At 55.5% G+C, this 59,342-nt stretch overlaps 2 protein-coding genes across 3 annotated transcripts; both read right to left on the bottom strand.

Annotated features, from left to right (window-relative positions):
- Positions 1–211: 211 nt before the first annotated feature.
- Positions 212–18,344, bottom strand: ZNF316 (zinc finger protein 316). The gene is made up of 6 exons (XM_088016733.1): positions 18,288–18,344; positions 13,828–14,207; positions 13,491–13,648; positions 12,577–12,703; positions 11,975–12,088; positions 212–4,462 (listed from the first exon to the last, which is right to left on the bottom strand). The coding sequence occupies exons 2-6, from the start codon at positions 14,177–14,179 to the stop codon at positions 2,145–2,147; spliced, it is 3,069 nt and encodes a 1,022-aa protein (XP_087872859.1). The 5' UTR covers positions 14,180–14,207; positions 18,288–18,344; the 3' UTR covers positions 212–2,144.
- Positions 18,345–31,297: 12,953 nt separating this feature from the next.
- ZNF853 (zinc finger protein 853) lies at positions 31,298–37,918 on the bottom strand. 2 transcript variants are annotated; one of them, XM_088016731.1, is made up of 3 exons: positions 37,676–37,918; positions 36,802–36,924; positions 31,298–34,162 (listed from the first exon to the last, which is right to left on the bottom strand). In XM_088016731.1, the coding sequence occupies exons 2-3, from the start codon at positions 36,884–36,886 to the stop codon at positions 31,299–31,301; spliced, it is 2,949 nt and encodes a 982-aa protein (XP_087872857.1). In that variant the 5' UTR covers positions 36,887–36,924; positions 37,676–37,918; the 3' UTR covers position 31,298. The 2 variants fall into 2 exon arrangements, with proteins under 2 accessions (XP_087872857.1, XP_087872858.1); XM_088016732.1 differs by lacking the exon at positions 37,676–37,918 and adding an exon at positions 37,338–37,419.
- Positions 37,919–59,342: the final 21,424 nt, after the last annotated feature.

The raw sequence follows: 59,342 nt of genomic DNA, 5'->3' as shown, positions 1-59,342 counted from the left end.
GAAAGACTTGGTAGACACAGGAGGCAGGAGCCAAAGCCCCATCTTGGGCTGACTCCTCCCGGGCCATTTCTAGTTTCTGAAAGGAGAAACTCCTAAAAAAAGTTTTTTGTGGGGTTTTTTTTTTTTTTTTGCAGATAAAAGGCCCGAGACCTTGCAGAGCCTCCCTGAGGGCATCGAGGAGCGGCAACAACATGGAATCCAGTCAGAAAGCTCATTTCTCCACTCTTTATTAAAGCTAGGTCCTCCTGCTGATGGCTCCGGGCCAGGGCAGAAGCAGCTGGGGCCCGGGGGGCACCAAAGATATGCACTCTGAGGGGTGTGCAAGGAGGAATGAGCACGGAGCCAAACCCCAGCCATACAGGGCGATGCTGCCTTGCCCTTGGCCCCTGAGGTTCCCGTCCCACAGGGAGAGGAAAGAAACTGAGGACAGGGAAGGCATCACCCAGCATTGCTGATGCCTCCTGGGACCCTTGCCCTCCTCAGCACCCCAACCCACCCCACCACCTCACCCAGCCAGGTGAATTCTTACCACCATCCTTGCCCCCTTCCCACCCACCAACTACTGCGCCTCCTACCCCGCCCCCAGCCCCGGCAGCCTGGCTGCTGGCTCTCAGGCCCCAAGGCCACGTCTACACTAAAACAGAAGGAACTAGGTCTACAAGGGAATGCAGTTAATTTAAAATCTGTTTTCTGGCCCCACTCACACTGGCCCAAAAGGCATTAAGGGAGGAAAGGATCTCATGTGAGCCATACTTCAGCTGCCTGCCCAGTGGCTCCCAATGGCCCAACCCGGAGGGTGGCATGCCCACCAGGTGCGGGCCTTGCATAGCTGGGTGCCTGGCTTGTCATTGAGCCACAGGCTCAGGTCCACACCCCCAGAGGTGGACTTCCACTGTACAGACTGCCCACCCTGTGACATGGAATTCTAAATAGAAACACTACTTGCTTCTAGTATAGAATAAGGACAGAAGCAGCATTAAAGGGACCTGCAGACGTCATAGGGCCCTAACCCCATAGGGATGTGAGAAATGATCCTGCTGCCGACCTGTCACTTTACAATTGGTTATTAAATTTAAACAAGCACTGGGCTTAGAGGGCAGGGACCCATGTGTCCATCTGCTCTGGGGGGGGGGGGGTGTTGGTGGCGGCCCAGGCAGTTGAAGGCTGGGCCATGGCCGCAGCAGCCAGCAAGGGGCCCCTGAGGATCTCTGAGTGTGGCCCCTCTAGCTGCCAGAGGTGAGAGTACCAAAGGACTCAAAGGGGAGGCGGAGACCAAAACCCACCGGGCAGAATTTTGCCTGGCTGATCTAGGTGCTCAAGTGGGGTGAGAGCGAGTGACCCTCCCCCAGAATAAGGCTTCAAACTCCCTCAGGACCCTGGGACACCTGCAACCCACCCGCCTGGGGCCACAAATTTGGTTTCTGGCTTTTCCTCCTCCTCCCAGATTCTTCAGGCCATACAAGAAATGGAAATAAATATCCACAGTAGACAGAAAGAAAGCTTTCCCAGTTGCATCTCCGTCCCCCTTGGGTAGGGAGGAACATCGTCCGCCGGAAACCCATAAGGCTTCCCCTAGCCCCGCGCAGTCCTTAAAACTTCCCGGACACACTCAAACGACCAGAAGGTCCCTGAAGTCTCTCACTGAGGAATGGGAAGAAGTCGTCAGCCAAACCCACGGGAGGAGCCGGATGCTTCGCCCTCGACCACCCCACCCTCCCCTTGACGCAAGGGCTTCCCCGCCCTCGCTGTACAACCCACTTACAAACTCATCGGCCGCCGGTCCCCCAGGCCACCCAAATCGGAACCCGAGTGAAATAAATAAGATCGCCTGACATCCCTACCGCGTGGCTCCACAGCACAGACCCAGGAATGCCGCAGTCTTGGTCGGGGTGGCCGCCCCCTGCCCTCGCCTCCTCCGCGCGCGGCTCTCCTCTCCCCACGCGCCCCCTGCACGGCCGGACGAGCTTTGGCGACCCGGTTTCCCGGGGCCGGGCAGGAGGGGCGCCCGAGGCCGGGGGGGCGGGGCGGTGCACCGGGGGCTGAGGGGAAGGCACCGCACCAGGACTGGGGCCCTCAGCACCCCGAGGCCAGAGGAGCAAGGGGCCGGCGGCCCAGCGGGCTGCGCCTCCGTCGGCCTCGGGCCATCACAGGATGCTCTCCTCGTAGGCGCCCGAGGGCCCCGCGAAGGTGGCCGTCGGCTCAGAGCCGAAGCTCGTTCCGCCCGCGAACTCCAGCAGGGTGCTGCCGCGCTCCCCGGGCCCGCTGCCCGCGACCGGCGGCCCCTTGGCGGGAGCCTCGGCCTTAGACGCGGGGGCCGCTGGCGCCGGGCCGGGCGCGCCCGCCGCGCTGCGGTGCGTCTTCATGTGGGTGAGCAGGTGCGAGCTCTGCGAGAAGCGGCGGCCGCAGTTGGCGCAGGCGTAGGGCCGCTCGCCCGTGTGCGTGCGCTGGTGCGTCACGAGCACCGAGCGCTGCGAGAAGCGCTTGCCGCACTCGGGGCACGGGAAGGGCCGCTCGCCGGTATGGCCGCGCCGGTGCTTGGCCAGGTTGGAGCGCTGCGCGAAGCCGCGGCCGCAGTCCGTGCAGCGGAAGGGCTTCTCGCCCGTGTGCGTGCGCCGGTGCCGCTTGAAGTCCGAGCTGTGGCCGAAGCCCTTGCCGCAGTCGGGGCAGCGGTGCGGCTTCTCCTCGGCGTGCGCCCACTGGTGCCGCGTCAGCGCCGCGCTCTGCCCGAAGCGGCGGCCGCACTCGCCGCACGCGTAGGGCCGTTCGCCCGTGTGCGCGCGCCCGTGCGCCGTCAGGTGCGCGCGCCGGCTGAAGCCCGCGCCGCACACGCCGCACACGAAGGGCTTCTCGCCCGTGTGGCCCCGCACGTGCGCCGCCAAGTGCGAGCCGCGGGCGAAGCGCGCGCCGCACTCGGGGCACGGGAAGGGCCGCTCGCCCGTGTGCGTGCGGCGGTGGCGCGCCAGGTGCGAGCCGTACACGAAACTCTTGCCGCAGTCCGCGCAGCGGTGCGGCCGCTCGCCCGCGTGGTAGCGCTGGTGCTTGGCCAGCGCCGCGCGGCGCCCGAACGTCTTGCCGCAGTCGGAGCAGATCCACGGGCTTTCCTCCTCAGCTAGCGCGGCGGGCGCCGGCTCGGCCAGCAGCCCCCCGACGGCCGGGGCGAACGCGCGCAGCCCGCCGCCGCCGCCCCCCGGCCCGCCGCCGCCGAAAGGGTCGCAGGCTAGCCCGGCGCCCTCCACCAGGGCGAGCCGGCCCCCCAGGGGTCCCGGCAGGGGGCGCCCGTCGGCCGGCAGCCGCTCCCCGAAGTCCGGGAGGCCCAGGATCGGGAAGCCGTCCGGGTGGAGCCAGGACTTGGGGTGCACGGGAAAGTGGAAGCCGAGTGGGTGCGAGGAAGGGCCTTCGCCCTCCCCTAGGCCGTTGCCCAGCTCGAGGAACCGCCTGTCCGGCTCGGGGTCCTCCTTGCGCCCGGGGCTGGGCCCCACCGCCGCCGCCGCCTCCGTCTCCTCTCTCGCCTCGGCCTCTCCGTCCGCCTCGCCGGCCTCGGCCTCCTCGGGCCCCTGCGGCCCGACCTCGGCCTCCTCGGGCCCCGCCGCGGGCACCGTGTCGCAGGGCTCCCGCCGAGGGCCGTCGCTGCCGGGCTCCGCGCAACCGCCGCCGCGCCGGTGGCGCTGGAAGTCGGCGCGCAAGCGGAAGGCCTGGCCGCAGTCGGGGCAGCAGTGCGGCCGGTCGGCCGTGTGCACCGCCTGGTGCCGCGCGAGCGCCGAGCTCTGGCTGAAGCTGCGGCCGCAGTGCGGGCACGGGTAGGGCCGCTCGCCCGTGTGCGTGCGCTGGTGCGTGACCAGGTAGGAGCGGCGCCCGAAGCCCGCCCCGCAGAAGGCGCAGCGGTAGGGCCGCTCGCCCGTGTGGATGCGCCGGTGCGTGACCAGGTGCGACTTGTAGACGAAGCGCTTGCCGCAGTCCGGGCACGGGAAGGGCTTCTCTCCGGTGTGCGTGCGCTGGTGGATGGCCAGGTGCGAGCGGTACACGAAGCCCTTGCCGCACTCGTCGCAGCCGAAGGGCTTGACGGCCGCGTGGTAGCGCTGGTGCTTGGCCAGCCGGGACCGGTGCGGGAACACTTTGCCGCACACGTCGCACGTGGTCTCGGGCCGCCCGGCCGGAGCAGCCACGGTGGCAGGGAACGCCCAGGGCGCCAGCAGGTTCACGCCAGGCTCCCGGCCCGGCAGGAAGGGCTTCGCCTCGGACCCCTCGGCCAGGACCCCGAGGCTCCCGGGGTCGGGACCCCACCCCTCCGGAGTCTGCGCTGAATCCGAGTCATCGGGGCCCCACGTCCCAGGAACGTCCCCCACGCCGTAGGCCGCTGACCAGAGCCCCGGGGGCTCGTTCTCTTCCTCGGCCACCTCCGCCAGGAAGTCCTCGTCGTCGTCCTCCTCATGGTCGTCTAGGTCGTCGGTCCAGAACCAGGCCCCTGAAGGCGACAAAGGAAGGCCAGAAGAGAGGTGAGAGTCGGTCGAGGCAGCCCCTTGCAGGCTCCTCCCTAGAGAAACCACAGCTTGCGCGGGACCCCAAGCTCCCCGGCACCGAGCCTCCAACCCCAGGCTCTGGACCTGCAGGGTGCCTCTGCATTCCACGAAGGGAGAGGCTGTGCGCGTTCCAGCGCACGTGGGGCAGTAAAGCCCCGGCCTCCCTCAGGAGGAACTCTGCAGACGGGAGAAATATGCGCGTGGGTGTCCCTCCTAGGGGAGGCCGAAATTCTTTGACTTCTTGGCACTGTCCTCAAATGGCCTCAACTAATTAATCCCTCTTCCAGATCTCCAGTGCTTGCCACCGTGCTGAGAAACGGGAAAGCTCTACGAAGTTGGGTGACCTTGCCTGTAGGTTCCTGGGAGACCAGGGGCTAAGCCCATAACAGGGGTCCGGTACTCAGAAAAACAGAGACTCCTGAGCTGTTCTCCCCAAAACCCCTTGTCTTCCAGAGAACTCCACCCCCCCACCCCCGCTTGGCCCAAGGCAAGCAAGGCTCCAGTACCAGCACAGCCCCAGGGCCTTGTAGCTGAGGACCTGCCTTGTAAGCACCTAAGTTTTGCTCAGCATCCCTTCCCCTCTGAGTTCTTCTCCACCAGCCTCAGGCTGGCCAGCAGTCGTGGGTCTCCCTCCCACTCTCAGAGCAGAGCCTGAAAAGGCTGCCTTGAGCCATGGAGACCTAAGGGGCCACTGTGCCCCAGCTCTCTGCACTCATCCTAACAGTCTCCAGCAGTGATTCAGGCACAGCCCAAGCTTCCCTGCTAAGGCACCCCAAAGCTTGGCTTTTTCTGAGTGGCTGTGCATTTGGGAAACAGTCCCAAGCTGGCTAAGACTGGGTGAACTGCTAGCACCTTCCTATCACAGAAGGCCAAGGACACCCCCCCCAAAATGTCCTGCAGCTCTCTACCTCCTCCACCAAAGCGACCTCTCTGTTCAGTGCAGAGCGTGGGTACAGAGTCAGGCCTGGAGGGTTTTCTAGTTTATAAAATGGAGTGCTGATAGGCCTGCCACCATTCTCAGGAGAGAACTACCATTTGCAGAGCAGGCATTAAGTCACACAAAGAAGAGAAGGGAAAACACCTGACCCACAGTGGCCCCAGGTGTCGCAAAGCACCCGTGTGCCTACTTTCTCATGTACACTCCACCCCGTGTGGGTCCACAGTGGTCACACACCATGCTGTCGCCCTCCCCAGAATCCTAGCATCTGGAAGGTTCTAGAGGGTGGGAAAACCCTCCTCTACCCCACCTGGGTCCACCACCGAAACTGTGGCCAGGCATCACCTGGCTGGATGAGTGTGGATCACCGAGTCCTGCCCCCGAGGGAAGGTGGGGGCCCAGGAGGGCTGCCCACCCTGGCTCAGCCCTTGTCCTATATTCTGTACGGCACTCTACATGTAGGGAATTTGGTCACGTGGGAGAACACAGCAAAGCGCGGGGACAAATAAAGCCAGACACAGAACTGTTCGGGCATGATTTCAGCTGTGAACAAAAACACGCATCATTTAAAGGCGTACAGAAATGGGTTATTTTATTTTTTTCAGAATTGTAATACTTTCAGTTTTCTACAGTTAGTACTATTACACTGTTAAAGTAAAAATAAGTGTTAAAATAGGAGACCAAAGTTTCCTGAACTAAGCTCAGTTTACGTGCGGCCGCCACCTGGGGCCACGAGTGGGTGGCGTGAGGCGTCCAGCCCTTGCAGAGCACAGAGAAGGCCCAGCTCCTCACTGGGAAGGCCAGAACACCCTCATGAAACAGGAAGGGGTGGGGGAGGCACAGGCAGTTCGCGGGTACTCACATCAGCTGGGCGTTCTTCCCATGAGTCTCAAAAAGAATTTTACCACAAGACTCTGGGGAGGGTCTTGAGTAGTTTGAATTAGAGACTCCCCAAGGCAGGGGGAATTGAAGCGCAGGAACACGTTCAGCGTCTTAGTGGGGTTAGTGTGCACCCGAGGACCTAGCCCAGGGTCAGCCCCTGCTGGATACAAAGCCGACACGCAGGCCAAATTACCTTGGCCACTCAGAACTGGGAAGGGTGGGCCAGGTCCCAGTGACTCACCCACAACACCTCTTCCTTGGGGTCTAGGAGTAGAGGAAAGCCCCCACGCACACCAGGGAAGGGGAGCCCTTGCCCGGCCCCCACCTCAAACCTCTGCAGAGAGGAGCGATACAGGAGGGACCTCCAGAGCCAACACAGGCCTCTTGTCCAGGAATGAGAAACCACTGAACACACGGCAAGGTGGCGGACAGCACCACTGACACCGAATGAGGAGTAGTAAGGGCGGCCGTGTCCCTGGGCTGCCGGAGCCGGCTGCACCCCAAGATCGCCGGGAGGAGCAGGGCCACTGGAGGGGGAGGCAGAGGAAGACCAGCCTGCCCTGAGGCTGGGTTCTGTTCCCTTGTCTGTCACCAAAGTGGGCCAGAGTCTGGAGGTGGGGCCCTGGAGTGGGGGCGGCCAATGGAAGGGTCACTCCGGGTTCCCAGGGAGTTTGCTGGAATCCAAGTGAGCACTTACCAGGTCTCCTTGTGAGACGACAGCCAGGGCAGAGAATGCTTTTACAAGGTGGGTGAGGGGACATTTTGTAACAGGGGCCTACAGGGTCAAACACAGTTGCTTCTTCCAGAACCCACAGGGGTAGGGCAGAGAAGAGGACCCTGGGAAGTGGGAGCTGCTGCTTCATCTCCCCGCAACATTTGCTCCCAAGGACTATGACCCTGGGTGATGATTAGCTAGGCTGGAACCCGTGCTCTGAGGCCCGATGACAATCCCGGGGGCTGACCCGTGGCCCTGTCAGGAGAGGCCCTTTGTCAGTAAGTGCCCTACCGAGGCACTAACCACAGGGCCTTGGAGAAGATGAAAGCCCCCGAGCCACACGCCTGGTGCACCTCTGTCCCCGAGCTGCTGGGAGGCCCACCGCGGGCTGCTCAGCACGACAGACACACAACGCCCTGAGAACCAGGCCGTTTCCTACGACTCCCGCCCCCGAGCAACTTCTGCCCGGTCCGGGAACCCACCCTGACCTGGCCCCATGGTGAGTCGGCTCTGACTAAACCCATCTCCGCTGGGGCCCGAGAGTAAAGTCAACACCTGCTCCTGACTTCTCCATCCAGACCCGGAGACTCGAAGTGTGTCTGAGGAGAGCCCCCCATCGAGGAACAGTTAGAAGGGGAGGACATGCACAGGGTTGGGGTGCCCAAGCTGCAGGTGGGCTCCTGCCTCCAGGACTGCTGGTCAGCTGCCCTTCCTTCCCACTGAGCAGGAGTTTGGTAACCAGGGCTGTACTCAAGTGTGGGGGAGACGGCAGCTCACGACAGGGCCAGGTTTCTGTACTGGGCTCTGTCCTCCCATGAGCACAGGGCCCGCCCCCCATCACTGGCAGGTGCCCTCTCTGGCCTCAGTCTCCTCATCTGTACCATGAATATAATACCAAGGACCAGCTATCAACAGGAGCCTTCCTCACGTGGAATGTTTCCTGGCTCCTTCCCCTTCTGCCAACACCACGTGTCCAGGGCTCTGAGGCAAGACAGGACCCAAGTGCCTTCTCCCTGGCTCAGACAAAAAAAAAGGGGATTCGGGGACACCCAGGGCCCCCTCAGGGGTGTGCCAAAGGCAGGGAAGGCCCACGCTAAGGACTACTATCCCCCCCGGCCCCGGTGGGGCAGACAGGCCCAGCCCAGGTGCTCCGCCCAGGTGCTCACGGGCTGTGTGAGGTAAAGACCACCTGCAGGCTGGTCCCGGGCCTGCATTCCACAGCCGCTCCTGACCTCCTCCCCTCCAGAACCACTGACTGTGCTCACCGACCCTGAGATTCCCCCACCTTAGTGTTTTACCTCTTACTGCTCTGAAATTCTCTCTCTCCTTTCCTGGGGCATCTTGAGCAGGTGTGATCCTGCATTCTGTAATTCTCTTCCCTCCTTCGCTTTCACATGAGGGGCAGGAGTGCAGCCAAGGAGGGGGATCAGCAGCCGGCCCCGCTGGGTGCCAGGCCCGTGCCGGGTACCGGGGGGACAGCACAGGGGGAGACAACACACAGTGCTAGCTCTTATGGAGGTGGCCGGAGGCAGCAGACAGGGAATGAGGAAGCAAACATCTAGGCAGGACCATTTCAAACAGCGCTGTTGGCTGTAACTGCAGGGAACATCCTGGAGTAAAGCAGGAGGGCGTGCTCCTGAAGTCTGTGTGCTCAGAGAACACGTGACTCGAGTGGGGCCTGAGAACCGAGCCAGCCACACAAAAGGCACTCCCAGCAGGGGAAACAGTAGGCACAAAGGCCCCGAGGCAGGCGAGAGCTTGAAGACTAAGGTGGTCTGTGGGGCCGAGCCTGAAGAGCTAAGGGTACAGGAGATGAGCTTGGAGGGGCAGCGGTCTCAAGCCACAGCAGGGCCCAGACGCTGCGCCAAGTGCACGGGGAGGCTACTGGAGGGAAGGCAGAGGCAGCTCGAGGACGCCTGTGGCCACAGGCCCACCGGCCTCCTGGGAGCCTGGGACGGAGTGGGGCAAGGAAGGCAGAGTGACAAGGACTAATCGGGCCAGGCCCACTCAGGTGCCAAGGACACTGCAAGGGGGGACTGGACTAGGAGAAGCCCCTTAAGGTGCAGGTTCACTCTGAAATGCCCATCAGGTAAGTGAGTGGAGAGGCCAAGCATACGGATGGACAAGCAGACAGGGAGAGAGCTGGAGAAAGAAGCTGCGGATGGGCAGCATGGACAGAAGCTCTGGCCGAGGTCACCTAGAGAGAACAGAAGAGGATGCAGGACCGTCCTGGTCTCGGGAACAAGTGGGGGCAGGTGGAGAAGCAGCCGGGAAGGCAGCTGAGAAACCAGGGGTGTGTGGGGTCCTCGGGGCCAAGAGCGTCCACCGCAGAGAGCAGAGAGCAGAGAGCCGACCCAACAAGGACACAAGGCCAGACCACCGGGCCCAGGTGGTGGCGGTGTCCTCAGGAGGTGTGTGGTCGGCTGGCAGGCACACTTTTCTCCAGCCACGACCCAGCTGCAGTGCAGATGTGGGCAGGAAATGGGGTCCTGCAAGGGCAGGGGTCTGGCAGGCGACTCCACGGGGCTATCACAAACGGGGGGGGGCACTGCTATCCAAGCCGGGTGGGGAGAAAGGCGCAGGAAAGGGGGCGGGGGCGGGAGAGGTGAGGAGAGCGAGCAGCAGTGAGCTGAAGGGGGCGGCCCACGGGCTGGGGGGCCGGAGCACGGAGCTGGAAGGGCAGAGCAGGGGACTTCAGGTCAGTACAGGGATGGGGCACCTGAGTGGAAGAAGCCGGCCACAGTCCAAACCTTTTGGCCCAATTCTTCAAGAAGCACGAGAGAAGAAGACTCTTGTGTTCTGCCAGACTACAATCTAGAAATCCAGAAACTGTCAGGCTCACAACAGTTAGCGTCTGTCCTGCCAGACCCAGCAATTCTCAATTCTCGACGGACTCAGCCACACAGAAATGAGTATGGGGAGAAGAGGGGAGGGAGACCATTTAGCAAACAGACTACAGTCATAGTTAAGAAACGCTTTGGAGGGGCGCCTGGGTGGCTCAGTCGTTGGGCGTCTGCCTTCGGCTCGGGTCATGGTCCCGGGGTCCCCGCATCGGGCTCCCTGCTCGGCGGGAAGCCTGCTTCTCCCTCTCCCACTCCCCCTGCTTGTGTTCCCTCTCTCACTGTGTCTCTGTCAAATAAATAAAATCTTTAAAAAAAAAAAAGAAAGAAAGAAAGGCCTTGGATGGGGCGCCTGGGGGGCTCAATCGGTTAAGCGGCCCACCCTCAATTTCAGCTCAGGTCATGGTCTCAGCGTCCTGGGATTAAGCCCCGAGTTGGGCCGGGGAGTCAGCTTGAGGATACTCTGCCCCTCACCCCGCTCTCACACGAGCACATGCACACAAATAAATAAATAAAAATTAAAAGAAAGAGAGAAAGGCCTTAGATGGGTTTGCCCTACCAGAGCTGACCCCCGCAGACAGCAGCATGTCTAAGACTACGCCTGGATCCTGTATCAGCCAAGGGCTCACCAGGTGGCACGGGCGGGGACGGGGGTGGGTGGTCGAGGCTCACCGGCCCAGCTAGCCAGCCTCCTCAGGGTGCTGCCGGACCCCACCCAGGACCGCCCCCACTGGAGCCTGCAAAAGGTTGTACCCCAGGACCCAAGAAGCATGGAGAATGGGGGTACATCCAGCCCACATGATGAGAGACTGGCCAAGGCAGGCCCGTGGCCCCTTTATCTGCAGGTGGCTTTTCTGAGCTGTGCCCATAAACAGGGCCCACCTCTCACTGAGATCCCCCTCTGAGAAACATTTGTCCCAGACTCATCCCGGAAGCAGCTGCGATGGTCTCACCAGTCAGAGCCCACCCAAGTCTGAAGCCCAGGAACGGTTCCCAGAGAGGGCCCCACAGCACGTGGAGAGCCGGGGTCGGAAGGCCATCCTGCAACACCATGGCAAGTGAGCCCTGGGGCTGAGCCCACCTTGGGCAAGCCACGGCGTCCCCACTTTCAAAGTCAAAGTCCTCATATGCGAGGTCAACTGGTCGCCTCTGCCCTGCTACGGCCCAGGCTTGTCGAGAGGATACAGGGTAAACGGGAAAACACTTTGAAGAGACCACCCGTAGGTGTAGTAACACGGTCTGTGTTTTTGTGTATTTTTATCTTGAAATATGTCTATGAGCTGCTCCGAGTCTATCCAGGCACCTGATTGGCACGAGCCATCCAGTGGCCCTCACTGGGGGGACGTCACTCGAGCCCAAAGGCGGACACACCCTCCACGGATCTCTCTCAAACACTGAGCCTGACTCACAGACCTCGTGAAGCACCTCCACAGAACCAACAGTCCCACGACCTCGGCTTGGAAATTATGGATTTAGGTCAAATTCTTTGTTCTCCACGTGAGCAAAGCGAAGCTCAGACAGTTGGGGAAACAGAACCACATCAGCGGTGTCCAGAGAAATTCGCCACCCTGAACACTTCGTTCCAAAATCTCCCTTCTGGAAGGGGTAGAGCTGCGCACCCAGGCCGGAGGCCTGCCCCCCAGACCCTTTTGCTCAGAGATAGCCCAATGGGTGGAGAAGCCACAAGACCGGTTCAAGTGTGGGAACCAGAAAGGCGGGTTCCTGCACTCTCAGCCAGAGTCTGCCCAGTTCCTGCACTTATTTCTCTGAGCCAAACACTTAACAAATGGCCCTCACTTAGAAAAAACAAAAAACAATCAGAGGCTCCCAGGCAGGGACAGGGACATTTTCCAAGGCTCCTAAGAGGAACCCGTAGGTTCTCTAAGGATTCCCCAGCCTGGAGAGGCCAACGCACAAAGGCAGAGGTTAGCGCGTGCTGGCCTCCCTATCCAAGCGGCCCACTCCACATCCCAGACCACCAGCATCAAGGCCACAGCACAGAGCTAAGGTCAAGGCCAAAGTCTGGCAAAGCCCTGAGGAGCTGCGTCAGCAGAAACCCCACGAGATTCCATCTCCTACTCACCTGTGTAGACGCCAGTGACAATGTCTCCTTCATCAGGACGGGGGCTATCTGGGACCCAGGGCTCCTCCCCTTGCTCCAGCCGGAAGATCAGATCCGGCTTGGGGATTGGGTAGCCTGGCCAGGAGAGAAACAGCCAGCAGCTGCAGGGCTGCGCTGGCCAGGCCCCGCCCTCACCGCTCACAGTGCCATCCCCGACATGCCAACCGGCTCCTCGCTCTCCCTTCCCGGACAGCCCTCCCACCTCTCGGCCTCCGCCCTGGGAAATCCCACATTCACAAGTCTAGAGTTTTGCCCTGCGAGCCAGAGCTGTCCTGCTCAGCCCCTCCACACACCTTCAGCCCCCCTAGCCCCTGACTCCTCAGCCCCGGAGGCCTCGGCGGGGCAGACGGCCCAGGGACCGGAGCTGGACCGGCGGCTCCCAGAACACATCCCCCTGGCCCATGGCACTGCTGGGCCACAGCGGAGACCCCGGTCCCTGGGACCCCCCCAAGAGGTGGGCTGGCTCCAGGACGCCCCTCTCCTAGATCCTGGGGCTTCAGAAGCCACTCTCTCAAATGGCCAGGCTGCTGGGAGCCATCATACCACACAGCCTCCCGGCTTACCCAAGGACACCAGGATCCCGTAGTTTTCCTGCATGACGTCCTTGTAAAGGTCCCGCTGGTCTGCGTCCAGCCTTTCCCATTCCTCCAATGAGAAGTACACAGCCACATCTTCAAAGGTCACCAGCCCCTGGAAAACAGAGCCCTGGCCTCTGCCCTAAGCTGCTCTCGGAGAGAGGCGGGGGAGCCCCTAGAACGCGAGCAACAGAAAAAGCTCGTCAAGAAGGGCTGACCGTGGTCCTGCAACACGGAGCTCACGGGGACACAGCCCGACATCCCGTCACTGACAGGCCTGCATAGGCCCAGCAGTACTCAAGGTGTACAAGCCTGGCGGTGGCCCTGAAAGCTAAAGACCCCATTTCTGTTCAGAGATTAGGAACCCAGGCTCAGAGAGGGTGAACGCTCAGCGTGTGGGGGGCGGGGGGCAGAGCCACGACTCACACTGAGGTCAGGAGATGAGAAAGCTCAAGTTCATGGCTGTGCAGGGAGGCTGTGTCCTACCCCCTCATTGTCCACCATAAGCCAGTGGTCACATCAGCAATGTGAGGGCCCACACCTGGGTGCATAAGCGGCATCAACTCAACCGACTGTGGGCACTGGTGCCCGATCTGAGAGGGCTTGGCAGGAAACCCAAGCCTGGACAGGTGACAGGCCCTCCAGGTAAGGGGCCGTAGTGCAGCCACGTGAGGGGCAGTCAACATGCTCAGGACATGATGGCCTGGGAAGGGCTGGGCCCCGGACAAGTGGAACCACGTCCCAGGGGCTTGGGGCTAGAGACCCCCAGTCGCTTCTTGCTGCCCCGTCCCCGCTCACAGCCTGAACTTGCCCTGAGGCCCACAGAGCCTCTGCTTTGCCCACGGGGGTCTCCAGGACAGCAGGTGCCTGGTTAACTGAGCTCCAGAGAGGGAGCAGCTCACCTGAGACCCAGCAGTCAGGGAATCGTCATCATCTTCCTCCTCCTCGTCTTCCTCTTCCTCCTCTTCCTCCTCCTCCTCCTCCTCCTCCTCCTCCTCCTCCTCCTCCTCCTCCAGGTCCTCATCCCGAGGCAGGGCTGGAACCCGGGCAGCCTGCGAGGCTGAGGGGAAGACCCGTTAGGGGCCCGCCTTCCCCATCGGGCCGCGGTCACCTCTGCCCGGACAGCAAGCAGGGGCAGCAGCTCCAGCCTCCTCCGTTTCAGAGCCTGGGTCCCGACGCCCCAGCCCCGCCCAGGCCCCCCGCGGCCTCCTACCCCGGGAGCCGGTTCCTTTCTCTTACCCTGTCCCTGGAGAACCGGGGACTTGGCATCAGCAGCGTGGCTGCGGCGCTCCTGGGCCCCCAAGGTCAGACTCCGCTCCTCCGCCGTCACCTCCTCCACCTCGCCGTCCTCCTCCAACTCCACCTCCACCTGGTCCGCGTGCCCTGCCCGCCCCCCCCCCTCCTGGTCCCCCGCCACCTGCTTGTCCGGGCCTTCCCCCACCGGGATCTCTTCCTCCTCCTCCTCTATCTCCACCTCTTCCCCCTGGTCTTCTTCCTCTTCTTCCTCCTGAGCAGGACCGCATTCCAACCCATCCTCCGCCTTCGCCGGCTGCGTGGCTGGTGAGCCCGGAGCGCTTCGCAGGGCTGCCATCTTCCCCAGAGGAGAGCCTCAGCTCGGCCTGCAACACAGACGGGCGGCGGTGACGAGCTGCCCGCAGCACACTCACGCGCCTTGCTCGGGCCTCACACGGGCCTCACGCCGCCGCGTCGGAGGCAGGACTCATTCCACCCCCCCCCCCCCCCCGTTGGACAGAAACGGCTCCAGAGTTGAGGAAGGACCGGGGCTCTTCCCATGAGCTCACGTGGCACAACTGGGACATTCTGTACCCAGAAAAACTAACCACAGAGCCCCTCTCTGTGACCCCATCGTGCAGCCTCAGCTCTTTCTTGCCAGCAATTATGTGCTGCATATGAACTGCCATGCTCTCTTGGAGTAAATCAGGGATTTAGCCCAGGTCTTTATCCTCAGGGGCCATGAGAAGCAGGGAGTCCAGGCAACACGGCCGAGAGTGGCCCACATTTGGCTGAAAGGGGTGAGTGCAGCCTGGGAGGAAGGGCTCACCTGGCGTACAGGGGAAAATGCTCACCCAGCTCTCAGCACTCACACTGTGCCGGCAGGGGTGTGAGAGGAGAGGCCTGGGCAGGGGTGCAATGAGACTGGCAGGCTCATTCACCACTGCCGGGAAAGCCAGCAGGTCAGGATCCCTCCTGCCAGAGGCGGCACACAAGAGGTCCTGAGTGTGTGTTACCCTCTGCGTCTCCCTTGCCCCTCACTCCATCCAGGGCATCTAGAAAAAGTTCAACAGATCACGGAGATCTGGTTCATCGCTGGACCGGCAAAGATGATCTCAAATGCCCTGTGACAACTCTTCAAGTTTAAAGGATCAGAGAATCCCAGGAGAGAATCCTACTCATACCACTGTCACAGCTGGCTCAGCCCAGGTGCTAGGCAGAGATATAGCCAAGCTGCTGCATGGCCCACAGCCAACGGCTGTAGACCTGATGGACAGGAGGCTAAGGGCCCAGGGGCCACTCCTCCCTCCCAGGTGCCCGCTGGAGGCCCAAGGGCAGGACAGGGTCACAGTTTTGATAAAAATCAGTTTCTGAGGCTCCTTTTTGAGTGAAAGCTTAAGAATGAGCCCGCCACCCAGCATCGGACCCATCAGTGCTTAAGACCTAAACAGGGCTCTTTCCAAAGTGATCCAAGCCCACTGCAAAACACAGCAACCCCCAAATCCTGGGGCGAGGGCATGAACGCCAGAGGGTTCCTGCAATGTCAGGCCACATGGGGCAGCTGGGCCCACCCCCGCTCAACCGGCTCTACCAGTAGGCAGCATCTGCCACAGAACCCCAACAACGGGACAGGGACACCCCACGTAAAGACATGCAGGGTCAAGAGAACAGCTCAGAACACAGGGTACCTATGAAAAAACTGCTCTTATTCCCCAACCCATCGCTTTTTTATTAATCACGCAGCATACACTCGTTCTCTGAACTGCTCCAAGCTCCTGCTTTCAATCCACGCTTTAACAGCCAGGGAACTCGGAGCATCAGTGAGGGCCTCCCAGAGGCCAAGGCCCAGGTCCAGGAGCTGGAATGCATGGGCACCCAGAAGCCACCTCTGTCCCACCCTTCACATTCCCCTCTAGCTGACTGGATTGCGAATTCAGTCACTGAACCCAACGTCACAGGTGAAGAGCTTTGCCTAGGTGGGCCACCCCAGCCTTCAGCTTCTCCCCAAAACCAACATCCTTGGTCTCCGTAGCTCTTTGGCCATGTGAAGGCGCCAGAGTGTAGAAACACGTGTGCCAAGTGCTACTCTAGCCACCTCCAGGAAGACGCAGCCGCCCTACCCAGCACTGAGGGCACTGAGAATGCTCAGCAAAGGTTTCCTAAGCGCCACCCACCTCAGGATCCAGAGGAGGGCTTTCCTCACCCAGGCCTCAGGCTACAAATCCAGGCTGAACCCAGACAACACACCAAGCCCAGCGGAGCTGTCTCCTGCCTGGCCACCGTCCAGAGCAGACTCCCACAGGCCGGTCTGCCGTATCCAAGGACCGACTCGCAACAGAAGAAAACCCCAGGGCTTTGGAATAAAGTGGCCCCGTGCTGGTCCCACCTCTAAACCTTTGCCCATGCTATTCCCTTTCCCTGGAACTTGCTTCCCTTCTCCTTCACTGATCCTCTGGAGGTAGCCTCCTGGGCCCCCGTTTCACCCAGTTCCCCGAACTCTGTCCTCACAGCACCTCACTTTTATATATTTACAGAATTGTCTCCTTACTGCCTGTCTCCCCAAACACACGGTCAACTGCAAGAAGACGGAAGTTCCCTTTGCTCATCCCTGAATCCCCCTGTGTCCGACACAGAGCTACTCAAATATTTATTAAGGAAGTGACTCTAAAATCTGTAATCAATGGGATGAACATGAGATTTTAAAAACTCAGGGGCTCCTGGCTGGCTCAGACAGTAGAGCATGCGACTCCTGACCTCCGGGGCCTGACTTCAAGCCCCACACTGGGCCTAAAACTCACTAAAACAAAACAAAACTAAACACCTCAGTATTCTGGCCCCACTGCCACATTCCAGAATAGACTGACCGCTCTTCAGGGTCCTTCCAAATGGAACCCACGCCAGAAGCACTGAGACTCTCTGCCTTCAAAGAGGCTGGTGCACCTGCTGGTGACGAGAGAAGGGAAGGGCTCAGCAGCCCTGGAGGTCAGCAGTCACCCTGCAGATGGAACCGTAGCCTAGCACAGCCAGACACCCCACATACCCCAACTCAGAATCCAGAACAGAATCATTCTGGAAAACAGACTTCAGTCACTCGGGCACCAGGTGCCTTCTGCCTCCCCAAGTGGCTGGGTGCTGGGCTCACTCCCCCAGACCCACACACTTTCCTTTCTTCTCTTCCCAGCCTGTCAGTCACTGACACTCACTCTGCCCACTTCCAGGCACCCGATTCCAGGTCAGAAGTCACAGAGGGTCATGTAAGCAGCCTCATCAACATAAACCACTCCCCCCCATCATCCCAGACCCTTATTTCCACCCGGGCCCTGCATCCTAGGATACAGCACTGCGTACACTCACAGCTGAGGATGACAAGACACCCTCCATGGAGACAAGGCAGGACCACAAGCACAGAAAAAAAGTTTGCAAACTGTTAGAAACACTCCACAAAAGTCCCAAATTCAAGGAACCTACATAGAGAAGGAGGAGACATATATCTAAGCCCGTTTCCTCCCACACCCCTGTTATTGAAGGCCTTCCAGGGTTTTGTCTCCTCCAAAAAGCCTTCCTTCCTTGACTACTAGGATCCTCACTGTGTGTCCTGGATTGGGCTGCCCTACCCTCCAGGATTTAGCTCCTGGAGCAGCTGTATCCGTGGGGTCATCCAGCTCCCCCAGGCCAGCCCCTCACCCTGCTGGCCAGCTCCCCAGACCTGCCAACACTTGTTGAACCAAACTAAGTACCAAGGTCTCACCATACAGGTGTAGCCAGGGGCCTGATCCTCCTGCACACCTCCCCTTCTCGCTACCCACCTAGTCCTCTACCGAAGGCCCGCCCCTTTCCCACCTCTGTGGCCACATGGGGCAGCCCAGACCCTGCCCAACCCTAGCGATAGGTTCCCCTACCAGACTACCAGCAGTAGAAGTCGGCACAGCAGCCCACCGGAGCCTCCATTTGCAGAGAGGGAGGACCCAGACGAGGCCCCCAAGGTCACTGAGCAAGCTCACGGGGCGCCCGGCCAAGCCGCTTCCATCCCTCCAGGGGGCTTATCGGGCTTGGGTCTCCTGCAGAGGCCGTGGCGGTGACAGCCCCTCCTGGATGGGTGTGTCCCCGGGAGCGGCCACGGCCCAACCCCCGCCCCTCAGGCCTAGCCGGCGGCGGGCACCTCCCGAGGACTCGCGCGTGTCCTCCCCAGCCCGCCTGCTCCGCGCTGCCGGCCTCCGCCCGCCCGGGGGGTCGGGGCCCTCCCCCAACGCGCGGGCTGGGGCGGGGGGTCCGCGGGCCGCGCCGGGTGTGGGCGCGGCCGCCGAATGCCCGGCCAGCGCGCCGCTCCAGCCCTGCCAGGCCCAGGCCGGGGCCCCACCGGCCCCGCGGCCTCCCCGCGGCCTCCCGCGCCGGCGTGGAGGGGCAGCCCGCCCCGGCCCCGCGCCCCGCGCCCCGCGCCCTGCCGCCCGCACCTGCCGCCCACTCACCGCGCGCGCGCCGGGCCGGCCGAGCCGCCGCCGGACGCCGGGGCCGGGCCGGGCCTGCGCGCCCCGCGCTACACAAAGTGACGGCCCCGGAGCTGCGCGGCGGCGGCGCGTGGGCACCGGAAGTGCCGCCGCCGGGCCCCGCCCCGCCCGCGCCCACGGGGGGCCACTTCCGGTCACGCGGGGTCGAGCGCGGCTCCCGGAGGGGGCGTGCGTGGAGGGAGAGCAAGCGCCGGGCGTGTGAGAGAGGGCGCTCTGGGTCCCGGATCCCGGTCCCACCCTTGGGGACCCCGGTGCCCCACTCCTGGGAACCCCAGGGCCCCCTGTCCCGACCCAAGACCCCGACTCCTCCCCTGGGAACCCCAGCGCCCCCTGCCCTGACCCGAGACCCCGACTCCACTTCTGGGAACCCCAGTGCTCCCTGATTCGACCTGAAACCCTGACTCCAGCCCTGGACACCCCAGCGCCCCCCCACCCCGAGACCCTGGCCCCAACCCCTGGACACTCCAACCCCGGCCTCCCCCTTGACTCTCCGCATGAGATCCCTGGGCTCCGAGCCCAGTCCCTCCCCAAGCCCAGTCGGAATTCCTAATGCAACCAAGGTGCAGGGAGTACCTACTGAGTGCCAGACCGGAGCTAGGCCCACCCCCGGCCTTGGGACCCTCTCCAGGTCCTGAGACGGTGGAGGTAGGCGATGACCTGTTGGAGGGGCCTCGTGGAGGCAGCCATCCAGTCCAAATGCCATGATACCTGACAGAGGCAGGCGCGATCCCTTGCAGGTGATGAGCAAGTGGGACTGTAGCAGGTGGGCCAGGTGTTCACTGCTCACCGGCCCTGCTGGCGGGGCCACCGGCGCGTGAGGGATCAGTGCTGCTAAATGCGAAGGTTTTACCCAGAATGGATGAGAATGAGGACTGAGGGGCAGTGGGCCAGGGCAGCCGAATGAATGCAGTAGGGCCTGGGATTGGAGCTTTACCCGGAGGGACCTGTAATCAGGATGATGCAGAGGGCCTCTGGGAAGGGAAGTGACTGTGACAAGGTGAGGTGGTTGGAATGAGAGTCCACCTGCAGTCCTCCCCCACACCTGTCTGCATCCACCCCCAGGGGCCTTGGCTGGGTGTGAGGGTGAGCTCTTGGCTTCGCAGAGGTCCAGGCCCTTTTCAGCCTGCTTGCAAGCCCCAGTCAGGCACGGTGCAGCCCTGCTCCTTCCCCAGCTCCCACCCACAGGCACCATTATTCTTAAATTTTCTGTGGTGTCGCCCAGCCTTGGGCCCTCGGGACAGCAGCAAACTGACCGGGCTCAGGGCAGGTTCAAACCTGCCTGAAATAACAGCTTCTCCCCTCCAAAACCTCAGGCCCTGGCTGGGGAGCTTCTCAGGCCTACAGAGGACTCAAACCTGTGTCCTGCAGAGGGGTGCAGGAGCCCCCGCCCCAAGCCTCACCTTCTCCAGCCCAGAGCACCAGCTGTCCACCCTCCAGCCGAGTCTTAACTCTTCACGGTAATTGTCTTTGGCTTCTGGTGTTTTTAAAATGTTTTAAAACGGATAATACTTAAAAGTTGAGGGTCTCTTGTAAAAAGGACTGAAAAAATCAGAAGTTCTGCCCACACAGAGGTCACGGTTTACAAGGTACCTGTTAGGGGCCCCTGAGAGGTGACCAGCAGCCCCTGTAGTTGAGGCTGGGGTTTGCCGTTCTCCGTGCCCACTTCCACATGGTACCTCCCATTTGGAACCCTAGACCCCCAGCATAGACCCTTCCCCACCCTTCATCCCCAGGTAGTCCCGAGGAGAGGGTTTGAGTGTAGGATGGCTAACAGGAGCAGTGGAGGGCAGGTAAAGGGGAACAACAGGGACGGAGGCCCCAGAGACTGGCCCTGGGCCCGAGGGGTGGGGGGCAGGGAAGGATGTTGTCCAGCCTAGGGAGAGCAGAAGTGCAGATGGGGTCCCCCCGGTGGGAGCTGCGACCGTGGCGAGGGGTGAGCATACCCCAACCCTGTCCTCCCCACCCTTCCTGCCAGCGCACCCCATTAATCAGCTTGGGCTGTGGAGGGCAGGCACAGTCCAGTGCCCAAAGCTGGGTAGAGAGCATACGGGGGGTTGGCGGGCTCACACAGGACCAGCCTCATTAGGCAGGGACCCTGCATCACCCCAGCATCTCCGCAGAACTCTTCTTTGCCTGTCCGCACTGGATACCTAAACCAAGACTTGATTTCTTCCCCTCCCTTCTCTGAAGAGATTTTCAGAGGCACAGAGTCCACCAGACTCCCCACTCAGCAGGCTCTGGCCTCCATCCCACTCTGCCCGAGTCTCTGCTGTCCTCCGGAGGCTGAGCAGGGAGATTGATGCCCCTGGGCCTCTCTGAGCCTCTCCTCCTTCCTGCCCTGTGACAGGCAGAGTCCCTCAAAGCTTGTCCAGCCCAAGACACCCAAGTGGTGCAGCCACACAAAGGCCCCACCGGCCGCCACCCAGTCAGCACATCCAAGGTCAGAGTTAGGCTTGGGACACTGCCCCAAGGTACTCTCCTCCCCTGCCCCTCCCATACCTGTGACTTCAGAAGCAAGGTGTGCTCGGGCAGACCGCCCACTATTCTGTGGGAATCAGGCTGCTTGATAGGAGCCTTTGTATCTGTGCTTGTTTTATAGTTAAACCAATATAATTCCCCACTCTTACGACCTCACCTGACCCGGTTCCTTCCACGTCAGCTCTCCACTGGATCCGGATTAGGTGCTTGGGGTGTGGGACTTGCCATCCACCCCAGACTGGCCAAGCCTCTGCAGATGACCCTCCCCTGGGCCCCAGGTCATCTTTGTGCCTACCCCAAGCAGTGCTAGGCTGTCCCAAATGGGTCATGCTTGGGACTCTCATGTCCTCAAGTCACCTGGCCCTGATGCGTCCAGCCATCAAAGCTCAGAGCTGCCAGAGATTGGCACTGGCTACCCCAACGCCTATAGGCATGGAACCCGAACACGACCTAGGGCAGGGCTCCTGCCAGATGGGCCTCTTTTCCCAGGGGTGCTGGAGAGCCAGAGACCCAGGTTCCAGCCTTGACTACCCCCCGCCTTTCCCTCCATCATGCAGTGATGTTCCCGAAAGCTCTGGGTAGCCCTGCTGCTTGGGTTTCATGAGTCTCACCGTCCTGGCCGAGTCCTGGCCATTGGCCTTCCTGTAGGTTCTCACGTCCTCAATGGCACCCCCACTCCCTCTGAGGGAGCCTTATCCCTGCTTTTCCTTTATTCTCAGCAGGGATCCTTGCTGGGGCGTGTTCCCTCGCACACCTGCACGCCTGCACGCTTTCTGAGCGCAGGGCCCTGTGATCGTGCCAGGGGTTCTCTGAAGAGCTCAGGCCCTGCTGTCTAGGTGGTGGGGAGGGCGAGGAGACAGGGCCTTCACTTGGGCCCCTGGCTCAATGGGCCCCAAGAGTCAGGGCTGCATACTGAGCCGTGAAAGCCAACGGGAGGTGCCAGGGCTGAGTAGGGAGAGACATTATTAGCAGGAGTGGGGACCAGCAAGAGCAAAATGGAGCCCAGACTTGTCTATGGTGCTGGCCCCACCCACCCAGAGATGCTGCTTAAGGCCGTCTGAATTTACCGAGGGGCATCTCAGAACTCAGAATTGCCATCCTGCGTGGCAGTGACAGCCCTCCGGTAACAATTATAGATGTAGACACGGTGTTGGGATTCCGCATTAGAGGTAATCGGAACCGAGACGGGTTTCGTGCCTTTTTTGACAAGATGAGGCAGGATCTAGATGTGCCCAAGTCCTGCCAATTGTCTGCCTCTAGGAGGGGTGGCTGGTGGGTCAGAAATCGAAGGAACCTCAGAGGAAGGGACCCAGTTCCACTCGAGGCCTCTGCCAACATGAATCAGCCTGGGGAGAGAGGTACAGTGAGCAGACCTATGTCAGGGGCTGGTCCGCCCTCCCCCCAGGTGTCCCTGAGCCGGAACGAGAGAGGAGAGAGGTGGCTGCCAGTATGTGCCCAGGCCTGTGCACCCTGAAGGAGCAGGAAGCAGCAAGAACAACAGGGACCCAAACTGGACGTTGCCACTCAGCCCAGCCAGCAACTGACCAGTCGGCAGCTCTTTCCCAGGAGGGCACTGGGAAGGGGCTGGTGGAGGTGGGCTGGGCAGAGGGGAAATGGCACCTCCTCCCAGACACAAGGACTAACCTTGACTTGAGCTCCCCCTGCACCGTGCTACGTGGGCTGGTCTGGCGGGACAGCAGTAAGGGACATAGAGCCTCCAGGTGCAGAGAGGCATGGGTCCCAACTAGGAGGTGCAGCCTGTGAGCCATGGGCCAGGTGGCATTTCAGCCAAGCCCCAGAGAGGGCCAGAAGCTGGGATGCAGTGGGGGGGGCGGTGAGGGGTGAGACCTGACCTGAGCAAGAGCCTGTAGGTGGAGAGCTTGGGGCCAGTAGGGGATTTGGGGCCACGGGGTGGCTGGAGCCTCATGCCTCAGTAGGGCCCCTATGGTGACAAGCAGCCAGCAAAGGCACCAGGCAGAGGTGGGTCATGATTTGCCAGGATGGATGCGGGGGTGGGGGGAGGGGGCATGGCAGGGGTCCAGGTGGACAGCAGGGAGCTGATCGAAGGCTGTTGAGATCACTTACGTGGGAAGTGACAAGGCTTCAAAGTGACAAAGTGTCTTCGTCGATTTGAGCTTCTATAACAAAGATACCATAGACTTGGTGGTTTAAACCACAAACATTGATTTCTCACAGTTCCGGAGATTGGGAAGTCCAAGATCAAGGCACTGGTAGATTCAGTGTCCGGTGAGAACCTGCCTCCTAGTTCACAGCTGACACTGGCTGTGTCCTTATTCAGTGGAAGGGTCAAGGGAGCTCTCTGGGGTCCCTTTTATAAGGGCATTAATGCTGTCAATGAGCACCCCACCCCCATGACCTAGTTACCTCCCAAAGGCCCCACCTCCTAATGCCATCACACTGGGCATTAGGTTTCAACATATGAAAGGGGGGGGTGAGATGGGGGGGACACAAATATTTAGTCCATGCCATAAGGTGACAGAGTCAAGCTGTGGAAATGGCAATTTCTACATTCCGGGGGGAACCTGATCACTCTGGGAACACGCCCTGGTTCTGCAATCCTTGGCACCACTGTGAAGGACTCTGCCCATCGTCCTTGCAGAGGGAGCCCCTCCCCACCACAGCCCCCCAACCCCAGAAGCCGTGCCTGCCCAGTCTGACATACGAGTCCATCCTAGCCTCCCGCGTAGGCAGTGTAGGGCAGGCAGAGGGCAGAAAGAAGGATCAGGCAGAGATGACAGAAGCGTCCCCTCAACAGGGGCAGAGGGTTGAATCCAGGCCCCTGCAATGGGGCAGGGGTGGGGTCTAGAGTGTAGACAGATGGGGGGGGGTGGTGTTGTGACAAAGACGATTTCCTTAACCAAACTTTTAACCTGGGCCTCATGTCAATTAGGCCCTGACTTCCAGCTTCCGTGTCTGTCTGCGTCACCCAGTTTTAACAAAAATCCTGTCAAGTTGGTTTCGCCAGAATCCCCACCCTTGGTATCTGATCACACCCCATATCTGGTCATGGTTCTCACCCGGACCCCCCCGCCCACCACCACCATGATGTCTGATCGCCCTGGCTTGCCTTCAGCAAGAATCCTGTCTGGTCTGTTTAACCAGAATCCCCCCTACCCCTGATGTTTCTTCCGTCTTAGTAAATGTCCATCTACCAACTTCCCCCTACCCTGCTCCTTGGCTATAAATCTTCACTTGTCCTCGCTGAATCCAGATTCTCTTCTGAGGCCTCTTTTCCCCTATTGCATTAGGCCCTGAATAAAATCTGTTTTTACTGCTTTAACTACTGTCTGGCTCTGGTTCTTTTTAGCGGTGGCACTTCTGCCATCCCCCCAAGCTGGGCACGTGGGGCTAGGAGGGAACTTTGGTGAGCACCCCTCTGTGCCAGGCTCCTTGCCAGTCCCTGGCACAAGAGCCCAGGAGGAACCCAGGAGGGCTTCCTGCAGGAGGAGACAGTTGAGCAAGTCCTGAGAGCTGAGTGGGAGTGAGCTCTGCCCAGACTAGGGGCCAGTCCCTGAAGGCAGTGGCATGCCAGCAGGTGGGTCTGTGCAGAGGCAGAGCCAGCCCCAAGCACGTGTGCTCCTATGGAGACACGGTGGGCCTCACGGAATTGCAAATGCACCCGCATGTGCTGTACGTCCCACGTTCCCCTGCCCCTGCTGGTGAGCCACAGGAAGGTTGACACAGAATGAGCTTCACGACAATCACTGGGGTGGTGGTGGGGCTGACATCATCCCCTTGGAGGGCCAAGCAGGAACTAGTAAACTCATTTCCATGACTACATCGTTATAGGCCCCCAAACTGTTACAGATATATAACAGGGACATGGAAGGTGTATTAATGCAAAAGTCTGTGTATTGGGGGACACCATTTGATTTCTTACTTTTCTTTTAAATGTATTTTTAAATTAGTTACTTCTTCTCCGGGTGGATTTGGGAAATCTGTCCAAATTGAATTCTGCAATGAGCAGCAGGAAAGCCCAGTGAAGCAACAGTTGATACAAACCAAGGTGTTACTGTACTCAGGGGAGAGGCGTCCCAATGGGGGTAGTCCCGGGCTGCTCCGGCAGCTGCCCAAGGTCATGGACAACCTCCCCTCACTGCCTCTCCCACCTCAGCCCGTTCCTTCCTTCCCCTGCCCTGACTGAGCCACTCAGCAGCCTCCTAAGCCACACTGCTTGGGCAAGAGGCAGAAATAATCAGGGCTCAGATTAAATGGCCTTGTTCAAATTTGATTTGTTTATATATTTACTTATTGTGCCATTGCTTGTTTACTTATTCCTAAAACAGATAAATAAGTTGAGAGTAAACTGGGAGGGTAAGTCAATCTTATGATCAGAGTTTGTACTGCCTGGCAGAATGTGGTAGGAAGGAGCCTAACAGATTGGGGTGGGGGCAGGGGGGAAGGCCAGAGAGAACCTGAAAAGCCTTTTATTCTGAGGTAAGGAATTCAGATTTTCTCCCGTAGGTCACATGGGACAGAGATGGTTTAAGGGGGTCCGGGGAAGGACTTTCAGTAATACCCAGCTGTTAACCTTGTCACCTTTCTTGTCGCTTCTCCTCGGCGTCCTCCGATAGCATCAAGGAGAAGGCTTCTCTGCGGGGCTGCTGGTCTCCAACGTCTCTCCCACACTTGCTCACCACCCTTTAAACAAAGACAGAGCAAGCCTTAAATTCTTCTGGAACTTCTACCAGGCAACTGGGTCTCACCATAATTTAACAATACCGTTTAGTTTCTATTGTATTTATTTTTACAGCTGCTTTCTATTTTTCTGGGGGGGGAGGGGCAGAGGGAGAGGGAGAGACAGGATCCCAGGCAGGCCATATGCCCAGCTCAGAGCCCAATGCAGGGCTCGATCCCAAAACCCCTCGATCTGGGCTGGGATGGTGACTTAGTTTGAAATAGCTTCTGGCATAAGTGACACTCCATAACTTCTAAGGCTAGATCATAAGAAGCCTTGCAGATCCCAACCCCAGGTCTCTTGGGACCCAGACCCTCTATTAAGAGATACGCAGGTCATGGGTGGAGAGGTTATGTGTAGCTGCTGTCCAGTGGACAGCCCCACTGAGCTCCCAGCTGACCATCAGTATCAACTACCAGCCTCATGATGAACCCACGTCTCAGCCCCACCAAGCCATCAGATGACATCACACGGAGCAGAAGAACCACCCAGCTGAGCCCAGGCAACCTGCGGAGCTGTGAGAAATAATAAAGCATCTGCTGTTTTTAGACATCGTTTCAGGTGGATGACTGCACAACAATAGTTAGCTGAAGCAGAGGGCATTAGGAAAAGCAGGGGACATCTAGAAGGACTCCTGGGTGGGTTTGTGTCTCAATGTCTCCAGGTAGATGGTGTTGCCAGCCACTGAAGGGAGGAATCAAGAGATGCAGGCTCGGCCAGGAAATAAGAGCTCTGTGTGGTCTTTTTTTTTTTTTTTTTTTAAGATTTTATTTATTTATTTGACAGACAGAGACACAACGAGAGAAGGAACACAAGCAGGGGGAGTGGGAGAGGGAGAAGCAGGCTTCCTGCGGAGCAGGGAGCCCGATGCGGGGTTCAATCCCAGGACCCTGGGATCCTGACCTGAGCTGAAGGCAGAGTCTCAAAGACTGAGTCACCCAGGCACCCTGAGCTCTGTGTGGTCTTATTGAGCTTTAGATTTTTGTGACATCCAAGTCTGGGAGACCAGTGAATTGTCAGGTCCAAGAGGGAAGGCTGGGTGGAGGCTGATGTCACAGGCTGGGATGGAGTCGCCTGGGGACCCTACCAGATCCTACCTGCAGGGGAGTATCCTAAAGGGCAGCTATGCCCTTCTACCATCTGGGGGGCTCACAATTCATTTCTACAATATCTAAATTTTTTTAACATTGGAATCGTAGAAAGCCTTATCTCAGAAAATCCAACCAGAGGAAAGAATTTGTGTTTGACACTTTCTTGCTTTAGATGCAACAAACATATTCGAAGGGCCTAAGGTGTGCTGGGCCCATTTGCCCCTTTGCCAGTACTATTTCGCCTATTGAGTTTGACACACAATAACCCAGAACAATAAACACTCTTGCTCCCATTTCGCAGGCAAGGAAAGTTGTCACAAAGTAACTGGTGGCTGGAATTCCAATCCCCAAGTCGTCCTGGGAGGTAAGTTGCTATTTCCTAAAAGATACCAAGCTGACTCAAAGGAAGCAAAGACCAATAATAAGAGTCAGGCTCTTTTCTGTTTTATAGATTTGATTTTATCTCATTCCCTGGGGATTTTCCATTTTAGAGAATCCTGGGCTTAGCCAGCCAGCTCCTGACACAACACAAGTACAGCCCAAGGGCCAGCCGAGAAAGATATTTGCCTAATCGCTAAGAAAGCAACATGACACCCTGCTGTTCTGCGGTTATGGTGACTAACACATCACCAAGGGGCAGGAAGGATTTCACACCAGGGTCCCTCCGGCTAGCACTAGTCCCCAAGGTACGTAAGACCTGGAGCCCTTTCCCGATGCCCTCACAAAAACAACCGGATCCCTATCTTTTGCAAACCCTTGCAGATATGCTCATTATATGAAAAATTAAGACCGGTTGTACTCTTAGTCATTTTGTGAGCTTTTAAAAAAAAAAAATTCACATTGTATTTTTTTCACTTGATGAGCCAGCCTTGAGTCTGGACTCCTTTACAAGATTCCCACCCATTAAGAAACTTCTTTTCTTAGTGCCCAAGTCTCTACGCTTTCCTTTCATGTCTCCCAACACACATGATTTAGCCTAACTGGCTGTCAGCTCGTCACAGAGGAGTGATCGAAACGCTGAAAAGCAGAGTCCCCCACAGTGAGCAAGGGCACAGGTGAATGCGTGAACGTGATGACCACTGACTCTAGTCTAAGAACTGCTGGATGCGGCTTGAAATACAGCTAGCAGGTGGAGGGGGAGCCCTTGCCGGGACGGGGGGAGATGAGGAGCCTAGCTCCCTGCTACACAGCCCTGGGCCGTGGCGTGTCATGTGTCTGCCACCGGGATTCCCCCGTTCCTGACACGGGACGCCAAGTCTGGGACGCACTGGCCCTGGGAGCTGTGAATGGGGATGAGCCATGGGTGGCTTCCCGGCTGCAGAGACAGGGGCTCAGGATGCAGGTTCGCCGGGGTGGGGAGTACAGGCAGGGGCCCTAGGCACTCTGGCTGGGGCGGGTGGGTGGGCAGTGCGGCTTCTGGACCCAGCCACCCCATGGCCCGAACTAAGGTTCTGCCCATGACGTTTGTTCAAAACAAAAGTACAGGAGTGAAGGATGGCTCAGGCACCGTGGCTCCCATCACTTTTGGGCACGGAGGAGGGTGCCCATTCCTGTCTCTGCTGCCCAGACTGTTGCTAGGGATGGGGGTGGAGAGTGGCCAGGATTGGGGACTGAGCTGGTTTGTGGTTCGGTGGCAAAAACAAGGTGGGGGGAGTTGGGTGATGAGGGCAGGGATCAGGGGTGAGCAGCCCCCACCCCAAGGTGGGGGAGGATAAAGCCTGACTCATGGGGCCACACTTGGCTGGGCTTCCAGACTCAGGAGTTATTGGGGGTGGGGGGTGGACACAGAGGGCAGGCCTGCTTAGTCTTAGATGCCTATCGGAATGGAGAAGCCTAATAAAGGAGACAGGGATGCTGAGAAGTTCTGGGGAGAAGTCAGGGCGGTAAACAGGAGGAATTTGGGAGTCTGGGGCCAATAGGTTCCACAAAATCTAGCCCCTAGCTCTCTCTTTCATTCCACCACCTGTCTCCTGTAACACCTACCGCCCAGCCATCTGGAAACTCTCACCGTTCCTGATCACATCCGGCTCTCTCTGGCTCTGATCCATTGCACCATGTGACTTCTGTCTGGACCGCCTTCCCCTCTAGTCCCTCTTGTGCTCACCTTTATGGCTCAGCAAGACTACTTCTGTGAGGCCACTTGGCTCCACCATGTCAGGGTCAGGTGCTCTGTCCCCCCGCAGCCTGTCCCACTGTATGACCATTTATGTGTGTGTCTCTCATGTCTCTCTCCTACTGAACTGTGAGCTCTTCAGCAATGCCTGTCAACACCTGGGACAAACCCCACCCAACACATGGCCTTCACCTACCAACAGGCTTGGCCTACCCACCTGGACTGGGCCCCTGCCCTGGGTTCCGCGGAAGCAGATTGCAGAATGTTACTCAAGGAAAGCGCCAGGGGAGGCTGGTAGGAGCAGGGGTGCAGACCAGGGAGGGGTGGGGAGGAAGGAGAGGGTCTCGGGCAAAGCCCTACAGAGGCAAGGGGCCTTCTACCTCATCGCGGAGCTCCTCTGGAGCAGAAGTGGTGCCTCAGACTCATGCCAACGTGAGGAAGGGAGCCGGGCTTTCACAACTCTTCAGAGGTGGGGCCCACGTCCTCTTCTCTGCGAGTGTGGAAGATGGAAGAGCCGCAGGGGCTGCTGGGGGAAGCCAAGCAGGGTGGGGGGAGCCCACGTGTCTGCAAAAGGATCCACCCAAGATGTGGGCAGAGAATCAACGTTTGCTCAGGCCACTCCTTGCCCCACACCCCGCATGGATTCCACTCGGGGAAGGACGCTGATGCCAGAAGGCCTGGGGGGGGGGTCACCCTATGGCCCCTACTGCTGCAGTGGGCACTCATCTCCCCCACCATCCCCGGACCCCCTTGCCTTCAGCACCTCTGCTGCTCCAGGAGGCCCGTCTAATGGGATGACCCGGACCTGCACCCCTGAGGGGTCAGAGCCCCATTTGAAAGATCTGATACCCCATCGCCTCGGTGAATGGTTACTCAGGGAAATGGCTCTGGCCCATCGGTGGGGGGATGGGGGAGTGAGGAAATCACCATTGTACACAAATACTGTAAACAGTGGCAGAGGAAGGGAAAAGCTGTCCTTAGGAGATGCCCAAACTGGCCTCCTCAAGCATCTACCCTCAGGTCCCCATCCCTCCCAGCAGGGTTTTATTGAATAGGCCCATCCTAGGCCACCGGACTCAGGTTACAAGGAAGAGTCTGGGGGAGGAGCACTGAGCATGGGATTGAATATGAAGTCCCTTGCTCTAGAGCGACCAGGAAAATATTCTGCCGAAATGAAACTGGTGGCAAGACACAAAATCCAGCCGTGCAGAGACAAGACAATGTATTTCTTCATTTAAATTTATTTTTCAATTTTTGTTTCTCACTTAACCAACACATTTGTAAAATGTTGCAGGCTGTGTTAGTAAAGGAGAAGCAGGGAGCAAAGAGAGGGGGGCAGCATCGAAGCAGCCGCACATGGGAAGTCAAGAGCAGGAAGCAAGCACTTGGGGCAGAAGGGGCAGGCAGCCTCCTCCACTGTCCTGCCTTCCCACAGGCATTAACATTGCCAATGCTCAGACAGACCCCCAGACAATTTTGTAAACGTTGTAAAAAGCATTTCTGTTGCCTCCAAACTTTGTCCCCCAACTTCTCCCTCTGACCCCACCAGTGATGAGGCCGGATCTGCTCGGGCCAGCACCCTGCATAGCCCGGCCCAGGAGAACCCTGCCCCTGGGTCTCAAGGCCCCAACCCCACAGCTTTAGTCCCTGGACAAGCAAAAGAGAAGCCCAGAGATGGCAGATCCCAGGGAGGTCAGGGCGGGCTGAGCTCAGAGCTCCTTCCCCAAGGGGAACACTCCACTGGACTGTGGAGAGCATTCTCGGAATGCCCTCTGCTTCAGCCGCAGGCTTCTGCTCAAGAGGACACTGCCAGGCCACCGTGGGCGCGGGACCTTGGCAGCAAAGAGGGCGAGAGCCTGCCTCCCACACTCACTGGAACCCTGGGTTCCCCAGGAGGGAAGGTTTAGCCTCGACCCAGGGAAGGGCTTCCTGGCATTTGTGCACTGACCCAGGGGACACTCTGACCCTGTGCTTATGAACACAAACATTTTAATCAGGATGATATCCACCCTGAGGCATTTTCATTCTAGAAAGTACTTTCAAGGCAAATGCCATTGACGACAATTTAACGCCTTGATCGGTTTTCTACAAAGTGCAGATACATTTCCTTTTTCCCCCATTTTTTTTTCCTTGAAGAAATTTTCACCAGGACCAAATCCTATTCGTGTGCGTTTTACCACATATATTTGATTCCCTGGTTAGTGTTCGATGCGTGTCTGATGTCACCAACTGTCACACGTGTCACTGGCAGTTTTCTCCTGTGGCTCTCTCACTTCTGCCAAGTCCAGTTTTCCGGGGAAAGGGCTTTGGCAGGCTCCTCACGGATCGGTACCCAGGAACAAATCTGCGCGGCGCGCTGTTCCTAGGGATGCGCGACACCTGGGCTGCCTGGCCCCGGCGGCTTTCCTCTCATGGCGCGAGGAGCGTCTCCGAGGGTCCGTGTGTGAACGTGGCCTCCCCTCCGCTTAGCAGGGAGAGCGCGGGAAGCCCGGCCCCGCGGCCACGGAACGAGGCGGGAGGAGCCCGCGCCCTCCCCGCCCCCACCCCCCCCCCCCCCCGCTCCGTGCCCGCCCGTGCCCGCCCGGTCCCGGTCACGGCGCCTGCTCGGAGCGCGGTGGGCCGCCGGTGGCCGCGCGCGAGCCGCGGAGCAGGCCCAGGCCTCGCGAGCGGCCGGCGCCGTGCAGCTGGCGCTCGTGGCGGCGGATCTGCACCTTGTGGCGGAAGCGCTCGCCGCAGTCCTCGCAGACGTAGGGCCGCTCGCCCGAGTGCGTGCGCCGGTGGCGCAGGAGGTTGGACGAGACGCTGAAGCGCTTGCCGCAGTCGCCGCAGGCGTAGGGCCGCTCGCCCGTGTGCGTGCGCTGGTGCTGCACGAGCGCCGAGCTCTCGCTGAAGCGCTTGGCGCAGTAGGAGCAGGCGTAGGGCTTCTCGCCCGTGTGGATGCGCTGGTGCGTCACCAGGTTGGAGTGCTGCGAGAAGCCCTTGCCGCACTCGCCGCAGCGGTGCGGCCGCTCGCCCGTGTGCGTGGCCTGGTGCCGCACCAGGTCCGTGCTGCGGCTGAAGCCCTTGCCGCACTCCCCGCAGATGGTCGGCCGGTCCCGCGCGCGCCGCCGCCGCCGCTGCTTGGCCGGAGTCAGCGCCGCGCTGCCCGCGGGGCCCGGGATGGCCACCACCGCGGGCGCCGCCACGGCCGGCAACACCATGAGCTCCTGCAGCACCACGTAGCCCGGGGGGGCCACCACGACCGCGGCTGGAGCGCCCGGGGCCGGAGTCCCGCCGCCCCCTGCGGCGGGCACCAGCTCCAGCTGCAGCTCCGGCTGCACGGGAGTCAGCTCCAGCTGCACCTCCTGCTGCTGGGCTCCCAGATCCACCGGGGTCAGCTCCAGCTGCACCTCCTGCTGCTGCTCCAGCTGCTGCTGCTGCTGCTGCTCCAGCTGCTGCTCCAGCTGCTGCAGCTGCTCCTGCAGTTTGAGCTGCAGCTGCCGCTGTTCCTGTTGTCTCTCCAGCTCCTGCCGCTGCTGCTCCAGTTCCTGCTCCGTCCCCAGGTCCACCGGCATGAGCTCCAGCTCCACCTCTTCCTCCTCCTCTGGCTCCAATGGATGGGGCTGCTGCTGCTGTTGCAACTGTTCTTGCTGCTGCTGCTGCTGCAACAGCTGCTGCTGCTGTAACTGTTGCTGCTGCTGCAGCTGCTGCTGTAACTGTTGCTGCTGCAGCTGCAGCATCTGTAACTGTTCTTCTTGCTTCTGCTGTTCCTGCTGCAGCTGCTGCAACTGGTCCTGATGTTGCTGCTGCTGCTGCAACTGGTTCTGCTGTTGCTGCTGTAACTGTTCCTCCTCCTCCTGCTGCTGCTGTAACTGGTCCTGCTGTAGGTGCTGCTGCTGTAACTGTTCCTCCTCCTGCTGCTGCTGTAACTGGTCCTGCTGCAGGTGCTGCTGCTGCTGCTGTAACTGGTCCTGCTGCAGGTGCTGCTGCTGCTGCTGTAACTGTCCCTGCTGCAGGTCCTGCTGCTGCTGCTGTAACTGGTCCTGCCGCAGGTGCTGCTGCTGCTGTAACTGCTCCTGCTGCAGGTGCTGCTGCTGCTGCTGTAACTGGCCCTGCTGCAGGTGCTGCTGCTGCTGCTGTAACTGGTCCTGCTGCAGGTGCTGCTGCTGCTGCTGCTGCTGTAACTGGTCCTGCCGCAGGTGCTGCTGCTGCTGCTGCTGCTGCTGCTGTAACTGGTCCTGCCGCAGGTGCTGCTGCTGTTGTAACTGGTCCTGCTGCAGGTGCTGCTGCTGCTGTAACTGGTCCTGCCGCAGGTGCTGCTGCTGCTGCTGTAACTGGTCCTGCTGCAGGTGCTGCTGCTGCTGTAACTGGTCCTGCTGCAGGTGCTGCTGCTGCTGCTGCTGCTGTAACTGGTCCTGCTGCAGGTGCTGCTGCTGCTGCTGCTGTATCTGTTCCTGCCGCAGATGCTGCTGCTGCTGTAACTGTTCCTGCTGCAGGTGCTGCTGCTGCTGCTGTAACTGTTCCTGCCGCAGATGCTGCTGCTGTAACTGTTCCTGCCACAGGTGCTGCTGCTGCTGTAACTGTTCCTGCCGCAGGTGCTGCTGCTGTAACTGTTCCTGCCGCAGGTGCTGCTGCTGCTGCTGTAACTGGTCCTGCTGCAGCTGCTGTGACTGGTCCTGCTGCAGGTGCTGCAGCTGCTGTGACTGGTCCTGCTGCAGGTGCTGCTGCTGCTGTGACTGGTCCTGCTGCAAGTGCTGCTGCTGCAGCTGCTGTGACTGTTCCTGCTGCAGGTGCTGCAGCTGCTGTGACTGGTTCTGCTGCAGGTGCTGCTGCTGCTGTAACTGTTCCTGGTGCAGGTGCTGCTGCTTCTGCTGCTGTAACTGGTTCTGCTGCAGGTCCTGCTGCTGCTGTAACTGGTCCTGCTGCAGGTGCTGCAGCTGCTGTAACTGTTCCTGCTGCAGGTCCTGCTGCTGCTGTTGCTGTAACTGTCCCTGCTGCAGGTCCTGCTGCTGCTGCTGTAACTGGTCCTGCTGCAGGTCCTGCTGCTGCTGCTGCTGCTGCTGTAACTGGTCCTGCTGTTGTAACAGTTTCTGCTGTTGCTGCCACCGTTGTTGCTCCTGCACTTGCTGCTCCTGTGTTTGTTCCTGCCCTTGCACCAGCTGCAGCTGTGGTCTCAGCTGCTCACGGGGCACAGGGTGGGGTGTTCCCTGCAGGTCCTTGTTTTGTTGAGGCAGCTGGCCTTGCCCATCTTGCTGCTGCAATTCTAGCTGCTGTCCTGATGGCTGGCTTTGTGTTTGCTGCTCTGGCTGCAGCTCTCGCTGCTGTTCTGACTGTTGCAGTTGCAACTCCTGCTGTCCGGGCTGTGCTTCCTCGGCGAGCTCCCCGGCCCCCATCGGGGCTGAGCTTGTTGGCTGCGGTGGGCTGCCGTTCTCCTGAGCCTCTTCTTCCTCTTGACTCTCACCCGCACCGCTGCCACCTGTAGTGGAAATGGCAGGAAGCCAGGAGAGAAAGATCTACAGGCAGCTCTCGGGGTCAGGCCCCCACGCCCTCCCCGCTTACCCTGTCCCACGGACAGCCACTCTAGGACACACTGGTGAGCTCTCAGCAGGGACCCAAAAGCACTGGGTCAATTGGCCATGGCAGCGTGGCAGAAACTGAAATGCCCAGAGGTGTGGGGCTGGCTTAGAAATGTGCCCGAAGGACTGCGGGTCGCATCACTCTGGACCCTGGCTCTCCCACCTCTCCTCTGGGCCTTCCTCCACACAGCCTCCATGCTTAGATCTTGGCAGTGACAAGAGTCTGGGTGTCTGGGGCTCCCCAACACCATTCTCCGAGAAGTCTCTGGGACTTAATTACCATCCAGTGGGAATCAGCGAACAAGCCACTCGGACAGCTAAGCCACAAGCCCATGCTGAACTCTGACCTCAGTTAGGGTCACACCTTAAATAAGGGAGAACTTGCCTTCTCTGTAAATAATAAAGAATCTCTGTAAAGCTGCCTGAAGTATTACCACAGGTGGTTTCTAAAAGTCCCTGAAGTGTCAGAGAGAGCACGAGGTTTCCAGCAGGAAGTCCTCAGATCAGGCCCTAATTCTACCACTTAGCTGCTGTCAGCCTCCTACAGCCTCAGAGGCCTCCCTGTCAGTAACAGCCTCAGGATACCCACACCTCCAGCTTCATGGGTGAAGCCTCTAGAACGAGGCAGGTGCTTGACAAATCCCTCTCCCTCTGGGTTAGGAAATTAGTTTGCAAACTGACGAACAGTTTGGAAATACCGAGGACACAACTAGCCCTGTGTGAAACAGCCTCGAGACGGGACGTGTTGGAGACTGTTAGTCTGGAACGGAAAGGACTAACTCCACAGGCCCACGTCAGCACGGTGACCGGCCAGTTAAGTGACCTCTGGGAACCTGAGTTTCCCTGTCTGCAAAAGGGACACAGCGACCCTTCTCAGGGACACAACGAGAATTCGAGGGGTACAGGTGCAGCTCAGCGTTGTGCAGGTGTAGAGTAACCCCTGCCACCTATGCGTCACTCCATTGTTACGTGTCACTCTGCACAACAGCCTCGTGTCGTTTCTTGTTTCGAGCATTTATACTGTGTTCTCAGAAAGTCCAAAGAGGCTTGCTCCATTCCCAAGTCTGATTTCAACATTTGTTCTTCCTACTGCCTCATATTTTCTTTCTTTCTTTCTTTTTTTTAAGATTTTATTTCTCAGAGAGAGAGAGAGAGAGAGAGAGCACAAGCAGGGGGAGTGGTAGGCAGAGGGAGAGGCACGCTCCCTGTGGAGCAAGGAGCCCGATGCGGGACTTGATCCCAGGGCAGACGCTTAACTGACTGAGCCCCCCAGGTGTCCCCAGCCTCATATTTTCAATTTTATAATGGAAAGCAGGGATTTTATTTATAAAATTTTGCTTTTTGGCCACTTTTCCAGGAGTATATTGATCTAATAAAAGCAAGGGATATCTCCATGTAAATCATTTCCTTTCAGAAAACTATTCCTAATAACGTTTGCTTAGGCTAATGGACAGGTATTTTTCACATACACACTAGCCAGGAGTATGTGCCTGGTGAGCAAAGGCAGCCATGCAAACCTGTCCTCTGTCCCCCAAGCAGGTCTGAGCCACTCCAGCCTCCCGCCACCTCTGAGAGCAGCAGGGACACATCATGCCTCTGTTTGAGTCCTCACATTTCTAGCCCAACACTTGGCCGTGTGGCCAGTCCTGGCTTCTTGCAGCCACGTCAGCATTTTTAACAATGATGTTTTAGTAAACATTAAGTTCACCTGATGTGTATACGCTTGCAAGGCTTTTCTCGGTCAAATATTTGAGCCGGAAGACCCCTCATTTCATCCACACATCCCCACCCAACCCCTCCAATTTCCTTGGTTCTTTTCATGTTGTTCAACCCTGAGCCAGCCCTCACTTAGTGCCCTCAAAGGACAGAGAGGGAAACTGGCTCCCAGGAGCATGACCACCATTCGAAGTTGGCCCAGAGTGGGTTCCAGAGGGAGAAGGCATCTTGGAAGCTTCTACAGGGCCACATTTGGCTCTGGGCAAAAGGGGAGAAAGATGGATGGAAGCAGAGGTCAGGAAAAGTGGACAAGGTCAGAGAAGGCCACAGGAAAAAGAGAAGCCAGGGGGCCAATGCCTGGGGCACAAGGGAGAGAGCCCCTGATTTCAATCTGAGAACTTGAGTCTGGAGCCCGGGACAGGTAGGAGGGCAGTGGAGACTACCTGACCACTGGGGACACCGCAGCAGCTCCCAGCCAGCACACATCCGGGGTCCAGGGCATGGGCTGGGAATGTCTGCACTGTCGGGAGCCTGTCACCAGCAAAACCACAGCCTGACGGAGCCGCCTCAGAAAATCCTGAGGCAAACCTGCCAGTGTTACTCCAGGCAGCTGAAGTCAGTTGGCATGAGTGGTTGCAGCCTGCCCCCCCCACACCCGGAAACCACCAAGTGAGCGCCCTTGCAGACAGCAGGCTGCCCCTCACCCTACACCCCCCTCTCTCTCGGCCACAGCAGGCCCGGGGCTCTGTCAAAAGGTCCTCCAGGGGGCCTGAGGACTATCTCCTGCTTTAGGTCAGAGCCACACCCCTCTCAAGCCCCTCACCTGAGAGGGTGCCAGGCCCTGGGCCCCCATCTTCAAGACACCGAAGCTCCAGCACGAAGGTCTCAGTGGCTGCCCCCAGCTCCATCCTGGCGTTCACACCAAGATCCCGGGGGGGCAGCTGTGCTGAGAGGAATGAGGAAGCTGTTCAGGTGAGCAGGAGTGCTGTGAGGCCCCAGCCCCGTGGCACTGACTGCCAGAGAGCCCTCCATCTCCACCCAGGCTGGAAAGGAGGACGGTGCAATCCATAGCTGGGGAAGGGAGGTGCAGGGCTGCCTGGAGGCTCAGCTCCCAGGGCCCATTCATTTGCCCCCCCCCCACCCCCAGAGGCAGACCTTCCTGTCCCAACTTTGCAGGGCCCACACTCAGCCCCAGGCTTAGGGGCTGCTGGTGCATCTGCTCCTCACTGAGAGCCGACATGGGAACCAGCCTTCACTGGGGAGCTGGAGTCCCACAAGGGACGTTTGAGGAAGTTTGCGGGAAAAGAGAGACACCTCACATTCCACCGCCCCCTTCAAAGCACTGACAAGTGTGTTCACCTCCCTGGTTTCTTGCCTCCCAGAGCGCTGTTGGGGTTCATCCAGCCTTCCAAGGCCACAAGCAGGCCACAGGTTCCAGATGCCACCTCAGCTCCCTAGGAAGGCAGGTTTCCAGAGCACAACCCATGGAACCAGCTCCAGCCCAGGGGCTCCTGAAGTCCGGAAGGTTCCCCACCTCTTTCCTGCATCCACTCTGGCCCCTGCAGAGGTGTCCCCACATCTAGTCCTGCCTCCCCTCCTAGCAGGATAACTCCAGCTCCCCTTTGCAGAATCCAGTCCAGAAGCCCTCCAGAGAATGGTCCCCCCCCCACCCCGCCCCACCTCCCCGGTGGGCCCACCTGGTGCAGCATTTCCTGCTCCTTACAGCGGCCTCTGCGCTAGGGGAGGTGTGGTCAGCAGCGGCGGGAGAGTGCAGGCCGCTAGCTCCTTCCTGAGGCGCCTCCATCCAGAAAGAGCCGGGGAGGCGCTGGGCCACCGGGGGCCCTTCTGGGCACTGCGGCGGGCCTGTCGCTGTCAGGGCTGTCGAGGTTGCCCTGGGCCAAAAAAGGGGCAGAAGGGAGTTCGCGAGCAGAAGTTGGTGTCGGCGGCCCGGGGAGGGGGCTGGGGGCCGGCCGGGGCGGGGGTCCGGCCCGAGGTCCGCTGGTGGGGGGGGCGGGCGACACCGTTCTCGGCCCAGCTGGAGGGGGGGGGTGCAGCCCGGGTCCGGCCGGGGTCCGCCGGCGGCCACAGGTGCCCGGAGCCGGCGGGCGGGGAGCGGCCCGCGCCGGGGTCCCGTTGGCTCGCCCGCCCGCCCGAGCGTGTGTCCGGCCGGCAGCGGGCAGCGGGCGGCGGGCCGGGCCGGGGGCGGGGGCGGCGGGGCCGGCACAGGAAGTCCCCCCGGCATCCGCATCCTGTCCCCCGCCCGCCACCCGCGCGCCCCGCGCCCCGGCCCCCGCGCCGCCGCCGCCGCCGCTCTAGGCCGCCGCGAGCTCGGTGGGCTTAACCCTTCCCCGCCCGGCCGCTCACCCGCGGGGTGGCGACTGTCGCTGCCCCGGGGGCGGGGGGCGGCGGGCGGCGGGCGGCGGGCGAGGCTCCCGGCCCGGGCCCTGCCGCTCCCCGGGGGGCCGGTGCAGCCCCGGGCCGCCCCCCTGGCCCGGGTCCAAGCTGTGGTTCATTAGCACTCCATTGGAGGACACTCACCTAAAGAGGAGGCCCCAATCCGCCCCCCAGCGGACCCAAAAGAGGCCGATGCCTCCGCCCGTCGAATCCCTCCTCCTGGAGCCTGGGATGGTGAAGGCAGGGCTGGGGGCGGGCGCGGAGTTTGTGCGCGCTTGGACAGTGGGCTGGAACCCCAAAGGACCAGATGGGGCCGTGGGAGCCACCCTCGTTAACTGAAGGGTTAGCCTGGCTCGCTTCCTCTGTGCACAAGGCCTGCGGTCAGGCCCCCCCTCCGCCGCCCCCAACCGCTGCCCTCCCCAGGTCCCCACCCCAGTAGCCATGTGCAGAGGCGTCCCTGGACAGGCCAAGCTGACCCCTGCCTGGGTCAGGGGTCTCCTTCTCAGGGAGGCCTTACCTGACCATCTTGATATCCCATCACTTTGCTGCACTGTCTGAACCTGGAGAGTTCACATTAAAATTGGGATACTCCAATTCTCTTGAAAAATCCCAAGATCTGGCCTTGGAGAGCTGTTCCTGGGCTAGAGTATGGGAATGCCTCACTGGAGGTGGGCACAGCCCTCATGCGGTCACAGTCCTCTTCTGTCACTGTCTCCATCCTGGTCTGGCTGCCCTGCCTTGTTCCATTTTTTGATACTTCCTGGCCCCACAGGCTGTGGAGTTTAGGACTTCTCCTCTAGCCCTCTGAAAAGCTTACGCTCTGGCTGGCAGCTTCACCCCCAGACTAGAAGCTCCAGGCGGCAGAGGACTGCCTCTGCCTCTGCCTCATCGGGGGAACCAGGGCAGCAAGAGCCTAGCTCTGGAGGCAGAAAAATCTGGATTCACAATGGCCTCTTCCAGTTGGGTAATGAGGTAAATTATTCCCTTTCATCTGTGGAATAGGGACAGCACTCTGCTAGCCAGGAGTTTAAGGAAAAGCGAGCATCTCCCCTCTGGCCAGCTAGGTGTGCACCTTCCCTCCCTCGGGAGGGCTGGGAACAAAGCTATCTCTGCCTCGTCCTTCCTCCGGGGAGACCTCGTGCCCAGAGGATCCAGAGGATCCACTCACTCCTTGAATCTTTAACTTCTGTCTCTGCTGGCTTCTTTCCAAGAGCATTTGCTCATTCTTCCCGCTCTCCCATCCTAAAAACATGCAACCCCTTCTCTCTCCTGCCCTCGGTGGCCAAACTGCCTAGAAAGATGCCCCATAGCAGTTCTGTCCATATCTCCATCTCCTTGTCCCTCCCCCTTCTCCAACTTGGCCTCGGCCCCATCACTCCACCCAGACAGCTCCCTCCACTGTCACCAGTGACCTCCATGTCACGCAGTCTCATGCTATTCCACCTCTAGGCAGCTTTGGACAGTTCTCCGGTGGCTGATGAGAGGGACCACCCTTGGTTCCCCCTTCCTCTCGGTCTGCCTCCTCTCTGACTCCTTAGCAGGTACATTGCTCACCTTTACATCATCAAAACCTGCATAAGGTGTCTTCCCAAATTAACGGTTCTATCCTGGAGAGTATTTTTCCTGTCCATGACCATGACTGAGCACCTCACAAACAACAGCCACCCCTTTTCCTCCTCTTTCTCCCTTTAATTTTTTCTTTTTTTTAAGAAAGAGAGCGAGAGCGAGCAGAGGGGCTGGGGAGGGGCAGAGGGAGAGAAAAAATCCCAAGCAGGCTCCATGCCCAGGGTGGAGCCTGACATGGGACTCAGTATCATGACCCTAAGATCGTGACCTGAACTGCAATCAAGAGTCAGACACTCAACTGACTGAGCCACCCAGGAGCCCCTCTCCCTTTAATTTTTTGTCCAGGCAATATGCATACTGAATTGAATAAGTCAAATTGTTCTACGAGGCTTTAGCAACAACAAAAATCTCTCCTTGCTTCTGAGTCCCGTCCCATTTCTTCTGATATTTTTTTTTTTTGCCATGTTTCTAAATAATACGCTTAATGCTATTATTTGGTTTTTCCATTTTATGTAGTATCTATGGACATCCCACTCTGGAAGATGCAGATTTAACTCTTTAAGCCACACATACACATGTCTTCTTCCTGCCTATAATAATTTGTTCTTTATCCAGTTTTCTGGGATAGAGCTTCTACACCCTTGGAATTTCTCCAGTAATAGGAATGTCTGTTATTCAGGGGGCGAGGGGGCTGGATTAGCTTCAGGATGGGGGCTGGTGATACTAGAAATACCAACCATGTGAGTACAGGGTTGGGGCTCTGAGCCAGGTGATATCAACCCAATCTCTGGGGCTAGAGATTGAGGTCAGTCACATGGCCAATGATTCAATCGATCATCCCTATGCAATGAAACACCAGTGAAAACTATGGGCACCATGATTCAGGTGAGCTTCCTGGTTGGTGATAGACTCTCCATGTCCAGAAAGAGGACAGAGAAGCTCTACATTCAGGACTCTTCCTAGACCTTGGATCTCTTCAGGGACCATGGCTGGTCCTGCTTTGTATCCCTTGTAGTAAAACTGTCCTTGTAAGTATAGCACTTTCTTGAATTCTGTGAGTTGATCTAGTTAATGATCCGACCTGAGTAGGTCCAAGGAATCCCTGAATTTGTAGCCAGTTGGTCAGAAGTGCCGGGGGCCTGGAGACTCCCAGATTTGCAGATGGTGTCTACGTGGGGGCAGTCTTCCTGGGCGTGATGCCCTTATCTTGTGGAGTCTGTACCAACTCTGGTGGTCAGCTACAGAAGTCCAGGACAGGGCCACACCTCTCCACAGTTTCATCACAGTCAGGGGTAAATCCACATGTACTGTTCCCATGAGCACATCTCTGTATATATTTTTCCCCGCTGAGCCCAGTAAAAGGATTTGTATTAGTTCCCTTTTTTTTTTTTTTAAGATTTTATTTATTTGACAGAGAGAGACACAGCGAGAGAGGGAGCACAAGCAGGGGGAGTGGGAGAGGGAGAAGCAGGCTTCCCGCCGAGCAGGGAGCCCGATGCGGGGCTCGATGCGGGGCTCGATGCGGGGCTCGATGCGGGGCTCGATGCGGGGCTCGATGCGGGGCTCGATGCGGGGCTCGATCCCAGGACCCTGGGATCATGACCTGAGCCAAAGGCAGACGCTTAACCACTGAGCCACCCAGGCGCCCCTATTAGTTCCCTTCTTGTACAACTCTTAGTTCTTCCTAGAATTAATCTCTCCTCCTCTCTTTTTTTTTTCTTTTGAAAATTTGCTTTGATTCAGTCTTAGAATCTCCTGAAAAGTCTTTCTGCATCCTCCTTTGGCTCTCTAAATGCCTGTGAACCCAAATTTCCACCTGGTCAAACACGTCAGAAAATCTGTTTCATTTTGTTTCCAGACATCCTTTCTGGAGCCTCCTTCCTTTGGACCCAAACTGGGCAGTTGGCCCAATGGAGTGCTGTGTCAGCCTGGGACTCTGGTGTCATCATCTGGGACTCTGTGTCTCTTGCTCTCTCTCTCTCCTGCATCAGTCTGTTTCCTCACATGGCATCTCTCTCCTTCGGAAGTCCTAATAGAGACACTTAGCGCTCACCAAATATTCCAAGTCTCCCTCCTTGGTGCTTCCCATTAGCAGAATCTAGCCAGAGGCCAGCTGGTAAGGGAGCCCGGGGAAATGTCATTTCCCATCTTCCAGCCTCGAGCACTGGAGCATATGGAAGGATGGGGATTGAGTCAAAAGGCAACAGGCAAAGAGCTTGCACATCTGGTGAGGGTAGAGCAAGCCTCCTGCCAGACCATGTTGGAAATGCAGACATTTCTGAGCTAAGGCAAGGATGGGAATGCTGTGTGGCTAGCGTTGATCATCCTGACCTTCATTCCAGGGAGCACATTCTTCAGTGGTCTTCCTGAGAAAGAGCGTATGGCAAGGAAAATTTGGGGGACACTCATGTCTAAAAAGTTTTTTTTTAAAGATTTTATTTATTTATTCATGAGAGACGGAGAGAGAGAGAGAGAAGCAGAGGGAGAAGCAGGCTCCCCGCCGAGCAGGGAGCCCGATGCGGGACTCGATCCCAGGACCCTGGGATCACGACCTGAGCCGAAGGCAGACGCTTAACCATCTGAGCCACCCAGGCGCCCACGTCTAAAAAGTTTTTATTTGGGGCGCCTGGGTGGCTCAGTCGGTTGAGCATCTGCCTTCAGCTCAGGTCATTATTCCAGGGTCCTGGGATTGAGCCCCACATCCGGCTCCTTGCTCACCAGGGAGTCTGCTTCTCCCTCTCCCTCTGCACCTCCCCCTGCTTGTGCTCTCTCACTGTCAAATGAATAAATAAAATCTTTAAAAAAAAATTAAACGTTTTTATTCTTACATGTGACCGAGCATGGATTCTAGAATGGCAATGGCTTCTCCTCAGATTTTAAAGACACCCTCTCATTGTCTTTTGGCCTCCAGTGTGGCTATCTAGGATGTCCCATGCCATTTTGATACGGGATCCTTTCTGTGTGACTGGTATTCTGCCTCTGGAAGCTTGTAAATCTTTTTTTTTTTTTTAACCTGGATTCTGAAGGTCCATGATGACAGGCACTCAGGTAGCCACTTCAGTCAGGAGACTCATGCTTTTATGTTTGAGAAATGAATTTGACTTATTTATTTCATAGTGTCCCCTTCCATTTTCTCTTTTCTGCTTTTCTAGAATTTTGAGTATTCGGATGTTGGACCTTCTGTTCTGATCCTCTAATGTCCATTGTGCTTTCTCTTTCATTTTCATCACTTAATCTCTTAGTTACATTTTCCTTTTTTTTAAAAGATGTTATTTATTTATTCATTTATTTATTTAAGAGAGAGAGTGAGGAGAGGAGCAGAGAGAGAGGGACAAGCTGACTCTGCACTGCGCAAGGAGCCCGTCTGACGTGGGGTTAAGTCCCACGATCCTGAGATCATGCCCTTAGCAGAAATCAAGAGTCTGACGCCCAACTGATGGAGCTGTCAGGCGCCCCTCTTGGTTACGCTTTCTAGAAGAGTCTCTCGTCACGGTCCTCTAACCTTTCTGCTTTTATTTCTGCAAGCCTGTCTTTAATTTCCAGAGCTTTCTTATTCTCAGACTCAGTTTTTCTCTTATACGTTCTCCTGCTGCATGATTGCAATATTTCCTCCTGTCTCCCCAAAGACAGTAAACTTTGTTCCTGCTTCCTCTATCATCATTGTTTGCTCTAGTTAATTTTTTTTTATTTTTTAAAGATTTTATTTATTTATTTGACAGAGAGAGACACAGCAAGAGAGGGAACACAAGCAGGGGGAGTGGGAGAGGGAGAAGCAGTCTTCCCGCCGAGCAGGGAGCCCGATGCGGGGCTCGATCCCAGGACCCCGGGATCATGACCTGAGCTGAAGGCAGACGCTTAATGACTGAGCCACCCAGGCGCCCTAATTTTTTTTTTAAGTGTTTACTTCATTTCTCCTGTTGGAGGATTTCCTAAGATCGCAGGTGGTGCTGGGCTGTTCGGTGACGTGCGTAGAGTGAGTCGCTCTGCAAGCAAGAGAGGGACTCCGCCATGGGGAGGGGTGTCCTCCAACATCTGGTAGTATTTTCTCTCGGGCCACTCAGTTTCTCTTGAAAGGACTCAGCTGATCTCCTGCCTGGGGAAGTAACTTGGCCCTGAGCATTCTAGGAGCCACATGGGGGGTCGAAAAGACTGGGAAAGGAGGTCTCACGTTTCGGAAAGCAGATTTCACTAAACCCCCATGGTTTCAAGAAGACCTCTTCCTGCCTCTGATTCTGCCCAGGGTTCCCAAAGTCAGAGCCTGTTTGATACCATGCTTTTGCCAGAGTAGATGGGAAGAGGGAAGGGAGGTGTGGGGATCCACTGGCCCCTTGGGATACTCTGTAGCAGTCTTTGTTTTCAGCCAACTGGGGGGGGGGGGGCGGGGATCGGGTTGTTTCTTGCTGGCTTCCCCCTCTGACAGCTTAGCTTTCAACTTTCTCTACTCTGCTAAGTCAGATCCACTAATGCATCTGTGTTCCAATTTCTAAAATTGCGTGCTTTTGATTTTTCCTCACTGAGAGAGACAGACAAGAGACAGCGAGCAAAAGAGACAGAGAGAAGAGGAGACAGAGAGGAACAGACAGTGGGTGGGGAGCTGGGGCCCCACTGGGGAGAGGAGTGTGGCAGACTTTCGCCCAGGTGGTGGCCCCTGGGGCTGCAGGAAGTTTATCTTTCCACTGGGGATGATGGCGGAGGCTTGGAATATGATCCTGGGAAGAAAGGCAGGCTGGGGAGCAGCACTGATGGCTTGGAATGCGTCTAAAGCATGCACAGTGGTAGCCTGGGGGGGGCAAAGGTGGGGCCTTGCTTCCTCAGGTCAAACCCCCTGTGTTCCCTCTCAGAGCACCAGGAACCCGTGGCCCCTGCCTGATTCCGATTTTACCGTCTGATTGGGGTCTGCCTCCCTCCCAAGACTGCCAGCTCCAAGGACAAGGAGTTGGCCGAGGTTGGTCACCCTTGTTTCCTGAGCACATTCTACAGTAGACACTCCGTAAGTATTTGTTGAATGGATTAATAAAATAATCAGACTGGGGGTGTTTTTTACACCCCCTAATATCGCAACAACAACTCAGGATAATAATCCAATCTTCACCTCTGCTCTACAGGGATGGGGCATCTGACCCGAGACGGGCAGATCATTCTCTCCCTCGCCCAGGGGTCTGGAGCAGGGGCTCACTGGAACCAGAGGTGACTGGGTGGAAGGCGCCCACAGAGGTGCCTTAGAGAGAGAATCCCCTGAGTCCCCATTGCCGCGAATCCCGGAGCCCCGGTCCCCACTCTTCCCGTGACGCGCCCTTGCGTGCTCCCACGAAAACCCTTCTTCCTGCCTAATTCACTCAAGGTTGGCCTCTGCAAACAGAGAACCCTCACAAGTGCAGAAATTGGTACTAGAAGTGGCATTTAGGCCCAGATGCCCTAGAAAAACGTGGGATTTGAAACCGGCTATTGGGCCAAGATGAGGACAAGGCAAGGAGATCTCCCCGTGTGTTCAGGATGGGGCAGCGTGTTCTGTTAAAACAACTCACCGGGGGGGCCTGAGACCACAGGTGCTCCGACATCGAGGCCCTGGACGATCACCTGAAGGGAACAGAGATGCCAGGACCACGGCATCGGATGGGTCCATTCATTCCCTTCCAGGAAGATCTCCGCGTTCCTTTGCAGGTTGAACTGGGGGCCTTGGTCGGGCTGCTCTGAGAGCATCTCAAAGCACTGGCAGCCATGGGTCAAGACCGGGGTCACCAGAAGGGAGCTCCACTTGGACTCTGAGTTTCCTGGGGTTGCCGTGACAACGGACCACACACTGGGCGGACACCGCGGAAATGAGTGTCGGAAAGTTCTGGAGGCCAGCAGTCTGAGATCAGTGTGTTGGAGGGGTTGATTCCTTCTGGGGCTGTGAGGGAGGGTCTGTTCCTTGTCTCCCTCCCAGCTTCTGGTGTTCTCGTCAGTCTGTGGTGCTCCTTGGCTTGTAGAAGCATCACCCCGATCTCTGCCTTCGTCTTCATTCGGTGTTCTCCCTGTGTGTGCGTGTCCAAATTCCCCCTCTTTATAAGGACACCTGTCCTATTGGATTTGGGCCCACCCTAATGACCTCATTTTAACCAGTGACATCTGCAATGACCCTATTTCCAAACAATGTCCTGAGGGGCTAGAACTTGAGTAACTTGAATGGGGGGGCGGGTACTGTAGGAATGGAAGGAACCACGAGGAAGCTCATCCACAAGGAGCACAATGTGGCTTCTTGGGTCAGGCTGAGTGGGAGGATTAAGTGTGGATGGGAATCTGTATTTTGGGGCTGGCTTGCCCCGAGGGCAAGGTGCAGCATTTTCCAGGGGAGTCGATGCCCACTTGAACCGAAGATAACTCTGTGCCAAGGGGCACTGCCCTTGGCCTGGACTGAGGATGGAATACAGAGACTGTGGGGCTGGAACACATTCTGTCCCTGCCCCAGTTCCCCCCTCTACTACCTCTCCTAAAGAGGCTCAGAGGACTTCCCCCTTGATTTGAGAAATGGGCTAGTGATAGAAATACCAGGATCATTAGAAAAGCACTTTATCAGCCGGGCATGGTGCCTCCAAGCCATCGGAATGAACTTCCTAGTCTGAGTAGAGTTGGAAGGACCTTCTACAGGCCGACACCAGAAGGCAGCACTAAATTTCCAGAAGCAAAGTGGGGATGCTTCGCGCGTTAGGTATTGTATGGGTGGCATGGAAATCAGGTCTCAAGCATTGGTCTGATGCTCAAATCAGTGGGCAGCCCAGAAAGAAAATACCTAATGTGTGGAAGCCGACCTTTCTGGGTCTGGAGAACAGCAGCTTGAGCCGGGTCTCCATGCTGGCTGCCGTGGACTGCCACCCGGGGCCTGGACCTCCACCTTGCATTTGGCACTGAGGGCAGAGGACAGAACCTAGGTAGGCCTGGTGGCAGAGAAAGGCTCTGTTGCAGGTTTGGTTTGCTAAGATGCTGACTCTAGGATGATAGCCTGCCAGAGCCTCATTATAAAGGGTTGGGCACTGGATGGGGGAAGGGCAGGAAGCAGGACCAAGAAGAGGAGACTCTGGATTGTGGCGTGGTCTCAGCGAAGGCCCCAGGCAACCCAGTGGGGACCTCTGAAGCCAAGAGGGTTTTCAGAGTTGTCCCAAGCTGGGGGCGTGAGAGCCAGGACTTTGTAAACCTGCATCAATCATTACACACCGGCTCCCCTGGGGCAGGGATGTGACCCGGGGTGGGGATGTGACCTGGGGCAAAGTGTTGCTCTTTAGCAGATCCAAGTCTGAAGATGGCCAGCAGATAGGGGCTGTCTGGCAACAACGCACTTGGCAGCTCAGGGGGACACATCCTTCAACCCTGAACACAGGAGGAGCATCTGGATAGTGCATCTTGGCATCCACTACGGGCTCTTGTCATCCCATCCCCAGCCAGGGGTTCCCCACCCAGGGCCTAGGTCAAGGCCACTAGAGAAAGGACTCAGGGCTCAGCAGTTAATCAATCCACACCAAGCTGGGTCATCAAGGCAACAAGCAATCAGGGTGCTATTGGGGCCCCAAGAGCAGCCCGGCCTGCGGAATCCACTGGCGAGGGCCGATGTACAATTATGTCCCCCAAAATGAAATTCATTAGCAGTCAACCTAGGTTTTATAAAATCGTATTACCAGAAAAACCCCAAGCCTGGTGCATAAGGATCTGGAATTAGTTCTCTGCCTCTCAGATAATCCCCAGGCCTGAGGAAGGAGCAAACGGCATCTGTGAGAAAGGTTTCTAAGGAGATAAAAGGGGACTCATCTCCTTCATCTGCTGATTACCACTGGAAAACTGGAAAAACCCAAAAAGTAATGACCTAAAGCCTGTGAAAAGTAAATAGCAGCGGGCAGATTGGGAAAGTCAAAAGGTGAGGAGAAACCAGTATGGCAGAGGCGGTTTCCTGTTTATCTCCTTTATCTACTGGCCTTGGGCTGAGGCCAGCTGAATTAGGGACTTGCATAGCAGGTGGAGACAGTAAAACCTTCAAGAGAAACTAGTGTTTATGGCCAGAAGACCAGGACAGTGGCCCCTGTGAGCAGGAGAGGGGGTGGAGAACCTCCCCATTCTTCTTCTTCTCCCCAGTCCTACCCTGAGCCCAGGGCCATTTAAGGAACCTCATTGTCATGGTGGGGGTGGTGGGGGGCTTGGGCACCTAACATCCTGAGAGATGGTGACCCATATTTCTGGACAGAGGAGCAAGGATAAAGCGTCCCTGCTGTGTGAAGAATGAGGGGATCCCTGTCATTTGCTACCCTCTGTCGTTTCTCTCATTACTTCACCCCAGAGGAAGCCCAATCACACAGAACTGTGCCTACAGCAGGGTCAGGGGTGTGGCGTGGGGAGGGGGGCTGACATTCCTAGAGAATCTCATCTTCCGGGTCAGAGGAATCTGGAAAAGGGAACCCGGGAGTCAGGGAGCGTGGAGGAAATTCTGGAGAGGAGGAAGCTTGAGAATGGGTTCCCCAACTTCTACATATCAACTAATACCCGTTGCAACAATGCGTTCACGGGGCACACTCAGATGTGTAGCCAAGTCTTTGAAAACTGAACTGACATGGGAACCGCTGAACACAGAAAGAGAGAGACAATCTGTGGTCTTAACCAGCTTGACCACCTGCTTTGAACAAACAAACAAAAAGCAATATTCCAACATTCTCCAGAGAATGTAACAGGACCCAGAGTCTCAAAAACAAAAAAAACAAAGCAGTTTTGCAAATGTATAGCATACAGTCCAAAATTACTCAACACACCAAGAACCGGGAAAATATGGCCAATTCATGAGGGAAGACACAGTCAGATGTTGAAATTATTGAAGACTCTACGGCAATTATTATGACTATCCTCCATGAGGTAAAGGTAAACATGCTTAAAATGAATGGAACTTGTTTTCAGCAAATAAATATAAACTGTATAAAAAAGACTTTAGAACTTCAAACAAACAAAAAAACCCCACAAAAAAAACCCAAACCGAAACAAACAAACAAAACAAAGCCAAATCATTGAATGGGCTCAATAACGGAATGGAGATGACAAACGAAAGAGTCAGTAAAGTTGAAGACAGATAAATAGAAATCACAGGGTGAAAAGGATTGAAAAAATAAAGAGCATCAGTGACCTATGGAGCATCAAAAGATCTAACATTAGTGTCATGAGACCGTAATGAAGAGGAGAAAGAGACTGGTGCAGAGAAAATATTTGAGGAAATAGTGACTGAAGACATCCTAAATTTGAGTAAAGACTTAAATTTACAGGGGCCCCTGGGTGGCTCAGTCGGTTGGGCGTCTGCCTTCTGCTCAGGTCATGATCCCGGGGTCCTGGGATCGAGTCCCATGTCGGGCTCCCTGCTCAGCGGGGAGCCTGCTTCTCCCTCTGCCTGCCACTCTCCCTGCTTGTGCTCTCTCTCTCTCTCTCTCTCTCTGTCTGACAAATAAATAAGTAAAATATTAAAAAAAAAAGACTTCAATTTACAGATTCTAGAATGTCAGAACCCCTCCCCCCAAAAAAACCTAAACACCCAAACACATCATAGTCAAACTGATGAACACCAAAGATAAGGGAAAAAAGTCTTGAGAGCAGCCAGAGAAAAACTTCACATTACAAACAGAAAGGTAACAATTCAAATAACTGAATTTCTCATCAGAAATTATGGAGGCCAGGGACACCTGGGTGGCTCAGTTGGTTAAGCGTCCGCCTTCGGCTCAGGTCATGATACCAGGGTCCTGGGATCCAGCCCCGTGTCAGGTTCCCTGCTCAGCGGGAAGCCTGCTTCTCCCTCTGCCGGCTTCTCCCCCTGCTTGTGTGCTTGCTCTCTCTCTCTCTGGCAAATAAATAAATAAAAATCTTAAAAAAAAGAAATTATGGAGGCCAGAAGACAGTGGAATAGTATTTTTTAAAAAGATTTTATTTCTAAGTAATCCCTACACCTAACATGGGGCTCGTACTTACAACCCCAAGATCAAGAGTTGCATACTCCACTGACTGAGCCAGCCAGGCACCCCAACAGTGGGACAACATTTTTAAAGTGCTCAAATAGAAGAAATATCAAACCAGGAATTCTATGTCCAGCAAAAATATCTTTCAGGAAGGAAGGTGATCGCCATTCTCAGATGAAAGAAAATTAAGAGAATCAATCACTAGCAGATCTGCTCTAAAAGAAATGCTAAAGAAAGGTCTTCAGGCAGAAGATAAATGATACCAGAGGGAAGTCTGGAACTCTAGGAATTAAGAAACAGCAACAGAAATGATAAATATATGAATAAATGTAATAGATTGATTTTCTCCTCTTAAGTTCTTTAAAATATGGATAATGTTGAAGTAAAAATTATAACATTATCTACAGGATTTTCATTATGTGTAGATGTAATACATATGACAACAATAATACAAGGCGGCAGTAAAACTGTAAGGTTTGTATACTTTGCTTGAAGTGTTAAAATCCTAACTCTAAGTAGACTGTGATAAATTAGGCACATGTAATTACAATCGCTAGAAAAACTATTTTAAAAACGCATAAAAAGGGCGCCTGGGTGGCTCAGTTGGTTAAGTGACTGCCTTCGGCTCAGGTCATGATCCTGGAGTCCCGGGATCGAGTCCCGCATCGGACTCCCTGCTCGGCGGGGAGTCTGCTTCTCCCTCTGACCCTCTGACCCTCCTCCCTCTCATGCTCTCTATCTCTCACTCTCTCTCTCAAATAAATAAAAAAATCTTAAAAAAAAACGCATAAAAAACAAAAACAAAAAGCTGAGCTCTTGCCAAAACATCAAAGGATAAATTCAACATGGAAGACTAAGGAATTGTGTTTCTATCGCCCCAGGAAGAAACCCTGCATTTCTCGTTCTCCCCTTCCCATCCAAAAGTCAGCCCCTTTATAAAAACAATAAAAAAATTGGCAAAAGGGCAACCCTCTTGTGAGTTTTATGTTCTGTGGATCTGACCTCAGTAAAAAAAAAAAAAAAAAAAAAAAATTAATGCAACAATTAGGAGGGTGCCTTGGGGAATCTTGAAGGTATTGGACAAGTGCCCCCAGTGAGCAGAAACAGCCGACCAAGGAACCCTTCCACCGCCAAGCACGTGCATCAATGAAATGATGTCCATGAGGTCTGCTGGTCCTGTCATTTACCAAACTATCCCTGCAAAACCAAGTCTCTAGTGACACCAAGTGCCCGTTGTGGGGTGGCCTGGGGCTTTCCCCCAGGGCCTCTGTCTAAAAGGAAGGCTTGACACTAGTTTCTTTGTTTGCAAGTCACATCACATTTTTTCCCCTCCATTATCTGTGGTGTATTGGGCAGTTATGATGATTACTGAGCCAATTCTTTTTTTTTTAAAGATTTTATTTATTTATTTGAGAGAGAGAGAATGAGAGAGAGAGAGCACGAGAGGGAGGAGGGTCAGAGGGAGAAGCAGACTCCCCGCTCAGCAGGGAGCCCGATGCAGGACTCGATCCCGGGACTCCAGGATCATGACCTGAGCCGAAGGCAGTCGCTTAACCAACTGAGCCACCCAGGCGCCCCAAGCCAATTCTTTCTTAAAATGACTTGATTATAGGGGTGTCTGGTGGCTTAGTCGTTATGCGTCTGCCTTCGGCTCAGGTCATGGTCCCAGGGTCCTGGGATCGAGCCCCGCATCGGGCTCCCTGCTCCGCAGGAAGCCTGCTTCTCCCTCTCCCACTCCCCCTGCTTGTGTTCCCTCTCTCACTGTGTCTCTGTCAAATAAATAAAATCTTTTAAAAAAAAATGACTTGATTATAGGCATCACCTAGGGCACTTGTTAAAAGAACAGATTCCCAGACACTCTCCCCCAGGCCCCTTGAATAAGAAGCTTCTGATTCTCATTTTTAACAAGCTACCAGCTGATCCTTGTGACAAGGCAAGCTTGGAATACACAGATTCAACCCTGGGACCTGCACATTAGATAGAAGGCCACCGCACAATTCCTAGGTTTCAGCTACAGGCAGTGATGCTAAAGTCCAGTCCTAATGCGTTGAGATCAGGTCTCCTGAGAAGCAGGTGCCAGGATGGGCCTGACACCTGTGTAGAGTGGGGAAGGATGGGGGGTTGGGTAGGAAAAGCCTCAGACCCCAGAGCCTCAGTGCGGCTCTGACAGTCTCTGCCAGGCTGCTGGGGAGCCCATGACTCAAATTAGAGGCATTTTCTGTCCTGCAAGGATGGACCTACGCTGGTATCCTCAGCATGCTCATTCTTGGCTCGGAGCAGTCTGGAGAAGGCACAACTCTGTTGTAGGATCCTCAGAGGCAGCCGCTGGGGCTGTGAGTCAGCTACGCTCCCCACAGCGGAAGTTATGAGGGGTGCACATTCCTGGCCAGCATAACTAAATTCCTAGGAAAATTCTGAGTGGTTCAGCTGTCCAATCCATACTGCCCAAGGGTGAGAGATGATGTACAAGGGAGGTTGGGGAAAGGAATCTAGTGATGGGTTCAGCTACCATCCCATTATGGTAGAACGAGAGAATGGATCTGGTGGACAACTAGCAACCTCTGCTCTGCAAAGGTGGGTGGGAAATGTTCGAACCTTCAAGCTCCGTGGTAGCACAAGACCGAGGAACAGAGACAGAAGGTTCTCCTTTCAGACACCTTAGTCAAGCTACATGTATGGACAAAAATGTGTTTAACCCCATTTTGTGCCTGAAGAAACCAGGGCTCAGAGGGTTGAATTAACTTGCCCAAGGTCACAAAGGGACAGAGCTGGGGTCAGATCCTGGTCTGTGGAATTCCAAAGCCAATGCTCTTGACCCCTCCACCAAACTAATTCCCAGCCCTCTGCAGTTAATGCAAAAATCCCACGCACTGAGGCATGATTGAGATCACTATGCAAATATTCGCAACTATGTTAAACATTTTCAAGCTTCAGCTTATCTGATTACAAAGTTAATACTGCTTGTTGCAAACATTTTAAACATCATACTCATTCAACAAATATTTATAGGTTGGCTTTCACGTGAAGTCTACACCAGAGCTAACAGAAATACGATGCAAGCCATAGACATAATTTAAGGAATCTTAGTAGCTACATTTAGAAGAGTAAACATTTACGGGTGAAATTAATTTTGGATGTATATTTTATTTAACTCAATATATCCACAATAGTATCAATATCTAATTGATTTTAAAAATTAACCAGAAATTTACATTCCTTTTTTATATGTCTTCTTCATGTACAACATACAGCACGTCTTCATACAGCCCAGCCATGCTTCAAGCACTGAAGAGTCACACGTGGCTACAGGTTACCATCGGACAACACGACTCTATAATTTAGAAAATTTACGTCTTCTAAAACCCCAACCCCCAGATACAGCCACTCTTAACAGCTAAGGGCACAGTCTTGCAGATGTCGCCTATAAAAATACAGAGATGTATGTATTTGTGAATTAATCAAGAATCTTTCAGTTGCAGGTGAGAAACAATCACCTTAAACCAGCTTGGGGGAAGAAAAAAAGGTTGGGAAGCATCTTTGACTCATAATTCAAAAGCCCGGGATATATAAAAATAAAATGAATGAATGAATGAATGAATGAATGAATGAAAGCCCAGGATATAGAAACCATCCCCAGGCACGTCAAGGTCCAGGGCTCAGACATCATCCGGACTCAGAATCTTCATTTCTTGGCTTCTCTGTGACAGCACCCTCCGTCTGTGTGATTGCCTCCACCCCAGCAGCTGCAGACTTACATCCTCCCAGCCTCAGGTGGAAAGAGATATTCCCTTTCCAATAGTTCTAAAGTCTTGGAGTTGGGTTTCCTTAGGGTTCATTTGGTTGCGGTGTTCATCTTCAGCCAACCGCCATGCTCGGCTGTGCCAGGCCTGTCATGTGTCCCCGCCCCCCTGGTGTCAGGGATGGAGCCAGGATGCTATCACTAAAAGGAAAAGAGGGACTGAATTTTGGGTGGGGAGAAACAACAGAGAGCCACCATCACTGGACTATACTGTTGTGTATAATCTGCTTATCCAGTTGGGATAGTCATATACACATTGACTTGCACCAACTTGCTCTTGGGCATCTTTCCACGTGGGACAAATAGCTACCTGGTTAGAAAAAATTCCCCCTAGCTTCCAATTCAAGGATACGCCTTAATTTATTTAACCAGGACCCTACTGATGAGTATCTAAGCTGTTTCTCATCTTTTGCTAATGCAAACATGCTTGTACACGAAACGTAACTGTGGAAGTTCATCTGTGAGATCTGTGTGTGTGTGTGTGTGTGTTACATTTAGATACGTGTTTTTAAATTTTATATATTTATCGATAATTTTGATACTGTCCTGACAACATTATGCCAATTCAAGTATCATCACCCAAGAATAAAAGTGCCTGTTTCCCCACCACTCTGTTGTATCAAAGATCCGTTTAGTTCCAAATTTCAGAGATGCCCAGTTAAAACTGGCTTACAGGGGCGCCTGGGTGATTCAGTCGTTAAGCGTCTGCCTTCGGCTCAGGTCATGATCCCAGGGTCCTGGGATCGAGCCCCACATTGGGCTCCTTGCTCCGCGGGGAGCCTGCTTCTCCCTCTCCCACTCCCCCTGCTTCTGTTCCCTCTCTTGCTGTGTCTCTCTGTCAAATAAATAAATAAAATCTTAAAAAAAACACACACACACAAACCTGGCTTACATGGGAAAACACTATTATCTCATTTAATAAGCTGTGCAATGGTAGAAGTCTTAGGGTTGATCAATTTAGTGGCCTGAGGACACCCTCCCTGGCTTCCCAGTGCCTCAGAATACAGGTGCCGTATCGTCCCCAACAACGTCCCCTATCAAAATGGGTGTGTCCCTACTTCTGGTACCTTTGGAGTTGGAGAACTTTCCAGAAGCCATCTTCTCACACTTGTTCCCACATTGACCAGAATCACATCCTCTGCCGATTACAGGACCAAAATCTGACCAGAGGCATGGAAAGACATGCTGCTTCAGACCAACCACAATTTACTCCAAGGGAGGGGCCCAGCCTTCCTAGAGCAGGTGCCTGTCAAGAATGTGCCCCAAACAAGGTTCTTGATGGGAAGAAGGTGGCTGGCTGGCATCACACGGCCAGTAATTCTGCCCCATGCACTTGCTAACATTTCTTTTTTTTTTAACCACTGCCAAGGTGATAGGCAAAATTACTTCACTGCTTTAATTTCCATTTAAAAAAATTCTTGATGTTGAACATCATTCCGTAAGTTGACGAAAGCACTTGGGGCGCCTGGGTGGCTCAGTTGTTAAGCATCTGCCTTCGGCTCAGGTCATGGTCCCAGGGTCCTGGGATCGAGCCCCGCATCGGGCTCCCTGCTCCGCGGGAAGCCTGCTTCTCCCTCTCCCACTCCCCCTGCTTGTGATCCCTCTCTCGCTGTGTCTCTGTCAAATAAATAAATCAAATCTTTAAAAAAAAATAAAATAACTGGACACTTTCTTTTCTGTATGGCTATGCTAACAATTCAGATAGCAAGTTAATTTCCTTTGCTTCAGTTTGCTTTTATGTTTCTGACTTAATGAGGTTAAACACTGACATGGCCCCGAAGTCGAAACTACAAAAACAAGATGCATTCAGCAGGTGTAATCGCTAGAGTCTGCTCCTCCCCGCTTCCCCCCAGGCTACTGTTTTACTAGTCCCCACTTTATCTGGCCTGCATTTTAATTTATGTTTCCCCCACCTTTCTTATGCAGAGGTAGCACACAGTAAACACTTTTCCGGGCCTTGATTTTTCCTTTTTAATGAGCTGTAAATCCTGGCTGTCACTCCCATGGCAGAATATATCTTTTTCTTAACGGTTCACACTCCACCATGTGGATAATGCATCTGTTGAGAGGCTCGTGGGAAGTGTTCAGTCTTTGCTCTTACGCAGAATGCTGTAGTGAAAAGCCCTGTATGGATACTGGTTTGTATTTCCTGCCACTGGATCCTTAGGGCATGGCCCTGGAAGTAGCAGATTCCTAGGTAAAGGGCAAATCCACATGCAATTTTGCTAGGTATTGCCACATTTCTTTCCGAGGCGGTTGCACCCTTTTGCACGCCCACCCGCTCCTCGCTAACTGAATTAAGTAGGTGATTTCACTTTTCATTTCTAGAAGTTCCATCTGGCTCTTTTCCAAGTCTGCTAGGTCATTCATGCTTTCTTTTTCCCTACAGCTCCACACTTGTCTTTTTATTCCTTTAAACAAAGTAAGCATGATTGGGGTAGAGTCTGACCCTGACAGTTCTGACTTTCTGAGCTTGTTTCTGCTGTGGGTTGCAGCCGCTGGTGCCCGCCTGTGGCGCCTTGCTCATTTTTCACTGTATGCTGGTCGCTGTCCTTGAACAGTTGTTTGTGGGCTCCTTAAAGCCTAGGATAAATGCCTTTCCTCCAGAGGATATGCATTTGCTCCGCCATGCACCAGGGAGGACTACAAGTGTAGGAATCCCCGAGAATTGAGGTCATAGAGGGAGGTTTCCTCATACTATCAACAGGGGTGAGTTCTGGTCCCTGTCCCTCAGTTCTCAGGAACAAGACTTTGATTTTATCCCCCATGCTCTGCTTGGTGCTGGAGCCACCTTCCCCGCAGTCTTCTGTTTTTACGGAGGGTGTATGTTAGTCCTTGACATAGCAAAATAGAGAGGGGGTCTCCTAGTAGACCCTTACCTCGAACCCTTAACCCCTGAGACCCTCAGGGCAAAGGGCTTCAGTGCACCTTAGCTGCCTCTTGGTTGCTGCCCCCGCCAGCGCCCCCCCCTCCGCCAGCATTTGACCTGGAAGTTCTTTACAACCTGCTGGCTCTTCCATACTTCAAGATATTTCTGCATTTCATCCAGCATTTTTAGTTAAAGCAGAAAGGTTGGTCCGAAAGATCCAGCCCATCATGACCAGAGATAGAAGTTCTACCATGCACTTTTTAAAAATTAGTTTTTAATTAGACAAGTAACAAGAATACATTGTCCTTGTAAAAAAGTAAAATGTGTGCAATATTGGCTAGTAGATCTGTCAAAAGTGGACTTCTCTTTTCATTAAAAGACTTAAAACAAAATTGAAACTTTAAAACAACAGAGATAGGACAAGGTCTCCTTTGGCCATTACCCCATTTCCAGGACACACAGCTGACACCTACCCTTCACCACCATCTTGACTTCTAATATCATAGATTACTTTCCAAAAGATGTTTTCAAATTAGGAAAACATATCAAAAAATTGATTTCCATCTTCTCTTGAATACTCAGAAGTTCTGGCAACATTCACCTTGGCCTGGGTGCCCAGATACGGCACCCCTAGAATTTCCCCAGTTTGACACAGTACTTGGTAACCCCTGGTGTCTAATTCCGGAAGCTTCTTCACCCATTGACAACACCCCGCCTGGTCTCTAAAGACATCTGAATTTATAACTCCTAGTTGGCGAGACCTCTCCTGAGGCTATTAAGCAGTTTCTGGATTTTCCTTTAAAAAAGAAAAAAAAAAAGTGCTGCACCCAGCATTTCCATAGGGGTGTGTGTGTGTGTGTCTGAGAACACTGAAAACATACGCCCACACAAAACCTCGTACACAAGTGTTCATAGCAGAAACGTTCATACGAGCCAAAGCATTCAAGCATCCATCAACCAATGAAGGCGTAAACAAAATGTGACACATCCATACAATGGGGTATTATTTGGCCGTAAAAGGTAATGAAGTGCTGAGTCATGCTGCGACGTGGATGAACCCCACACATATGATGCTAAGTGAAAGAAGCCAGTCATAAAAGACCACGTCTGTATGATTCCATTCATATGAGACGTTCAGAACAGGCAAATCCACAGAGACGGATAGTAGGTTGGTTGCCGGGGGCTGTGAGGGAGAGGGGGAGAGGGTACTAATGGGTGCAGGATTTCTTTTGGGGGATGATGAAATGTTCTAAAATAAGGAGTGGTGATATTTGTTTGCACAACTCTGTAAATATACAACCACCGAATTGTGCACTCGAAATGAGTGAATTGGGTAAGTGAATTCTCTCTCCATAAAACTGTTACTTAAAAAAACAAACAATACTGCTATGAACATCCTTGAACACCCTCTTTTTGGGTTCTGGGATTGCTGGGCCATGGGGCCACTCTATTTTTCCATTTCTCCAGAGTGGCTAAACCAGTTATCTACATAAACAGTGTGATCATTGTTTCTTCAGACCATTAGCTACTTCCAATTTTGCCAATCTGATGGGTAAATGGAAATCATGGCATCTCTTTTTAATTTCTATTTCCCTGGTTACCAGTTTTAGAATCTTTTTTTTTTATTGGTCATTTTTATTTTCGATGAACTATCTGTTCCTGTCCCTCACTCATTTTTTTATTGGGATGTCTTTTGATTAATTTGTAGTTTTTGATACATTCTCTATAGAAATACTTCATTTTATACTCCATGCATATTTTCTCATATACAAATTTTTATTTTTTTATTTTTTTTAAAGATTTTATTTATTTATTCGAGAGAGAGAGAGAATGAGAGATAGAGAGCACGAGAGGGAAGAGGGTCAGAAGGAGAAGCAGGCTTCCCGCCGAGCAGGGAGCCCAACGCGGGTCTCGATCCTGGGACTCCAGGATCATGACCTGAGCCGAAGGCAGTCGCTTAACCAACTGAGCCACCCAGGTGTCCTCATATACAGATTTTTAATGTATGTATAAAATACTCATTAGCAAGAGCCTGGCACACAATTAGTAAACAGGAACTATTTCTCATTTTTAATAGGTGAAAAGGCAAAAACTGGTAAAGGTGTATAGAGTCCACACATACCTACATTTTTAATAAGTTGACTTAATTACTCACATACTACTAGAACCACCACCAAAGAAAGTCGGGGCTCCAGTAGCTCTATTTCCTCAATTTTTCCTTCCTCCCTCCCCTCCCCCTGTCTGTTCACCTAGTCATTCATGGCAAAAACCACCTTGGGTCTGAGGAGCTAGGCCATAACTAGTTCCTAGAAATTTGGTGGAAATTTGGTCCTTCTGGGACAGAGCCATGCTCACAGACCTCCTCTAACTACACAGATATAGGAGAGCTTCTTTTCCATGCTTTTCAGAAAACACTTGGCAACAGAGTTGAACACCAAGCACAAGCCAAGCGCTCATCTCCTTAGTTTCATGGGTGTGTCCCACCAAGACAGGGAAGCAGATATTTACTTTTACTTTTTTACTTCAGTTCCTGATCTGACCTCAGCAGATAAACACATAAACAGGGAACACAATCAACCAAAAATAATGAAATCAAAGTCAAAGAAAGAGCAATTTCCTTTCTAGCTCATGGCTCTCAAAAGCAGTTTAAAACCCGATTCCTGAGAGGCTGGCTTGCAGGCCGGTTCCTCCCCACCCGCTGCAGCTCTGGGAACCCAGCTGAGCACTGCCAGGGCCCAAAGAAAGCCACAGGCTTGTGCGGCTGAGAAAGCACAGGTGGTCGGGAC

This window comes from Eumetopias jubatus, unplaced genomic scaffold, assembly GCF_037043125.1.
Source record: "Eumetopias jubatus isolate StellerSeaLion01/CBP00866 unplaced genomic scaffold, mEumJub1_p1.0 scaffold_12, whole genome shotgun sequence".
Classification (NCBI taxonomy): domain Eukaryota; kingdom Metazoa; phylum Chordata; class Mammalia; order Carnivora; family Otariidae; genus Eumetopias; species Eumetopias jubatus.
The sequence above is the reverse complement of the archived record's forward strand: the minus strand, read 5'-3'. Positions and strand labels throughout refer to the sequence as shown.

What these genes read in the sequence shown, in the direction of transcription:
- ZNF316 (XM_088016733.1), bottom strand. Translation starts at nt 14,179, where the DNA reads ATGGCAGCCCTGCGAAGCGCTCCGGGCTCACCAGCCACGCAGCCGGCG. An exon ending in CGGGATCCTGGTGTCCTTGG is followed by an intron (nt 12,089 to 12,576) that starts GTAAGCCGGGAG and finishes TCTCCTGGCCAG; the next exon opens with GCTACCCAATCCCCAAGCCG. An exon ending in TGTCACTGGCGTCTACACAG is followed by an intron (nt 4,463 to 11,974) that starts GTGAGTAGGAGA and finishes TGTCGCCTTCAG; the next exon opens with GGGCCTGGTTCTGGACCGAC.
- ZNF853 (XM_088016731.1), bottom strand. Translation starts at nt 36,886, where the DNA reads ATGGAGCTGGGGGCAGCCACTGAGACCTTCGTGCTGGAGCTTCGGTGT. An exon ending in AGGGCCTGGCACCCTCTCAG is followed by an intron (nt 34,163 to 36,801) that starts GTGAGGGGCTTG and finishes TTTCCACTACAG; the next exon opens with GTGGCAGCGGTGCGGGTGAG.